Consider the following 62,051-nt stretch of genomic DNA (forward strand, 5'->3'; position numbering starts at 1 on the left):
ACCCCTCAAATGCAGGTGGATTTCACTGCCCAAGGAATCCTTACTAAGGCACATATGCAGAGCTTTTCTTTTTATTGCCTATGAAACTGTGGGTCTGTGAAAGAAAAGAAGGAAGGAAATACTGGAAATGTTGATAGCCATAAGAAAAAGTGGTGCATTTTTCTCATCACTCCAAGCCTCTTTCAGCCAGCACTCAGGCCACAATTATGTTATTTGATTCTTACCGTGTTGAGGAAACTGTCTTTTGGACATAACAATTATGGCCTAAACACCATTAACCTAATCTTTCCCCCCTCCTAAAATAATTTATAACTTTAGATATTTTTGATAGATTTCCCCGTTTGGTTTACATCTACTACATATTAATTGGTCGACTCAGAACTGTTTGGAGTTACCATTTGAATGTGTAATATGAATTCTAAATCCAAATGCTTATATTTATTTTTGTGGTATTCTGTCTTTCAAGTATTAGAAGGTCATTGTAAAGTAATGCACAAGCTTAAAACTTAAATTGATTATATTTCTCTTTTGATAGTGTCATCAAAACTTAAGATTGCCATAGAGTATTACAATTACAAGCTCCAAAGAGCAATGCAGACTTCACAACTTAAACACAGTGCGTATTTATGTCCTAGAAAAGCAGCACAATTTCTTCTCTTGTTAAGGCTTAGCTAGAGATGTCTGAAGATTAAAGTTTCTGTAGGACTATGGCACCATTTCTCAATCATATGATTTTATGATTCTAATGCTGATCAGAAAGATCTGTTATGCCTTAATTCAGATCCTTATTTAATGTACTTTTGAGAAATGGTACCATAGTCCTACAGAAACTTTAATGTTTAGACAGCTCTAGCTAAAACAAAAAATTCTGTCATGAAAGACGTACAAAAACTATCCTCACAGCTTGAAATGCACATACATCATTTTTGAAGTGATTACAGAATTAAAGTTTACTGCAGAATATTCTGTTAATATTCCTACCGCTCATCATAAGGCAGCTATGAAAGATTCATCTGGAATCTTACATTTATGCAAATAATGATTTAAAAAAAAAAAACACAACCAAAACCACTCTCACATGAGGCAGTTTGTGCAACCAGTAATACAGCTAACAAATGTGTGACTTATGAGTAATAAAAAAGTAAATGTTAGGGAAAATTGCAATCCTTGTGTATGGGACACTATCCACCTTCTTCCTCAAACATGCGAGATAGATTTTCAATTCAATAAGCAAATATATCTTCAACTTTGGATTAAATATCTCCTAATTAATTTTAATAGATACTCCTGTTTAGTCTCTTCTCAATGTGTCTTTAGCATCATTTAGCATTTACAGTAGATGCGTGCTTATATTAAGCTGTGAAAAAAGTCATAGTGACATTGATGAGATTAGGGGCCCACGTAATTAATGGAAATAAAAACATTTTAAAAAAATCAGTGAAGCCGAGTTCATAACCGCCTTTTGTATTGAAGACAAATGTTAGCATTCCCCTTTCAAAAGTCCCTCAAAGGATTTAAGACAAGAAATGAATAACTGCGCTCCACTGAAAATCAAAATGGGTTGAATAAATCGCCATTAATATTGAACTAGCTTGAAAAATGTGCTTACTTCCCACACAGGCATTTAATCTGATTGGGTACACGTACAATGAGCCTGAAGTAGTCAATATTTTTGAGACTTATGTTTTAAACCACGTGAAAGTACTGAAGTAGTTTCCTACTGAAGGAGCTTGGTGATCTGGTGTGGAATCTGAAACTCCTTTCATAGTTGTTTTTTGACTTAGGCTTACTGCTTTTGTTTTTGTATGTTACTATCGCACTGCAAAAACCTGTCACCCGTAAAGTTAGAGGATGTTCCTTATCCCCTGGATCTGTTACCTGAACTGAAGCTTCCCAGGAGGAGGCCTCTTTGCAGCCTTTAAACTGGCCTCAGAGCTGTGGCGTGCGAGAGCGCATGCAGTTTCAGCACATAGGATTATTAAATGGAAAACCACAGGTAGGAACTTGCTTGCAGGGTGGATAGGAAGCTGTGTGTGTTCTCTAACCGCTCTGTGCCTGACAGAGACAGTTATGAACAAACCCAGCTAATTCACTCGCCAGTGGTGGTTGCTATTACCGTGCAGAGGTACGTAAGCGTACTTCCATGACACTCCATTGTCTTAAGCTTCGTGGGCTGTAACGCTCACTATTCGGCTATCACTTCTGCAGTGAAAATCCTGAGTTCCTCTCATGAGGTTCCTTCGGTTTTATAATGGAGCCGTGGTTCCGCTGGCTGTGCAGGAAAGCTCTGTGATCCACAAAGCACAGGGAAGAATCAAGAGTAAGCAAAAATTTACTTTAACAGTGGATATGCAAGCATTCATGATTTACTGTGTCAACATTTAAAACCTCATTTACAAAGTGATGGGAAGGGTATTCTGTGGTTATGTAAAATACATAAAAATAGAAACAGAATGAATGAAGCACAAAGCTGGCAGCGTGGAATGAAAAAAAAAAAATTTACAAAAGATCCAGTCACTTCCTAATACAATTTCAGGTATTCTGGTGAGCTTTTATGAAATTATGCTTCAACACTTTGAGTGAAATCTAACTTCACTGTGAAAATCAGAGGTTTTGGTAACAAAATCTGTTACCTGACTATTTTCCATGTTGTCACTGATTAATAATCGCACTGAAATTTCCTCCTTCCAGTGACACTTCCCTGTAACAAGTGAGCGTCAGGCAGCCTGAATGCAGACACTGCTCCCAGGTTGTGATTCTGTTGCAGTGAAAGCAATGGCAAAAGAAGATTTTAAGTTTTTACTGGATCACGCACTCAATTAGTAAAATGTTCTACAAGGAATGTTCTTTCTACTTGGATTTCTACTGCTTTCATCTTTTGATGGCAGGTGAAACAGGCCGTATAAGAAGGCAATTCAAATGATAGAGATACAGGACATTTACAAGAACTTGCCATTCTGAAGTGTTTGACAAGATCCTGAAGGTAGTCCCCATGACACGATGTGATTTCAATGATGGTATGAAAAGCTACGATATGCTAAGAACTGAACTAAGGTGTCAGGAGAAAACCCACACTTTAATAATTTTCATACCCGTACAAGTTTCTAAAGCTCTACAGGAAAAAAACCCGTGTTCTGCAGGTTGTCTGTTGCTTTGCCTTTTTGGGTAGAGGACCCCATTTACTTCAATTTGTTTTTCCCCAAAGATGCACTTCAGGTTAAGAGAGAGAACGACTTCAGAGCACTCAATTTTGTCATCCCTTAATGTAATCTACGTTGTGTTTTATTCCCTTGTACCAATTTTCATGACAAAATGTCCTCAGACTCCTTTATCAGCAGAGAAAAAGATGTTCTTGGAAGGAAATTCTGAGCAGGGTCAGAGGGAGGTGGCTCTGCCCTTCTTGTGCCAGGTAGTTGGATGCAGAGCCACTTTATTTCCTTTCTTTCCCTTGTTGCAGTTATAGCCGCAGCTTTTTAACGATCCACTGGTCTCAGTTTCACTCAACCGTTCTTTTTCCTGTAAGTGCTGATGGACAAAGGTGTCCCTCTGTGTATCTCTAAGCACTCTGGATTACTGCATTCATTCTTAACCTGCATTAAACTCTTAACCTAATGAACGCTGCAATATTCAGTCCAAGAAATACATGCATACATACATAGATGTATATATATCTACCTGCACATAAATATAGTGTATACCACAGTATATAAACAATACTGTAAATTATCAAAAAGTACTATTAGAGATGGTCTTTAAAGAAAACACCCTTCTGAACTGTTTTAATGTAAGAAAATTAATTTCGTCTCATTCTAAATAAAAGTACTCTTGCATTAAGAATACAATTCTACTTGAATTTAACCCATTTAATACAAATCCATGCAAAAGCCTACGGTGCAACTTATTTCTGGCTGTCTGCTGTTAGGATGCAATGGCATATGCAGGAGAATGAGGGCGCAGTCTTGCTTCAAGTGCTAAGGAAGCGATACAAGAATTGTGCATGTTAACAGGTAGATGACCAAGGTGGATAGTCATTTCCCAAAAACATTTCAAGTGAGACTAGCGCGGTTTACCTTTTGTTTTCAAATTTTTATTGAGTTTTGCCTGGATTTAACTGTCAGTACATACTGATTAACAAATTATGGGATCCAAAATTTTATTTAAATATATTTTCTTTCTACAAAAATATAGTTACACAAAATACCCATACTATTTCCTATAGTTAATTCAATGCAAAATTCACTGAAAAGTTTTACAATCCTCAGAACAATATCTATTTAAGTTCCAAGTTATTTAAATGGTAACTTGTAGGCACTTCCCATTAAAAAAATACTAAACATAACTTATGCTACATTAAGGCTGAAATACACTTCTGTAAATTTTGAGATCCATTTTCATATTGTTAAGTTGTTCCTATCTCTGTGGACTGCTCTAAATACTTGCAATGAATACTGTCAACTTTTCCTTCAGTTCTACTTTCCCTCCAAGATTGACCCATGTTCTTAGTGGAGTTGAAACTGTGCCCATAATATTTTTCAAAAATATCCGTATTTTTCTTTCTGGTGAAACTTACCATACTTTTATGCTTTAGTCCCTGAGACAGCCTGTATGCTTTATCAATTGTTTATAATAATATATATTGAATGTTGCTAAGCTAAGGTGAGATTTTTATATATGACACCTTACTCAAGAAGATTTTATAGAAATAACTACCATAATAGAGTTCTTTATTACTTGTAATGTTCTTTATATAAAGATTATATAGATTTATATAAAGATTTAATACTTAATCTCAAGTCTTTCCTAATACACAGTATTAAGAATTAAATGGGTTTGGATTTGTTCTTTTGACCCAGACAGTTTTTTGTTGCTGTTTGCCTCGTTTTCAAACAATCTGTAACAAGCGATGTGTCAAAAATGTATTTTTTTTCAGTTTTCAGATGTCTTGATAAGTACCTGAAAAAAAAATCACATGTTAATATAATATATATAATATAATTCTCCACTTGACTTTTTCCACACAAAATCCAATTAGAAATTAAATAAAAAATAATGATTATCAATGCTATCTGGTAGGAAGAACTGAAACTCATTTAATAAAGCTTTAATTAAAATGCTTTATTAACGTGCTTACCTCACTAAGTATTGCCCATACAGGAGAATCTGAATTGATTGATAAACGAATAGCCTGTATTTTTCCTATTGACTGATTGATACTGCCTTCTGCAATTCCATTTTCAAAAGCCCCTAAACGAAAAAAAAACCAAGACCCATACAAACATATGTTAGAATGAAATACGCTTCCAAGTGAACTTATGCAAAAGCTCTAAATTACAAAGTAACTCCAGAGATACAGTATTCGGGGGAAAAAAAAATTTTTTGGAAAAAGTCAAATAACACCTGAAAGATAAAGTTGTAAATAATAAGAAGGATTCATTCCTTCAGTTACAACAACTAGGAGCTGGAGAAGAATACAAGAAAATAAAGAATCTATAGCTACAAATGTTAAAAAATAAATGTAAATGTGTTAGTAGTGACCATATACATACGGAACGCATAGTCATGTTAAATAATCTAAAAGAGCTTTTCTGAGAAGTATGATTATTTTTAAAAAGACATATTAGGAATCATGGACCAATTCGATACATTTCTTCACTCCTTCAGTGTCTTTTAACTGACCATGTTAAACTGGCGTAAAATCACTGCAGACAACTGAAAAACACTCATCCCATGTATGATATTAATTTCCTATCAACTTGCATGTGCAGCTGTGAGTTGACAGCATTTCGGTTTGGATCTCTCATTAGAGCGAAACAGCCACGAGGAGATGGGAGAGAGGTGCAAATCAAAGCAAAGGAGAAGCGCTGCTGAGGTGAAAGCAGTTCATTGGGAGAGAAGAGCAATTCTGGGGTAGAAGAGACAGAAGAAAGCGGCAAGCAAAAGCAGATCTCCCAATAGCCCGTTTTTGTTCATATAGTGGTGTTTTAGTTTAGGTAATAGTAGAAACCAGGTCTTGGCAAGCGTGTGGAGAACCTGCAGTCCATTGAAGAGAAGTCATGGACCAGCCTGAGGAAGGCAGAAGGGGAAGCAGGAATGGGGGCAAAAAGGGGGGAAGGTGCATCACGTGATGCTTCATTTCATGTTGGAGCACAAGTTATTGCTGTCATAATGATAAGAAATCCTTGTCTTCAGCTAAGGCTGCAAAATCCAAACCAGAATCAATTATCCTATTAAGACCTCGCAGAGACTGCAATTAGTTTCTCTTCCAATGAGATGCCTTGGCTTTTGCCACTGCTGGTAGGGTTCTTCATTATTTAAAACAAAATAGGATAGTCATTGGTCAAACATCATACGCTATAATATGCAGTAGCGCAAAGGGTTTCTTTTCCTTACTAGTTCACCTTGGAATATTGTATTTATTTACAGAGTTAATGAAATTATCAAATGCAGAAGCATTCTGTACATAAGAACAAAATTTCTGGTTTTGAAGTGACAATAAACAATTTACCTATTTTTAAATATCCGTCTTTGGTTGCTGGATAGTTAAATTTACTTCCACTGTCAACCAGGTCTTTTCTTAGCATTTCCTGTAAAAAAACCCAAAACAATAAAATCTCCAGAAATATTTTCTTGGAGCATAACATTTAATGCTGAATGTCATTTTCATAATGAAAGAGCACTGTGTATTATAGTTGGAAATGAGAGACTTACATCAGCTGGCAACACTTCCACGGTAGTGTTAAAGAGTTTATCACCGGGGTGCTCCATGTTTCCACTTCTGAAGAAGTACCTGATGATAAACGTATATTATTTCTATGTATTTTATACTTCAGAAATGTTCTAGGGTAGTAATTCTTTTCAGTTTTGAAAGAAAGTTTCAAATACCTCTTCTTTAATTAGTCATGGGCATAGGCATTGAAACTTTCCAGTGTATCACAAACCATACTAGAGGCTTTTAATTTTAAGCAGGAGAAGCATTAAAACCATCTTTCTCTGGAACCACGAATGCAAGTGTTCCCCCTTTTCAGTGCTCAAGTTCCAAATAAATTAACTTTCCAGGTTTAAATGGTTAAGGAAGAGCCGCCCTCTGATCCAGTCCTGTCATCCTAAGAGCAAGGTGAGATGGGCTTCTGGAATGCAATGGCAGAAAAAAACCTGGTTTCTACCAGACCATATGCTACATGCCAAGAAAGTCCCCCTTTTTATCAATTCATGTGCTTCTAAATAATTTCCTTTATAGCCAACAAGCAACAGCACTGTCAAAGCAAGAATCCAAGCAAAAACAGCTATGAGATTTTAAAAAAGTAAATAAATCTTTGGTTTTAAATTTTTGGCATTCAAGTTCTTAGGTTTTTAGATCCAAAAAGAGCTAAGGAAATTTAAAGCATCAAGCCCCCTCCTCTGGTATCAAGCAATCAAGACCTAAGAAGACCACCAAATACAGGATTAACTATACATTTTCACAGGTTAGCAATGGGATGGGGCTGGCACCAGCCATTAGGCAATACCATATGTAAATTGGCTTCATCTAGTACGGCTTCCCAGTAATAGGAAAATGCAAAAATAGAGGCGACCCAACGTTCCTGAAGCATAAACCAGTTAATAAACAGTGTTAATCACAGAACACCAGTGTTTATTATAACAACTCTCATTTAGCACAGCTCACTAGATGGAGAAGTAGACTTGCTTGCTTAGATTATTTTTTTTTTAAACAAATGAGAAATCTACAATATTTGCAGAAATGGAATTCTCTTAGTTTTGTCACCAGTTTTGGGAGGAAACATAACAACAGTGAAGGAGTTTTCTCTCTGAATATCATTACAGAGGTATGGTAATTGGTGTCAGAGACACTCTCCTGGAACTGTATTTCTTGCTATGTTACTTTTAAGTCAGATCTGTTCTCCAATCTGACACAGAGAGAAGAAGAAACTTTGCTGAACCAGGCAGGACTGCTTCTTTTGGTGCCAACATTGAAGTGTATTGTTCATAGAGTAAGTCCTGAAAAACACTTGTCTATCTTAAGCTACAGGTGTCTCTTCCTTTCAAGGAAACCCAAGTTGAATGATGCAAGAACAGAGAAGATGATAGTTTCATCTTTTAGAATCAGAAAAACATTCAAGGTGGGACTTGGCTGTAGATCCAAACGTGAAGTTAGAAGTATGGCTGTGACCCCAGTGTTCAAGCTCTCATTACAGGCAATGGAGATATACTCAATGCAGTCCATGAAACAGCAACTGCCTCAGGTGACCCAATAGAGAATTAGATGAATAGCTCTCTCGCTTCCACTGACGGTATCAAGTAGATCTCCGTGTGCCATGTATACATGGAAGGAGCTTACACACCAACCTTACATATACATCTCTACTGTAAATACCTACATTCAAGTCTCTGAATCTTCAACTGAACCCCACATTTATTAATTCACTCTTCATTATTTCCCCACAACAGTGATATTTTCTCTTCGCTTTCACCTACACTGTTAAGTGTCTCGTCTGGGACATGGACTTTGACTTGACATCATGCAAACAGCCTTTTCATTGACAACCATAGAAATACAACTTTCACCAACTCCATTGATGAAATTCATTCGTTAAAAACAAATTCCTTTGAGAATTATCATAAGAGAATATAAAATATTTAACTAAAGAAATCAAAGGAAAAAAATTTAAGAAGCCCTCTAATTACCAAGGAAGAAATGTATTTCAGGAGGGGAATTCAAGAAGGGGAGCAGACAAATAGCAAATTGTGGATTTTTTGTCACTAACGAGGATATGGTTTAGGCAAACAGTTGAGCACTGCTGAATTTGAACATGCTCAATCATTTTGAAACTGGATATATGCAGGTTTCCATATTCTGTACGATGTAATACTTACTTTTCAATTTTTAGTGGATTTAAAAAGGTGAAGCGAATGTAGTCCCCTGCCACTGGAGCTGAAGCCCAAAAACAGTCTTCTCCTTTATAAATTTTTTCCAAGGTATATTGCTGGTATATTGTTAGGCTTGTATCCACTTTTGCAGGTGGATTGTCATGTACTTTATGTAGCGCAGTTTTGCCAAAATCTTTATCCTGTGGGATATAAAGAAGTGTAATTTCACTCATACAATGAAAAAAAAAGCACTCCATTATCATGAATTACTACAAGAAGCTATTCCAGAAAATAATTACCTCAGTGTCAGAAAATATTTTTAATAGAAATAGGATATTCACTTCAGTGTAATCAGTGTTACAGTTTGTAGACAGAGCTGTACTGATTATTTCTCAGTTGCCTAGATTTAAAAATAAGCTTCTCCACAGTAGGCTATTTCATAGTTGTCCACTATGCCTTCTGCCAGGACATCTGATAGCGGTCTCTGCTATAGGCTGCATGAGCCTCCAGTATGATCCAACACGGCTATTCGAATGATCTCATGTCTAGTCTAAATGGTGGCATCAGGACATCCCTGAAGTCTGCTGCTTCATTGCTCTTGTCCTTACCGGATACATGGTAGATCCACTGTTTGCCCTCCAAACTCTCCCTAAAAATCTATGGCCTACCAGTATACCTTCTTCTTAGTGGTCCCTCGTATTGGGATTGTGGACTATTACGGAATCATATAACCATAGAATCATTTTGGTTGGAAGAGACCTTTAAGATCATGAAGTCCAACCGTTAACCTAGCACTGCCAAGGCCACCACTAAACCGTGTCTCAATTTGGCCAAACCAAATGGCTTTTTGGCTGTTTGTGTTTGTACAGTGCAGAGCACATGAAACCTTGTGCTGTGAAGAGGGTTCCTGCATCCCATGAAATGCTACTACGATTGGTACGAGTGTGCAGATTAGAGACTCAAAGATGTTTGTGCAGAAGCAGTGTGCCCCACCTGAAATTTAGATGCCAGATCAATACTCTCCCCCAAATCTGTAAACCAACGTTCTTGGATATGGAAATGCCATCTAATGCCAAAGATGCAATGCTTGAAACTGATTTGAGAAATAAGTCGGAACACAAGCATATAATTTAGAAACATGGCATTAATTCCTTATCCATACTTTCAAATTCTGTATCTTCCCAGCCAATGATGAATAAATTCCCACATGCTGAAAGAGAGATGGTTTAGCACGGATACGTAACTTTGCCTTTTCCTTTTCACAGTGTGCCTGGAAAGAAAGTAAAAGAGAGTGAAGTTTTATTTAAACAGAAGAGACAAACTAAGTTCCATAAGGCAATTTCACTATGTAGTTGAGGGTATCGGTCCAGGTTTTTTATCCATATTTAAAAAAGTAATCCTAAGATAAACAGTCAGTTTATTTCAAATACATTGTTTCTAGACCTAAACTCGTAATTCCACTCATGGTGCTATGTAGATTTGAAGGATCAACCACCACTAATTCAGGGATTTCTGCACTGTATACCATCAATCACACCTTAGAGTGACAAAAATGGACCTCAAATCTGGAACCAGTTGATTTTTTTTAATGATTTCTGGCAAATTTCATTTCAACTCTTGGTCTTGCCATACCATTCTAATAAAAGTATTTTGACCAAAACTGACCTTCTTGAGATAGATTCTGATTACGTTTCAATCTTTATTATTTTAGCTCTTTCTGCTATGTTTGAGAGGCTTATAATGTACTATACTATAAGTTATGTATCTTTTATCTTACAATTACATAAAGCCCTTAGATACTGTATTTCAGTTGTGATTTTCCAGTTTAGTACACTTTGTGACATAACATATACCAGGGAATTAAATAACTGTAATTGGTACTAATTTCTGAGTTTCCTGATTTTTGAATGATGACAAATTACTGCTTTAAATTTAATTTTTGCTCTATATCTATAGAAACAAACATGCTACAATAACTAATGAGACACAATGAAGCATAATATCAGAGAACAGAGCAAAGAGCTAAAACAAGGCTCCCTGGGTTCTACTCGCAGTTCTGCCACCAAATTATTGTATGAGTTTGGAAGATCATTTAACTTCTCTGTATCCCAGGTCTCACACCTTTAGATTTGAGAGGATAATGTGTTTACCTCTTCGATCAAGTTCTTTCAGTTCTATAAAAGAAAAACATTACATAAACTATATCAATGCCTTCTAAAGCTAGAAGTGATTAAGTCTTCACTCAGCTGACTTAAACACCAAAAGTCATGGGGGACTGATGGTTTCCGCAGAAGTACTAATTAAAAGTTCAAAACCACCTGGAAGGCTATAAAAAGAACTAAGTACTTTTATGTTTCTCCACAGCAGATGTTCAGCAAAACAATGTAAAAACACAATACATGCAAATTGATTTATTGGCAGCTGTTTCTTTGAAAAGCACACTATATTTTTGCTAGAAAAAGAATCATTATAAACAAATAGATTTGTGATCTTTCTACTAACAGGGTTTGCACTTCATCCCCTATAATAATGTAGTCTCCAGCATGTCTCCTTTCATGCTATGGCAGCACTACCAAAAGAGTGGTAGCAGCTGAGAATAATCAGTAGCACAGGACTGGTGCGGTCGTTTGCACAGAAATTGAGCTAAGGCTCCTCAGTGAGTCAGGGCTCCCATCTTTGCAGTCTACTAGTCCCCACTACACTTGATAGATACGTACCACTGCATATGATCACAGAACCATACAATGCTTTGGGTGTGAAGGGACCTTAAAGATTGTCTAGTTCCACCACCCCTGCTGTGGGCAAGGACACCTCCCACTAGACCAGGTTGCTCAAAGCCCCATCCGGCCTGGCCTTGAACACCTCCAGGGATGGGGCATCTACAGCTTCTCTGGGCAACCTGTTCCAGGGCCTCACCACCCTCACTGTAAAAAATGTCTTCCTTATGTCCAATCTAAATCTACCCTCTTTCAATTTAAGACTGTTGCCCCTTGTCCTGTCGCAACAGGCCCTGGTAAAAAGTGTTTCTCCGTCTTTTAAGCCTTTAAGTACTGAAAGGCTACAATATGGTCTCCCCGTCTCTTCTCCAGGCTGAACAACCCCAACTCTCTCAGCCTGTCCTCATCAGAAAGGTGCTCCAGCCCTCTGATCATTTTTGTTGCCCTCCTCTGCACCTGCTCTAACAGGTCTGTGTCTTTTTTGTACTGAGGACCTCAGAACTGGATGCTGGTTCACAGGAGGGAAACATGAAGTTTCTGAACCACGCAGACATCACAAACTGTCTTTTCCAACTCGGCGAGCAGACTTAGCTGAATCTTAGTATATTAACACTCAGCCCAGGCTGGAAACATGTGCCAAACACCCATCGCCACAGGATGGCACATAAAAGCCACAAACGGGTGCCCCGTTGACCCTCCCGTGAGGCACAGTGCATGATCGCTTAGTGACACACTTCGTTGCTTGGAAAGGGGAAAGAGCGAGGATTTCCGTCAGCTTGCCTTCTCTGGCACCTGCGGGAAAGTCCACCGCTTTAATCTGTCAAGCAGAGGAGGAGCAGCAGCTGGGATCTCTGTCCTTCTTCCAGCCTGCATGTTTTGCATTCTCAGGAATGGTCCCAGTAGGTCATGCCACTGGTCGTTGCCACCCAAGGGCAGCATGAGGCTGACTTGTCTGGATAGGTTTTTGCTACCCACAGCAATTGAAACTGCAATTGCAGAAGCGAAACTCACTAGAAACTTGCTGATGCCACGTGGCTTCAGCTTGGCCAGAGCGGACTCACACGAGCTGCCCGCCTGCCTTTCAGGAACACAGCCTCATTTTAGGTATTAATCAGGTCTCAGAAGCTAGAACAGTCATTTAAAAAAAATTAAAATGTTTCATCTATCGGATGGAAGTTGGCACATGTTAGATCTGGAATGGGTGATGTTAACGTAACTGTCTTTCTTTAATTCTGTTATCACGGGCAGGCAAGAACCTGAATTAGAGGTACTTGAAGCTCACTTGAACTGCTCTGAGCCAGCCTGACCCATGGAGTAGGACTTCAAAGCTTACTCCTATCTACAAAGGAATCGAGACTCCTCAGTAGCATTACTAAGTGTAAAACCAGGGACCTTCTGCTGTTCCCAGTACTGCTACTACACAGTAAAACTTGAAGCTTGTTTGTTCTGCTCCCCTCAGTCTCCAGCTCTGCACAACTCCTGTCTGTCTCTTCTTCCTTCTTTATCAACACAGAAGTAACACATGCAAACACCTGGAGGGGGACTGGCTACACCCATCAAATAAAACTCTCAAACCTTAAAAACCAAGAAGGAGCAGAAACTCTGGTCAGTCCTCCGTGGCACAGTCATACAAGAAGAATGTGACCAGCACCAAAGACTGGTGAGAGAAAGAATGCAAAAGGACATAAAGAAATACTTTGCATATCATTGGGCTCACCTGTAGTGCTAGAATTGACACCCATTTCTTTCATTTTCAGTGAAAAGAATCATTTTGTTCATTCAATCTACATGTTTCCCTGCATTTTGTTTTTCAGGCAGTCTTTTTTTTTTTCCCCAGGTAGTAAAAGACTTAAAGCAAAACACTGAAGTTCTGCTTCCTGAAAGAAAGGAATTGGTATGCAAAATGCAGAACAACTGTGATTGTAAAATTGCATGCTTTACTGACTTTCATATTAGAAGACCATCAGAAGGTTACGAGAAGTGATAGTCCACATAGGTTTCCATATTCAGCCTTTTCTTTGGTGCTGCCGGATTGCCTGTGTGACCAGATGTGAGCTTGTGCCGTCCACGTTCTGAGCTGATGGAGGCAGAACAGCTCTGGCGTGGAAATCTGCCTTTCTGTGAGCCAGGCCTCTCCGCGCACCCTGAATGGCTCAAACCCTGTGCCACTCTACGCAGATCTGCCGCAGGTCTTTCCCCACAAATTCCTAAGTCAGTCAGGTTTCAGAGATTTCTATTCCGCTTTGTGAAAAGAAATTATTTTGTCACTGAGACTGTTTGAATATTACTTATGTTCATAAATTCATATACATACTCACCACACCCTCTTCTGGATTGCACACTTTAACCCACAGCAGGTGGTCTATAAGCCAGTCTATGGGCTTATCTTTATAGAACATGAGAAAAAATTCCACTATGAGTGGGAGGTCTTCTGATTTAAACAATTTTCCTGAAAGCAAGACAAGAAGTTGCATATTCAGATATTTTTATTGCTGTCCAAAAATCACCAGCTTTATATTTACTCCAGCCTTAAACACGTGGATGTAATTCTGATATTTAGTGGCAATTTCACCCAGACTCCAGCTCTGGAGATATGCTTATCTTCCAGCTTGGTGGGATTTTGAAAAGATTTCTGTTCCATGCCTGGAGATATTCTCACGTAGTCAACCAGTTAACTAACACAGTTAGTTATATCCTAGTTCCAAACACAAACCTGCCGGTCACCTGTATCAGTGTGTCAGATGAAACGAAGTCTGAATAATTCCTCAAAACGCTAGACATGCAATTTCACTGACAATGCTATACTGAATATCTTTAAATTAAGACCCAGATATGAAAAATGTTGCTTTTCAAATACTATCGCTGTTCACTTAGTTTTCTTGCTATTTGTATTAGCAGATTTTGTTAGATTTCTCTGTTTGACTGAACACTTGTAAGGTGTTATCACAAGTAAACTAGAACCGAAGAAAAAACATAAAAAGAAACTTACTACTAAAAATAATAAAAATCCTCCCCTGTGATATGGGATGCATGTTCTGCTCCACAAAGGAAAGGAAGAAGATCTTTTTATAGATGGTTCAAAATCCATTCTCAAAAGGAAGACTACACACTACAGGGGCATATAGTGCCCTGAGGTGGAACAATTTGCTTCTTATGGGAACCCAACTACTAGATCCTATGCTGAGAAGACTCTGCATTAAAAAGACAGTTTTAAAGAGCACAAAAAGTAAAAGACTTCCCGGGGGAGCTTTCCTGAAGAACCAAGGAAGTTTTGATATGTAAGTCCTACCATGCTTTGAAATGTAATTCTGAGTGTGACCTACTCCGCACCAAATCCAGTTGACCCTGCTGAGGTCTTAATACTTACCAATAAATCCAAGCTGGGAGAACTCAAGAATCATCCACTCTTGGGATTGTTTAGCAGCAAAGTCTTTTATACTTTGAATATAATTGGATTTGGCTATAATATCATCTTCCAGCTGGGGGGAAAAAAAAAAGCAACAAAAAACCAGAAGACAAGTGGTGGTGATGTTGCCACATGTAAGTGATAACTGCATTGTGATTGACTCCTGTACAGTGTGTACAAAAGTTTTGCCAATCTACAGTGGATTGCTATTTAGCTTCTACGTATATCTCTGTTTCAGTACCATTCATCAAACATTTATTTGCATAAGTGACTTCAAGTCAGGAGGACTTGCATAAGTGACTTCAAGTAAGGAGGATTCCCTACCTTAAAGAGATCTCACATTAAGCAAAAAGATAAGACGTTAAGGAATAAGGCAGTAGATAGTTTGTACTGAAGTTGTATAAACATTGATAAGCAGTGGGAGCAAACTGAAAAGAGAAGCATCTAAAGCAGATGCTTGAAACCTCTGTAAAGGAGCCTGGGCAGACTTTGTCGTACCTAAAAGGTGACCGAGAAGAACCATGGATGATTACTGAGGCTCTAGTAGAAATCAAGTTGTTTCAGAGAATACTAGTCATGAAAGAAGGAACACGCCGCAAAGCACATAGAAGGACAGGAATACATAGAGCTTTCAAGGTGTTGCAAAGGCTGACGCTGAATACAGCAGTGGAGCCAGCTAAAGGATACTTGGAAAAGGAGATTGACATCCATCAAGGAAATGGGAAAGGCCTTGGCTGCATTTTTCATGGCTTTCAGAGAAGAACGGGGGATGTGAAAAGCCAGAAGCTGTTCCAGTTACTAAAGCTGAGGATAATGAGTCCAAACAAGGACTTTAGAGGTGATGACACAGAGGAAATAATGAGTTCCAGAAATAGTTAAGGAGCAAGTAATTCAAGGTTTGAATTTGGTGTGGGTGTGGAAAACACAGGCAGAGGAGGCTAAAGCCTTCAGGAGAATGTTGTTGGGGTGCAGTGTAATGATACAGTTCATTTGATCCAGCCACTACACTTCATTGGCCCTGGTGCTTGCCTGGTGGCACTGGAATCTGATTCAGAAAGCTAAATAAGCAGAAAATGAATGGCATGAGAAAAAAAAATAAAAAAATGCATGCTTTCCTGCTGGTTTTGCGTCTTCAGCTGACTCGGCGCAGAGTCAGCAGCAAGAGCATGAGAGAGCAGCCCCATGGCTTTCAGCTGAATTTGGCCATTACTACAAGCGTAGGGCGGGTGGGGGAGAAATGCATTGTCAACAGTGAACCCAGGAGGAAGCAGACTGAAGTTTGAAAGACAAGATTAAGAGATCTGTTTTGACCCTGTCAGCTTTGGCTGATGGTAAGATAACAGAAATAGATAGACGGAGACAAACTGATCAAAGACGAATGCTTATTAACAGATTCTGAGATCTGGGGATCGAGGTGACGTGACAGTTATGCAAAGAGAACAACAAAAAAAACCCAAAACATCATCTTACAAGAAATCTTGCATAAAATTAAATGAGCTAAGAGGATTATCCAGTAGCTAGATGTAAGGGGAGAAGAGCAAGGAATCAAAGAGAGTTTTAGAGAATCCTTAAAGATAAATTGAGGGGCACCAAAAAAAGGACAAAAAGCAGAGAGAGGAGTATCTCAAAAACCTAGTGAGACCACCGTATCGAGAAACACTAGAAGAAAGTGTACAAAAGTAGTAACGATGAAAAATACAAAGGCTGTGATGCAAAGCGGGTGTGAATGTGGTTATGAACTGAAAGTAGTTTTGCATAGTGAGAAGTCTGAAACAGTCTTTTCTGAAGCTGATAGTTAAAAGTGAATATTGGAGAACATAGTTTGATATCCTTTGTAGCACAGGCCATTAAAAGTTTATTTAACCCTGTACTGAGCCCTATAATTTGTGTTCAACTAAAGCACATCTTGAAGAGCATCTGCCATTGCTTAGAGATTTCAGTATCAGTTGTTTTTCAGTAAGTTACGCTATGTGTAATTATGCATGTATGTCTAAATTCTAATTTGAATTTGTTTGGCTTCAGCTTAGAGCCACTTATCTACCAAAGGAGATTATGCAGTGGCTGTACGCAGCTGCATCGGTAAGTTTAAGATATGAAGTGTCCGGGTCCATTTGCCCCATTGCCATGGGAAGGCCAGCAGAACACATGATTGCAGCTAATTTCCCTTCGCTCTTCAGTACCTTGGGATGAAAAAAGATACGTGCACAAGAGCAAGGCTATGTAAATTTCCTAAATGATAGACAATAAATGAATAAATGGGTTATTTTTCTTATGTGGGTTACGTGTCTAAGAGAAGTAAAAATGAAGAAGCAACAAAAAAGCGGTAGCATACAATGGAAGTGTAGGCATCAGACTGGAAAGTAGCTTCCTTTCTAAATTACATTAGGGTATTTTTGTATTTTGAATCACCATTTAATGAATATGTGAAGATTGTTAAGCTGGAAAATCTTATTCTCTCATTTTCCACAGAAAACAAACCTCCAATAGTTCATTCCATACAGATCCTTTGTTTTGGGTTTTTTTTTTTTTTTAAGCATAAATAAAATCTCAGCTAAAAATGCACTTTCATGAAAGTTATTCCTTTTAGGTTCTCTACCAAATAACAGGCTTTACCTAGAGTCTGTTGCGGGGCGAGGGGAAAAAAAAAATCAATACAAAGACTCCTAATGACTTCACTGAGCTATTGCTCAGGCCTTAAAACCATTAAAGAAACACACTAGAGAAATTATAATGGTGTACAGATAAGTGCTGCTGGCAATATATATTACCAGTATATACATACATGTTATATATAAATACACAAAGCTCCCCCAGCCTCCACAAGGAAAATACTCAGGAGGTAAAAAAAGCATAGCAGTAGTTCAATTAACTAAGTTTAAAGTTTATAACAGATTTTAACTGAAGATGCCAGAAGATTTATTTAATGTTTTATTTTTGGTTCATCTGAGCACTACTAGAAAACACTTCCCATAAACTGCTGTATCGGAGTTTCTCAAAGATGCTTTCAGATTTGAAATGTTTAATCACTTCAGAATGAACTAAGTCTATACGGACCCAAAGGACAAGTGCATCTCCTCACTACTAGGTTGGGATTGGAATGCCTGCTTTTATGGCTTAGTTAAAATCCCATTATCTTGCCTCTGACATTATTACAAGCGTCTCAAGGGGCTCTGAGGGACTCTAGGAAGCATAGTAAAAGTGGAAACAAGTATTTCAAAGTTCTCTTAGGTTTTTATTGATTAAGAAAACCTCACAAAAAAGCCCAAAAGAAGCAACAGCTGATTAAGGGCAGGGGTGGGGGAGACAGGCAAAGAAGAGATGCTTCATGTAGAAGAGATGAGACGACTGATATGATTTATTGACCTTTTTCAAAGTTTTTTGACCAGTAGGTAAGGTTCATCCACAGCGTAACCCTATTAGCTTCAACGGACTTCACAGAGCTACATTCTTAAATCCCAATTCACCAGTATCCTAGAATGAGTGTTTACACGTTTATTCAGCTAAGATCTTGCCTGGCTCATGATACCATGTAGACGTCAAGAGTAATTACATATGCTTATGCCATCCAGAGGGACCTGGACAGGCTGGAGAGGGGGGCCCATGCCAACCTTGTGCAGTTCAACAAGGCCAAGTGCAAGGTCCTACATCTGGGTTGGGGAAATCCCAAGCACAAATACAGGCTCGGCGGGGAACGGCTGGAGAGCAGCCCTGAGGAGAAGGACCTGGGGGTGCTGATTGATGAGAAGCTCAACATGAGCCAGCAATGTGCGACGGCAGCCCAGAAGGCCAACCATATCCTGGGCTGCATCAAAAGAAGCATGGCCAGCAGGTCAAAGGAGGTGATTTTGCCCCTCTACTCCACTCTTGTGAGACCCCACCTGGAGTACTGCATCCAGCTCTGGAGTCCCCAACATAAGAAGGACATGGACCTGCTGGAGCACATCCAGAGGAGAGCCCCGAGGATGATCCGAGGGCTGGAGCACCTCTCCTATGAGGAGAGGCTGAAAGAGTTGGGGCTGTTCAGCCTGGAGAAGAGAATGCTTCGGGGAGATCTTATAGCGGCCTTCCAGTGCCTAAAGGGGGCTGACAGGAGAGCTGGGGAAGGGCATGTAGCAATAGGACGAGGGGGAATGGCTTTAAACTGGAAGAGGGCAGGTTCAGATTAAACATAAGGAAGAAGTTTTTCACTTTGAGGGTGGTGAGGCACTGGCACAGGTTGCCCAGAGAGGTTGTTGAGGCCCCATCCCTGGCGGTGTTCAAGGCCAGGCTGGACGTGGCCTTGGGCAACCTGGTCTAGTGGGAGGTGTCCCTGCCTATGCCAGGGGGGTTGGAACTCCATGATCTTTAAGGTCCTTTCCAACCTGAACCATCCTATGATTCTATGCTTATCTTATTTCAAAATTCAGAAGTTAATATTGGTCACCCAAATATTACTATTCCTGACAAAACAGTAAATAAAACCTAACGTATATCAAGTTTTCCCTAAGTTTACTGGAGTAAATCTTTGTACCAGGGTGAAGAAAGGGATTTTTAGGTTATTTGCTTTCCATTATTATCAGGCTTCCAAACAGAGGTAGATGATAACTATCTTTATGGCATCATGCCTTCCTTCTTTTCAGCTGTACTCTATGGGGAAGTTTCATGAGCAGACCAGCATCTGTGCTAGAGAAGCAGCTGCAGGCTGGACACACAAATGAAGATAAGCATATGAGGAAAGCATAGTTTCTTTCTAAGAAAATTCTGAATACAGCCATAACTATCACCAGACCATCACAATCCAGGCTTTGCTCTGAATAGCACAGTTCGGTCCCTATAATTCACCAAGTAAAAACACATTAAACTGACTTTCTTAACTTAATCAATAAGGGTTTCATGCTTCAGTCACCTTGTTATTCAGCCTCACAAATGAAAAAGGTACAGATGGATTTAATCAAATAGTACCTGGCTGCAAGATATATATAAACACAGAAATATGTAGATGCTTGTAAAGAGCACAGGAAAAATGCGCAGAAAATGACAATAGATCGCTGTTTTTAGTGAGGCCTTTGAAACAAATTAAAATTGCCAAAGCTAATAATCAGTACAGATCTATTGCAGCTACTTAATGATAATGTGAACGTACCTGTAAATAAAATGTTCCCTTAGGTTGGGCATATAGCATTAAAAAGCTATAATCCAAATTCTGTTTAGTTCTCCACCTAAACATAAGCAGCAAATTCTGATAAGCTTTTTTGAGAGGGGTTGCAAGAGTTATTTCTATAATAAAAGCATTTCTAATGTTCTGCAGTTTTTTCTCTACAGAAAAATTGTAAGGTTGAGTATTCTAACTCATTGGTAAGTTAATAAAACTTCCTCTGTAATCAGTGTAAACATTTGTAAATAATTTGACTTTGTGATAAAAATTAACATTAACTAAGCAAAAAAAAGTTGATCTATATCAATGTTGCCTGAAACAAAATATCTAACAAGTATATTCACGTCAAATGACTTAAAGATTCTACTCATTATATTATGAGCAGTAGAGATCAATGCACTATGATTATTTAGAAATCTAAATTTAAGTGCTTTTACTGATGAACAGCACAGAAAACAGGTTGATAAACTTCACTTTCAGCTTTAAATGTAAACACAGATGTTTTTCTACAAAGTACAGTCTCTCATTTTACCAGAGGATGAAGCTGATGTTTAATAATCAATGCTAAAAGACTAGAGAGCAATTTATCAGTATTAAATTAACATAAGTGTATCTGATTGAAATCTAATCATATCTGAAACTTAAGTATGTAAACATCTTTATGCTCAGAAAGATACAAGGTTTGTCTATAAGCCCAATATACATGCATACGTACACTTGCTGATTTCCTTCACCATAAACTCTGAGCACTGCAGCTCTCTCACTGCATTGCTGGGGCAGCTTCTGATAAGTTAGTTATTGTTGATCAAGAGAAAGTAACTTCTCTCCGATAAATTAATTTTTTCAGGTTATAATCTCTGTCTCAGTGAATTTGGGGCACATGAGCGAATGAAATCACCAGTGAGGCTATATTATTAACAGTAGTCTAAAAAGTCCACGATGGCCAGAAGTTAGGTCATTAATTAAACCCACAGCAGTTGTTACTAGTTAGCTAAGGGGCCTCATGGGGTTTCGTTGCGTTTTCACAGAGCCTCTCCCTTACCTGTCACATAAAATATTTTCCTCTTCTTCCCTTTATGACCAGATCATCTAGCCTATCACCTCTTGTCATTATTCACGTGGTTTACAACCCGTGGGGTGCGTAGAGTCAAGACCCAAAGGAGAAGTCCTGGCTCTCACCCTGAAGCTGATGGGCAGCACAGCTTTTCTCAATATGCCCTTCTGTAATAATTTTTTTAAAAAGCACACTTGAGGTCCCTTAGCTCTGAAATACAAAAATGTTATCAGTTCAAACAGTGTTGACTTTTACAGAATTTTCCATTTTATACCCTTAGCAAAAGTTCTTAGGTTTCATACAGCTATCTTACCTTACTCTGTCCTCTGAATCCCCAAATGTTTTCTTCAGGTTGGAAAGATCTGGATAATAAGAAGCAGGAGGAGAAATAACTTCTAGGACTCCAGACTGGATTTCTTTGGGGAAGCTGTGAAAAGAAGCTTAGTGAGACCCCATTCCTCAAAAGGCCTTTTGAGGGCAACCATGGAAAGCAGCTCCCCAAAGTTCGGTCTGCTTCTCCGTAAGTGGAATTCACAACTCTACCGAAGAAACTCAGTCACAAAGGTTGAAAATTAGGAACCAAGAAGGGGTCTTTGACAGCCATCAGAACAGGCAGGACTGTAACTCATCAAAGTCCCAGAAAACACTGAAGAGAAGCGTGTTCTTAGAAATCCTGCCTCTCCTGAGTCTATAGATGCTTACTTGTAATTCTGAGATGGTTGCCAAAATGCAGCAGTAATTCACAACCAAATCCACTATCTAGACTGACACACGACTGCTCCCCCTTGTATGAGAGCCCCTCGCTTCCTTATGCTTGCTCTAACTCTAATTCTACATTCTAGCCAAAATGACACTGTCCTGCAGTGGGGGTTTGGTATGGGGAGTCCGGGTCTAGTCTCTGCTCCAAGGATTAAATTTTCCTTTAAAAAAAGTAATTGAAAAAATGTGTAATAACTTTGTGAGCCAAACCTGGAAGTCAAGTATCCCCCTTCTTCCACAATATATACATAAAAAAAAATAAATATAATTCTTCAGTTTTTACTAGGTATACGATCACTGATATAAGGAGTTCTCCAAACTGAGTTCCCCATTTCCTATGATTAATGAAAAAAGGCTAACATTAAAAGTTAAGCACATCACAGTACAAGCATGCTTACGGAAAAGAATCTCAATCTTACTATGTAACACTGACAAAGCATCTGCTCTGCAGCAGTATTTTCAAAGACCACGAAGAAATGCTGTATGTATTGTGCCTCGTGGTGCTCATCGGTGCTGAGATGAGGAGGACAGCCTCTTCCCCTCTTCCTGGCTGCAGTACTCCCAGCTGAGCCAAACCCTCTGGAGGCAGGAGGCGAGTGCTATTCCTTAGCTAGCCTGGGGAGCCACCTGGGGAAAACCTGCACCCTAAATACACTCCGGGAAACCCTTGAGTAGAGCAGGACATGCAGCAAAGCTTTAAAAGTGAAGAAAAAGGGCAACCTCTCTGGGGATCGTGGTTTGGGTTTTTTTTGGGGGGGGTTGTTTTTTTTTTTGTTAATATTCTAAAAAATATCTATACAGAGACCAAGAGCTCTCTTATAGTCATTTTAAAGAAGGAGAGAGGGGAACGGCTGCTTCACTTCAAATACTGGCCAAAGTGGGGTTCCGTCAGAGTAACTAATTCACAAAGGAGCTTGTGCGCCAAAGAAACCAGCAACACCGGTACTGCAGTGGCACAATGCAGATTTCATCTCTTGCTTCTCTCAGTCGGCTGCACTTCAGGGCCTTTAGCCTGACCTCTAAGGTTTTTCACGTGCACATGATGCCATAAATGTCTATGGGAAAGAATGGTAAGAGCAAGCAAAACTGCAGCGGGACTCAAGCCTTCATTTGACAACTCTTATGTTAATTTGGCACGGCAAAGAATATCCATCTCATGTTACCCATCATATACTAGTATTTAACATTATAAATAGAATCAGATTGCTGTCCAAAGTCCATTGCCTTCATGAAAAAGAGGCAAAAGAGGAAACAAAACCCCCCAGAGAACATGACAGACATCAGAATACATCGCAGGGCCATGAAGTCCGTGGGGACCTCATACATGTAGCCACAGGTGCCTTGAATTGCATCATTAATTTCATGGGGAAAAGGCTGAGGTTCAAGTAAATATTTATCAGAGACTGAAGTTGAGACCTTGCATGCTTAGTTAAAGCATATTTATGAAATAAGAAAAGGAAAATAAGCTGATATACGTCCTTCTGAATTTCAGAGCGTGTTACAATACACGCATTAAGAGCGCACCCTTGCCTTATTTCTTAGCAGTTCCATTTCAGCGTGGTAGAGTTGTAATTTATTCTTGAAATGCTCTAATTCTTTCCATAAAAGCTCAAAATGTGTTTACGAGCTGTTCAGTGCTACACCCTATGGGACTTACCTGGTTTTAACACTTTCTGCAATGCTGTTAACATACTCTGTGTTCACCTAAAGAAAAGAAAGGGGGGTGTGTGTGTCATTTCAAGTCACCCATTCTTGTATTAAGCAAAACTTTTGTAAGGAATATTTACAAGCAAAAACTTCATTTTTTATTCTGCAATTCTTTTTATTCCAAACAAAAGCAATATGTTAGAGCAGCAGAGCAGCATTTCGACTACAGGACAGTATGGAGTTTTCAAGCCAACCAAACTTCCAACGTAATTGCAAGTAGAACCAAACTATCTCCAGCTATGGTTTCTGCGTTTTGTTTTTTTCACTGCTTCTGCGGGAGGCCAAGCCATTTGCTGCATAAAATTCTGTCCTGCAGCTTTCCCTTATGCCAGAAAAGCACAATCATACAACCGTCAGTAAAAAGTGCCATTTCAGGTTAATCATCCAAAAATCACAAAAGAGGCCTGAGGCTGTTGAGGAGTCACCTGAGCAAAATTCTCTAAAGCTAGCGATACTTAAAATTTTTATTTAGAGTTTCTTCCTAATTTAACAAGCTTACTGCTCTTAGTCTGGAAATTTTGAGGGCATACTTATTCATTGCTGCTGTTTCACAAAAATAACATTTTTTGTGAAGAAAACACATCTGTTAACTATATTAAACAGTGCTAAGTTTTATGGATTTCGAAAGCAATACAATACCTGTCTTAGTAGTTCAGATTTTTTTTTAAAATACACAAATAATTTTTACCAGCTAGACATTAAATTTGTAATAAGCAACAGAGATGCAATGTGATAAGTAAAGAACTGTGATGAGAAAAAAATACCAATAACTTTGAAACTCACTTTCAGTCAATAAGTTACTCTGACTTAATTCATGATGTAAACATTTAACTTGATCTCCTGAAACTTTCTGGGAAAAAGGAAGGTGTGGATTCATGATCAGTGAACACACCTGCCCCTCCCCCCCCCCAATTAAATGTTCTTATCACCTCCCTTATCAGCACGATCAATGTGCTCTGATTAATGCAGGGCTGAAAAAAGGAAGCTGTGTGAATGTGACTTTGGAGACTGGAGAAAGGAGAGGGACCGATTCTTACAACGGCAGTTTAATCCTAAATTAGCTGAAACGGACAAAGCTACTACAACAAAGCTACTCTTTGTTAAAAGTGCCGCGAAACTGTAGTATTTGGAAGTTAACCCTTAAAAACTCAAAGAGCTCCCTGAAGCCCTGTCATAGAAGGTTTATCTGAATGGCAGCTAGGCAAAGCTCATCATTGCCAGGGCTTCTTAATTGGGAAGCAGCAACTGTAAAATAAGTTCAGCTTCTGAAAATTAATGCTGAAGAGGAATTAAAGCCAGTGGAATTGGGCCTATCTACTTATCGTTGTGAGCCAAACAGAAAAGTGGAAGTCGTGACCTAGCTTAATAGAGTGAACTATGTTTTCTTTGACAGTATTACAGTCACAAAAGCTGATCTAAGTGATGACTGAACTAAAAAAAGCAAACTTTAACTGTTAATGAATAAACATATGAAATTTAAAGTTGTTTATGGAAGGACAAAGAAATATGAAGAATAAATACGAAGTCTGAATAATTGCACCATCTTTTTACCTGCGAGTAACTATCACTACCTAATTCCCTTCTGTAGCTGTTTTCCAATGTGATCAAGACACTTTGGAATGAGAAAAAAAATCATTTACCCCTAATATTTTACCTTGAGCACTGTTTACTTTCCCAGACATGGAACCATTCAAGCCTCCAAACAGTTTTCTTTTTCACAAGAACTGCCAACACACATGCGGAAGGCAAGGCTCCAGCATGTCAAGGTAATTTGCAAGGTATATGTTATCAAAACAGCAGATAAACAATCTGAAATTTTGTTAGACTGAGTAAGTCTACTTTTTTTTTTTCAGGTTCTATGGAACTTCTTTGAGGAGGATTTACATTTCATTCTTGAAGTAGAATACTTTCAGAGATAATTAATGAGTCTATATGGTTTTATTTGCCCTTTGACCACCTGAGTTACAGGGTTTTTTCCACATAGGAACACCGAGGCACTAACAGTTCACTTATCTCCTCTAGTCCTGAAGAAATCCCTCCCAAAGGCCGAGCTAACAGTATTTTGCAGCCTCTCCTACACTGTGACACTAAGACATAAACCTCCATACTGTCTTTCTATCAGAATGCCACACCTTTTTATGCACACTTACCTCTGCTACAAAGATGATTATTACGCAGTCATTCTTTTGCTCTTCGGAAAGCTCGTACAGTAGGGAATGCAGCGTATTAATCAGATAATGTTGTTTTTCCCTTCTCACAGTTGGAATACCCATTACCAGTGAGACTGCAAAGACAGACGTCCACAAGCCATGTAATTTCAAGTCAGACAAAGGGAAACCGAAATTACATTTTCATTTTGATTTGCTGTGACCACGAGACTTGGTGACAGTTAATATTCCTGTAGCACTGTGACAGCATTTGCTTTACTACCTAGAAGGAGAGATACCTCTGGCTAAGTTTTGGTTAGAGACATCTGTGTCCTTGCTATAAGCACCAGGTCTGCACGGTGTAGACTGTCAACTTTTGAGAATTTGGAGATATTGCTGCCTCTGGCAAACTTATAGGCTACTGAGTTTCAAAAGTTGGTACTGCAAAATAAGTGCTCACGCTTGGTACGGAGTTGGAGATTGGAGTAGTAAGTTAACTCAACACCGCCTTACTGCACAAGTCGTTACAGGAGGTGAGCACTGCCTATCTCAGAAAGGAATCCAAAAATCAAACTCTCAAAAAAAGAAACCTGTCTGAGCAGGTTAAGTGATGTCAATCCTTAGACGTAATCAATAATAAGAAGAAAGGAACTTAGACGTTATAATTATTAAGAAGAAAAGAACTGAAATTGTCTCTGGCAAAGACTCCCACTAGTAGCAAACCTGTGCTATATTACATCATCAGGTTGTAAGCAGGATCTCTTTTTTTCATTGGTGAGGTCATTACTGAAGTTAGTGACCTAAATGTGGCTCAGTAAACCTGTAGAATCCTTAGTCCTTACAGAAGATTCCTGTTCACCCAAACCTCGCGAGGCTGGTAAGGAAGCAGCATATTTTGAAGGAAAGGAGTAGGTGCACTTAGTGACTTGCTCCAGGCTCCATCGTTTGCGCCAGCATCAGCTCAAAAATGCCAAAGTTCCAGCCTTTCTTCCCAGCACGTAACCTGCTGATCTGCAGGGCTTTTGTTTGGTTTTAGACACTGAAGGTCAACCTGTACCTGTTAAAGTGTGGTCTTGCTATTGTGATTTTCACGTCCAAATAAATTAAAATTAAACATGCAGCAAATGCAGCATTCTTTTATTACTTTTCTTCCTTTTTTCTTTTCTCTTTTGCTTGTTTGCAAACATATCTGGTTTTCTGAGTTTTTTTTTTTCAAAGCATTTTGCTTACTACCTGTGGTCTTTTGCATACTCATGCTGATCTATGGGCACATAGTTCTCACTCCAGTAACAACCACAGCACTACTCCAGTAGAACCACTAGCCCATGTCATGGGCACAGCCACGTTATTTTTTTTTAGTTAAATCAAAAGTGCTGCCAATGTTTCTTTATATAAATCACCCTAGAGAAAAGTCAAAATTTCAAGAAAATACAAACTCCAGCCAAAGAGTTGACTAGTTCCTTGTTTGCTTATTGCTTTTCAATGTTCTTTTTACCTCTCATACAACAATTAGGAGAAGATGTAACTTAATCATTTGTGTCATAGTTCACTGGAATCGATTACGATTTGTGCAGGTGCGAACTGATTTCTCATGTGGATGAAAAAGTTACACTGAAGATTTATTAATATCCTTCAAATGATCACATCACCTTTCCCTTTGCTTCTAACTTTAGCGAACTGTGGGAATTGTAAATTCTCCCTGGTTTCCTTAATCATACTTGTTTTGTGGGAAAAAATGTCAGCTAATGCATCTTTGCCACATGAATCCATGACTAAGAACAAAAAATAATACTGCTTTTCAATTATGACTATTTTTTGTTGATATTTGAAAAGGTTTATCAGAATACTTTGGGGAAGAACTGAAATTGGGATGGGAGTGGTAAAAGTGCTTTTGCCATCCCCATTCAAATTTATTCAGCCTGGCAACATTATAAAGTTTAGGGAGAAAACCCCCTCCGAACTTTGAGTACACTTCATTGCTAGAACTTACTATAAATTAGACAGAAAACATAAGCAAAACTTTATTTCCTACCTCCAGTTCTCTGTTGCCCAAAAATAACGTTTGGAAAAATGGTATCTTCATATTCCTGAAGGTGAGGTAGGTAGTAGTACATGTTTGTAAGATGCATGGGGAGCTTTCTGGTGAGGTTTAACGCTTTCCACTTCGTATCACCTTAAAGAAAAAACAAACCCACATATATACATAAATTAGAAAGACAGCAGTGAAACCTATTATTTCAACTGTTTTCCTCAACTGAATTCTGGCAGAATACCACACACAAGGACTACCACGCACAAGGTTATTCAATCAGAACTATTCCTCAGAAGTGATTGCATGTCATATATATTCCCTTCCTGCAGTAACAAACTGAGAATCATCCAGCACAACCCCCCTGAGGCAGGCGATGGTGCAAAGCTCCACACCTGCACGTCCTGGGAGCTCTGCCTACATTTCCCTGTGCCTAAACACTTGCAGGATTGAGGCATCTTAAAACATGATAAGCAGTTATTTTAAAAGCAGCAGGAAAAAATTGATTGTTTGGGGTTTTTTTTTGCACAGTTGGCAAGCAGCTTTCTAAATGAAAAGAAACACAGATTCTGATAAATAACTTCCTTAATTACTTCACAAACTTAAATGCTTTCCCCAAAATGTAACACAGGGTGGCTTTCAGGGCTCAAGCAGAAGTTTTCGGGTTATAAAAAGTCCTATGGCAAAAAGGACAACCAGATCCAGGCCTTTAGAAACTATTAGAGAAACAAAAGATTGTAGTAGTTAAGAAACAAGTAGGGAATATTTATTTTTTCTTTACTAGTTTAAAATAAAGATGAAAATAATTAGAATATTTATTCATGTTGAAATAACTCGTGTGACCTTATAAAAATCATCCTATTTTTAAAAAATAAGCCATATAAAACCCAGATACCATTAATTTACTAATTTATCTTCCTTGATAGAAGCATTCCTGAATGTTCCAGTGGTGGTTAAAATTCTTTTAAATAAATTTAATAAAACCTTGAACAACTTAATTCTAAAATCATTATAAAATCAATTATAAGCTTGCAAAAAAAATAATTGTGCTTAATGTAAGATACCTATAGGGGCAGAGATGATATGCACCATGCAATTTTTAAAAAGGTATTTGAATAGATTAAAATTAAGACTATGCTTACAAAGAATAGCAAATGGTCTTTCTAATATTTAAGAAAGCTGCTTGGAAACAAAACGGAAGATCCCTCCAGACTTTATTTACCAGCTGCCTAAAAGCTTCAATCTTACTTTTCTGACACAGGCAGCACATGCCTTTCATACCAGAATTTTGTTTGTCATTCTCTGTTGCTGAATTTTTCTATGCCCTACGAGGTACCTATGATATGTATGTCTTTTTGCCCTGAGAGGAAAATAAAGCTCCTATGAATTTATCTAAGGTAATTCATATGTCAGTGGGTGCCTCCTCCAGACACGTTATCAGTTGCACACAGAGGCTGGTGCTGGGGCACTTCCTGGTATCAGAACACCACCTCAATTAGCTTTAGACCAAAAATCCTGTTAACAGCTGCCAAGCTGCAGAAACCTTGAAAACTCACTGTTTCACAGTCAGGAAAGCAACGTAAGGTTTATTGACTTAGATGGAAAGTTATTTTTCATAAGAAAGGCATGTGATGTAACTCCACAAATTTACCACCCTTTGAAGTTACTTAAAACAAGTCTTACAAACGATCAGCATCAGCTTTATTCACTCAGCTCAGATCAAGGAAGACAGGGGCTTAATGAATGGGCAATATTTGCTTGAAGTTTTTCAACTTCCAAAAGATATTCCCACTGAAAATTAGGACTTGACAGAGATTCCCCACTCTACGGAAAACATTTAAAAAAAAAAACCAAAACAACAAAACAACCAAACATATATATATTGCCAAACATTTGTGTATGAAAGAGAGACCCACAACTCCCACTCTGCTTTCCTATAAAATACACTGGAATTTTGCTACGTAGAAACTCTTTTTTTTTTTTTTAAACCACGTTTACAACTTTTCAAGGACTTTCTGTTTTTATTTGGAAGTAGTGCCTATCAAGGGTTGGGCAACTGACTTTACTTTTATTGCATACAATAAACTTTTTCATTTTTGTTGTACAATAAAACTTGGCTGGAATGGCAAGCAGAAGAGTAAGTACAGATAAAAGAAAAATTACTCAGTGATTTTAAGAATATTCTGCTCAGAACCCTGGGAATAGACAGCTTTAATACTTTCTGATATTCTGCTGGCTCCAATGAGAATGAAGAGCAGAGGGAAGGGGAACTTGCTCTCTCCTCGACTGCTATTATGTGCATTAGGCAGGAACTCTTTGCCCATAGTATGTGGGGACACTGGTAGGTGACAACATGGTCTCTATTTTCAGGCTTGTAAGGCCACAACCCTGCCAACACTCAAGTGTTTGTTTATGCACATCTGAACAGTCCCACGCGATTAATATTGAATAAACAAGGCAAAAAGAGGCAGGGAAGAAGAGGATAAGAAACAAAGCTGACAACACAAAGCAGGAATGCACCTTGTGCCTTCTCCCCCTGGAGCAGTCCTGGTTAATTCCCTATTTTAATCTGATACCAGCCCGCTGTACTGAATGCAAATAAGGATTTTTAAAAAAGTAGTTTCAGTGGTTTTCCAGGCTCTTTTTGAAGGCGGGGTGTGTTGTGGAATGCCTCCAGCACAGAGATGCCCCTTCCAGTTTTCCTTCTCTCCCGGGGGAAGCAGCTCTTCCAATCTGTAGAGGGAGGAAGGCAGATCCTGCACCATTACGTCGTTTCTTTCAGGGGACAGAATCAAACTGTCTAATCTATTGGATACAACGCCAGTGTGCGGATAGATGGGGCTGTATGACAGTCTGTAAGGCAAGAATCTAATACATTTTAAAATAAAGAAATAAGAAGTTTAATTAAGTATAGTGTCCTCAAACGAGGACATTAAACAATGGAAAGAAGCCAGATCACTAGTGAACTTAATTGCATGTTGGTGTCCTTTTCTTTTAATAGAATCATAGAATGGTTTAGGTTGGAAAGGACCTTGAAGATTATCTAGTTCCAAACCCCCTGCCATAGGTTTGACCAGGCTACTCAAAGCCCCATCCAGCCTGGCCTTTGAACACCTCCAGGGATGGGGCCTCAACAACCTCTCTGGGCAACCTGTTCCAGTGCCTCACCACCCTCAAAGTGAAAAATTTCTTCCTAATGCTTAATCTAAACCTGCCCTCTTCCCCCTCGTCCTATCACTACATGCCCTTGTAAAAAGTCCTTCCCCTTCTCTCCTGTAGGCCCTCTTTTTTGATCATGGGCTCATCTACAAGAAACCAGGCATGCTGGCAACAGGTGGGGGAAGCCTAACCCGAAGGGGAAGAAAGATCCTGGGACAAGAGCTAGCAGGGCTCATCTATAGGGCTTTAAACTAGGTTTGAAGGGGGATGGGGATGAAACCAGGATCACAAAAGTGGTGCCTGGGAGAAGTGTACGAGTGCTTCTGGGTAAAAGTGTTAGCAAGGTCTTGCAGCCTGTCCCAGTGATGGTGGGGGATGGTGAATTGTGTGACAGCAAAGACATGAGGGGTAGTGATAATTTGGTAGCTACAGTAGTGTCTGAGTACGATCAGGTGCGAATTAGGGCTTGTCCCCCCAAGGAAGTGGCAGGACAATTAGCCCAGCTGAAGTGCATCTATACTAATGCACGCAGCATGGGAAATAAACAGGAGGAGCTGGAGGCCATTGTACAGCAAGGAAACTATGATACAGTTGCCATCACAGAAACGAGGTGGGAGGACATACACAAGCGGAGTGCTGTAATTGATGGCTACCAACTCTTCAAAAAGGATAGGCAAGGAAGGAGAGGTGGTGGGGTGGCCCTCTATGTTAGGGGCAGTTTTGAATGTCTGGAACTTAACAGTGTGGATGACAGTGTTGAGTGTGTATGGATAAGAATTAAGGGGAAGGCCAATAAGGCAGACATCGTGATGGGAGTTTGTTATAGACCTCCCAATCAGGATGTAGAAGCCGATGAAGTATTCTATAAGCAGCTGGCAGAGGTCTCACGATCATCTGCCCTTATTCTTGTGGGGGACTTCAACTTCTCAGATGTCTGCTGGAAATACTACGCAGCAGAGAGGGAACAGTCCCGGAGGTTCCTGGAGTGTGTGGAAGACAACTTCCTAACACAGCTGGTGAAGGAACCAACTAGGGGAAGTGACCTACTGGACCTACTGTTTGTTAACAGAGAAGGTCTTGTGGGGGATGTAAAGGTTGGAGGTTGCCTTGGGCACAGTGATCACGAAATAATAGAATTTTCAATTCTTGATCAAGTAAGGCGGGGAGCCAGCAGAACTGCCACCTTAGATTTCTGAAGGGCAGACTTTAGCCTGTTTAGGAGCATGGTTGAGAGTGTCCCTTGGGAGGTAGTTTTGAAGAGCAAAGGTGCCCAGGAAGGCTGGGCATACTTCAAGCAGATGCTCTTAAAAGCACAGGAGAAGGCCATCCCCTTGTCTCGAAAAACGAGCAGATGGGGAAGAAGACCAGCCTGGCTAAATAGAGAACTTTGGCTGGACCTCAGGAAAAAAAGGAGAGATGCCTGAGGACTGGAGGAAGGCTGACATCACTCCAATCTTCAAAAAAGGCAAGAAGGAGGACCCAGGGAACTACTGACCAGTTAGTCTCACCTCTGTCCCTGGGAAGGTAAATGGAGCAACTCATTCTGGATGTCATCTCCAAACACGTTGAGGAACAGGAAGTTATTGGAAGTGGTCAACATGGATTTACCAAGGGTAAATCGTGCTTGACCAATCTGATAGCCTTCTATGATGTTATAACAGGTTGGCTGGATGAGGGGAGAGTCGTGGATGTCATCTACCTTGACTTTAGCAAGGCTTTTGACAGTCTCCCATGACATCCTCATTAGGAAGCTGAGGAAGTATGGGCTAGATGAGGTGACAGTGAGGTGAATTGAGAGTTGGCTGCGGGACAGAACTCAGAGGGTTGTGATCCGTGGCACAGAGTCTAGTTGGAGGCCTGTAACCAGTGGTGTCCCCCAGGGGTCAACACTTGGTCCAATTTTGTTTAATATATTCATTAATGACCTGGATGAGGGGACAGAGTGTATCCTCAGCAAGTTTGCTGATGATACCAAACTGGGTGGGGTGGCTGACACCCCAGAGGGCCATGCTGCCATCCAGCGTGACCTGGACAGGCTGGAGAGCTGGGCAGAGAAGAACCTAATGAGGTTCAACAAAAGCAAGTGCAAGGTCCTGCACCTGGGGAGGAAGAATGCTAGGCACCAGTATAGGTTAGGGGCGGACCTGCTGGGAAGTAGCTCTGAGGAGAAGGATCTGGGGGTCGTGGTAGACAGTAAATTATCCATGGCCCAGCAATGTGCCCTTGTTGCCAAAAAGGCCAATGGAATCCTGGGCTGCATAGGGAAGAGTGTGGCCAGTAGGGGCTCTACTCTGCACTGGTGAAGCCACAACTGGAATACTGTGTCCAGTTTTGGGCTCCCCAGTTCAAGAGGGACAGGGAACTGCTGGAGCAAGTCCAGCGAAGGGCAACTAAGATGATTAAGGGCTTGGAGCATCTCCCTTATGAGGAAAGGCTGAGAGAGCTGGGATTCTTTAGCCTGGAGAAGAGAAGGCTGAGGGGAGACCTTATTATGGCGTACAAGTATCTAAAGGGTGGGTTGAAGGAGGATAGAGCCAGGCTCTTTTCAATGGTTCCCAGTGACAGGACGAGGGGTAATGGGCACAAGTTAGAACACAGGAAGTTCCGTTCAAATACACGGAAAAACTTCTTTACGGTGAGGGTGACAGAGCACTGGCACAGGCTGCCCAGGGTGTGGAGTCCCCTTCTCTGGAGATTTTCAAGACCCGCCTGGATGCAGTCCTGAGTAATGTGCTCTAGGCAATCCTGCTTTAGCAGGGGAGTTGGACTAGATGATCTCTAGAGGTCCCTTCCAACTCTGAAAATTCTGTGATTCTGTGATTTAGGTACTGGAAGGCCACAATAAGATCTCCCCAGAGCCTTCTCTTCTCCAGACTGAACAACCCCAACTCTCTCAGTCTGTCCTTATAGGAGAGGTGCTCCAGCCCTCGGATCATCCTCGTGGCTCTCCTCTGGACATGCTCCAACAGGTCCATGTCCTTCTTATGTTGGGGGCCCCAGAGTTGGATGCAGTACTCCAGGTGGGGTCTCTTTTAATGGGCATCTCTTACAAGCATTCACATTTCCTTCAGATTATTAACAAACCACTTGCAAGATAAAAATAAATTCCAGGGGGGACATTCTTAGGCTGTATCTAGCCACTAAGACCTCCAGGGGCTTCTCAGCTCCTGGGTTCAGGCAAGTACCCAGCTGTATATGGTCTGCCTGCTGAGATAAGGCTGCACACCCACCATGTGCACCCCGGTGCCCAGGGTCCGCAGGCAGGATGGCAGAGCCCAATGGCCAACAGTGTCCCCAGAAAGTCACTCCACCTGGACAGGAGGGGTACCCGGACTATGGAACATCTGAGGAGGTGTGCCTGCCTTCCAGGTTAGGCACAGCCCTGGTATTTATCAGGGTGTAGTGGCATAGTAAAAGCTCATAAAATTAGCTTATTCAGTGCTCTGTAGTTGGCAGCAAGAGAGGGATAAGCTCTGTAAGAAACTCGATTAGCAATATGTACAGCTTTGCCACTATGACACCACAACAGCGTATCATGTCCCCTTTTTTTTTATTTCTCTCCTTGTTTAGTTCCTAATTGATCCTGTTTAAAGGGTAGCTACAGATTACTTCCCCACCCTTTTTTTTTAAAGTAGAAGCTTCTACCTAATTCTAATACAATGAAATCAATGATTTTTCTCCCCACGCCTGTGATTAAGAAACACCAGCACACAAAACTAGGAAGCGTTAACACAGTACGTTTTGATACACACGAACCTGTAGGATTTGTTGTCAAGTTCCTTCTTTCTGCGACTACTCGTTTAATTTCATCCAGGGCACTGCTCAGTTCATGTGCTCTTTTTTTATTTTCCTTTTCAGCATACAGTAGTCTTTGCCGAAGTTCCAGAAACTGGCTTTGGTACACGTCTAAGTCATTTCCTGCAATGAGAACATAATGTGTTATATGATGCAATAAAGAGAAAGTTTAAGAATAGGAGTTGGTCCAGAAGGCCACACAACCAGAAGCATATAAACAATAATAAAAGAGGCTGCTCAAAGTTTATTCATGGAATGACGAAGTCTGGAGGAGTATTGAGCAGAGTTTTGGGGGTAAAGGCTTGCAATTGAAGACAAGAACAAGAATCTGACATCCACAATAGGGACAAAAGTCAGTGAAAGACTATGAGTTGCAGTGGAAGGTGCTATCCAGTGAAGCCAATGACACTTGTCACACTGCAGAATGTCATTATGTAATGGCTTGTCTTTTGTACAAAACACTATTAAGATTAAAATACAGATATTAAGGTATTCAGTCTTCATCTATGAGTTAAAAAGTGCCTGGAGTATATTAAGAACTATTAAGTAAAGATGGTTATTTGAACTCCTGGATATATTTAATTAGATAACAACTAAAACCATGCTCTGGATGGAAGGATATGTTCACAATATATAGCCCACCTTTGATGAAATACTCTACAATCATATCCACATCAGGAACACTGTACTTTCAGTCACGGTTATTGGACACCTCTGCTGTTCTCAGATAGTGTCAATGTTATATTTACAGAACATCCACTTTCCTAAGAAGCAATACTGTCTGAACTTCTCAGTTATCACAGATGATATACAAAACTCGTACCTGTCACTGCCTCATTGCCACGTGAATAAAGACTGTCAGACTTATTAAAATTAATATAAGGCAACACTTGAATAACATCACTCACTTTGCAATAGGAAGTAAAGAAAGTAGAGGGCAGAAGGGGACTTCTACTTCATTTTAAAAAATTTTTTATAATGCTGCTTTTTTATTGTGGTTTTGTTGTGTGGTTTTTTGGTTTGTTTTATGGGTTTGTTTTTTTTTTTTTTAGTTAAATCCTGTTATTTAAACACTTCTCCCATTCTATTTGTGGACTGTGCTGAGTCCCATCCTTGGCAGGACTCATTTTCCAGGACCCACCATTGTTTCTCAGCAAAGGCGAATTCCTGGGGATTCTAGCCTGTAAAAAAGACTAAGAGCAAAATGCGCAGGTAATGCAAATTTGTGAGGCTTTGCATTTCAAACCGGAATTAATTTGCATTTTGGATAAATATGTTGTTTTGTTTGCACTTAACACAAGTACTTAATGTAATCAATAAATGCATGATTGGAACACCCTGAAGTTTAAAAAATCTAGGAAGAAAGTAGTTAGAAAAAAGAAGTAAACATGCAATCTGTATTATTATTATTATTATTATGGCTATTATTATCATTTGTCTCATTAAAAAATTAAAGTATGTTTAGTAAAATGCCCACAAAATGAATGCTTCCTAAAATTTTCTGACAGTCTTAAAAATGTTTTGACTTGCAAGAAAGGCATTCATATCTAGGAGTATTCCGCACTATGCAGCTACGAGTGTAAATTTAGCATTGCTGAAGAGAATGGAAAACTGCATTATTTCAGCTGTGTGCAACAAGAAATTTCTACTTTACTGAAGTAGGCTTCCCTAAAAAAATAATCGGAGAATAAATAAATAAATAAACTTAGGTCAAATGAAGAAACAGAAGGAGACTCCATCTTCTAACAACTGCAGGGGAAAGGTTAAAATAGATTTCCAATACAAATCTGTCATGATGCATCACGCTAGAACCCCAGATGAGGTAAATTATTGGAGCACCTAAGGAAGGTCCCTTTGATCAACTATTATGTAGGAACACACTTTCTTGTTTTATGCTTTTCTCTCGCAGCTGTGTTTCCCATGCCATGATCCAACCTTTAGCTTTTTGCTTCAGAAGGTAAACAAATAAAATGGGAACAGGTGGTTTAAGCTGATTTAGGTGACTGACAGACATGAATCATACTGTTTTCAGGGAAAAAAAGTGATTTGAAATAGAGCATCAATACATGTAAACATGGTGGAGATTTATCTTGCAATTCCAAGACAAATTCAGAGGTATAAACTAAAGATACAGTAAAGAATGTGCATTTTTCTTTAAATTCCTATTGCCTTTATTAGGAGTTAGATAGCCCCAAGAAAAAGTGGAGGTTTAACCTGCAGTAAAGTTCTATGTGCTCCTGGGAAGATGCAAACAACAAAGAGCAAGCCCACAATCTCCAGATAAACACACATTATCACCAGATGCAACTTACTGCTTCTGAAGAGGGAATCAATCATTTTGTAACGGAGGTGTTTTGTAACATTTCTAGCACTGTGATAGCATCAGATTTTGCTAAATCAAACTAAAATTTTCCTCGGTACATCTATATTGGGGAATCAGTAAAGAAATTACAGATGAATAATAACATTGTAGTCCCCCTCTTTACAATTCTTTATCCAGTGTCGGTATGACTCAAAACACCGGTGTCAAAACCAGGCTGACATTTTGGCAAGCACTGGGTAATCGTAGTTTTAGTTGCTTACTTAGAGGTGAGCCCACCAAAATATCACAGATGCCGCTGGCAAATAAAGGTCAACACTCAGCTATCGCTGAGCGCATCCAAAGAAGCCGGCATTCATAATCGGCCTTATCTATTTCTTCAGGCCAGAAGAGAGAAATCACATTTTTAAGTCTTTCAGAGCTGAAGCCGCTGTTCGGTTAGTAGAACAAGACTCTTTACTAACTGCTTATCTCATGCGATTTTGACAGCTGGGGAACCAAAGGCTTGACAAAAGGGACGTCATATTCACTCACCTTGAGTGAAGAGTTTGTTATTATAAACGTATATAAGTTCGAAATAGAACATGAAATGTTCTAAGTGTTATTAGAGCATATGTAACTGAGCGATATTAACTATTAGTTTGGCAAAAAACGTATATTCAGAAAGCAGTACTGAACTTTTTGTATTTTGCTGTGCAATAAAGGTACTGTGATGAGCAGCATTTATTACTGATATAATTTTATTACTGATATAATTGTAGCAAGCTAAGAAGAAAAAATTAGAAGCACTACGAAGCTAAATAAATATTTAAATAGTTATCAAGTTTGAATGGATTTTAGCTTGTGTGTGTGGAAAAGTGCTGCTCTCCAAGGATCTGCACAGAACAGACCCAGCTGCTTGCTCTGGGTCGCTTGGAAAGAAGCAGACAGGGCGTTCTCACATTCTCACAACTCCAGCTCCCTCGGGCAAGGAGGGCCCGAAGGAACGAGCTTCGGCTGGATCGTGAAACGCTCTCTGACCCCAGCGATAGCCTGACTGGGCAACACCTCCTCTACCAGGGGTTCTATCAGCAACGGGGCATGTCAGGATAAAACAGGAAAATAGTGAGAGAAGGACCTGTGGCAAAACTATAAAAAGTAAATGGTCGTGTGTCCCCCCTTTTGGTGAGCTGACTCTGCTAGGCTAAGGAAACCCTACTAGGAAATGGGGTTACGCTGGTTACAAGCCAGGGGAGGAAAAAAACAAAGAACCAACAGCAAACCAGACTCAGTGATAGCAGCACTCAAAGCTTTTGTGACGGATTTTCAGCTCTGCTACAGCTTTTCCTCTGATTGTTTACCACGTGTCGCCATATATACTTACAGCTACTGTAATTCTAAGATGTCAATACTTAAAATAGTTTTAAAGGCAATCTTGTGTTCTTTCCCAATAGATACATATATATAACTTTCTGCACCGGAAACTGAAACTGTTTAGAAACAATACTAATCTCTAAAGCAAATACTCATTCTGAAAGTCAACCGATTATTTCTCTTAGCTCCGCACACACATAGTTCCTATTATCACAAATGCTTCCAGTTTTATTAACAATTGATTTCTGACAATCTCTAAGAGCTGTGGGACAATTCATCGCTATCTCCTCCTAGCATTCAAAGAAAAAAAAGAAAAGAAAGGGAAAGCTAGGAGTGGCAGAAAGGCGGGAAGAAAACACCCTGCAGGCTAGAAGAGACTCTTGTTCCTATTTGATTACAAGCTACGCTGCTTATTGTACCTAACGACACTTTCTTGCAGAAACTTAATTCTGGTTGATGCCCCCTTTAAAAGAAAATGCTATAAGCACACTAACTGCAAAAGATCGTGTCATACTCCACGCTTGGACCCACTGCTCTCTGTTCAAGTTAATGAAGCATATTAAACCATTGAGGCATGCGCTGCACTAATAACTGCGGCGGTTTGTTATCTTCCTGTAACTGATCTAAAATAGTGAGACCTTTCTAAATCTCATTACATGCTTTGCAAGCTTGAGTTTTGTTCTCTCAGAGCGAGGAGGAAAAAAATCCCCCAAACAATGGCTCCGTCTCAGTTCAGAACAGCCAGTTCTTACGCAAACACTTCAATCCAACAATCAACAATGTGCTGAAATCTAAGGGTATTTAAGCACCTTTCCAGGTAAGGACGCCTTCCTGAATTTGTGCACGATCTTGAAATAGTTTGTTTATAGCAGTACAGCACAGAATTATTTGTGTCCCCCAACAGTTTGGAGCCAGCCAAGAAAAACTACCGTGAAGTCAGAAGCTGCTTCACCTGCACTGGGTACATTCACCCATGATGTTTAATGTTCGTCAGAACCGGGGTGGCTTTGACTGTTGGGCTTTAAGCATGGGCCACAGCGTGTCTTACTACATAACTTCAATATTCAGGAACCTCTGAAGCCAGTCAGTGCTGAGGTTGGTTTATTTTACACAGTTGAAAAGGGAAGGTGAAGCGAGCAGGTTAAGAAGCTTCTAATCGTTTCCAGTCATCTATCCTGTCCGTGCCCTGATGGCAACTGGACAGCGGGGGCTATGGCCACGGCAGATGGCGGAGGCTGCAAGTCGGAAGAGAAAGATGAATTTCAGACGGGCACAATTCTCAGCTAGCTGGCTGAAACCTTTGCCCGGCTGTGAGGCAGTGGTATCAAATGTGCAGGCTCCGTAAGGCAAAGTGCAGGGCTTAACAGGCAGTGAGGACTCTCTCCCGCCGTGTTTTTTTAGCTCTCTCTGTAGGTGTCTAAGCAAGCAGAGAAACCCGGCGGCAGGACGTTTGGCCAGGGCAGAACTCCTCTTTGACAGTATCCACATCAGGAGCTCCCAGATGGTGAAGGCCAGAGGAGGGACACCGCGCTAACCCAGCGGCAAAGAAAAGTAGTGTGCCAGCAATTTTGGGGGGGACGTTAGGGTCCCTCTGTGCCCATACAGAGGATATACTTGGGAGAGAACCAGATCGCTTTCCAGTATTAAAACAAACACAAAGTTAAAGGCAGATCAGAGTTGTTAACTGAATTTTGAAAACACATTGAACTGTATAATGAACATTGACTCGCTGCTGGGTTTGGCATAGAAGACTTTTTACGGAACCGTTTACATACTGTCTCTAACTGAGAACAGATAAGCAAACTTAAAATAGAATTTAAGTTCTAATATTTTCTTAAATGTTGGCAAACAGTCCTCATTTTAGATCTGAGCCTTTTCCTATATTCAAATGTAGTGAAAAGGGATCTTAAAACATCCAGTCAGAACATCACTATATATTTTATTTTATATATATATTTTTATATATAATTAGTATTACGATAAGTGGAAAAATGTATAAATTAAATGGGTATTGCACGGTGTTTGCCCGTAATTGGTATACTTTGGTTTTAACAAAGTAATGCTAGTAACACGATAGAGGTTCTTAATAGCAGTGGAAAATTCTGATTTGAATATGGTCTTTATCAGGTAAATAAAAAGTACCCATTCACTTCAAGCAATGGTTATTGCTTCATTCTGGTTAGTATTTTAAATATTTTTACTGTTCTGCCTGATGTAGCAACAATCACTCATTTATACACACATTTAATTAAATGCCTAGCCACTAACTAAAGTATTTCTGGATAAAACCATGTTCCTCAAGACTCTGTGCAACATTCAGAACACGTGAAGGTCATATGTTTACACTTGTTTAAGTACAGGTTGTGATGAGACACTGCACAGCAAACAAAGAGAGCTCTGAAATGTTCCCTATCCCTTTCTCTACGAAAACCAACAGTAACTGGTCTCATTTTGTACCTGAATCTTTATAGGATTTATGACTCAGTTCCTCTACTTTTGAGGACAAGGCAGCCACTATTCCGCCCAAAGTAACTGTAAGAAGCAGACTCTTAGTTCAGTAAATTACACATTTAGAAGCCAGTAAAACTATACAGCTTTTCTAACACTTGGATGTGAATTTTGATATAAAATTTGGGATCAGTAAATACTAAGTCTTAAGTCCCATTTGAGGTGGTTGTATTTTTAATTTTTTTAAACACCTAAATGCAGAACTATGCAAATAAACTGAGTAAGCAATCAGTGGACGGGAGGAACTCTTCCCTCACCACACTGTGCATTTTGGCCACATCCTGACTGTGTGTTGGGGCAAAATCTGAGTGCGCAATAACCTCTGTATGCTCTTGGTTCCACTGGGAGGAAGCATATGCATGGAGGCAAGGAGGGAAGACGTAGCCTACGAGTCAACTGAGACAACTGGGGAAAATGGTGGTTAAACACAGCCTAACAGGCATAGAGAAGGCAGGAAAATTGTCTTATGCATGTTCATAAATCTGGATGAGCTTTATAGGTGGAAATGAGAATGGTGTGATTCAAGACTCCTTATCAAATCTGTCAGTTTGCCACTATTTAATTGAAGTTTTGAGACAGAGCATGCCAGTTGGGTCTGGACAGGAAAGCTGCAAAGAACTCCATCATGAGTGACAGAATCTCCTGGGGACCTGTGCTTGGGTGCACAGCAAGGGCAGGGGTTGGCCAGACGAAGCAAAGCACCACACCGTGGCCAGAAGATTGTTGGAAATCAAAGAAATGTGTGATCAGCTGTTTGGGCTAGCATGTACATTACTATATTTCAACTTAAAAAAAAAAAAACTTTAATCAGAAATACCTTTTTAACCCTTTGTACCCTTTTTCCTGCTGAAAAGTTTTGTGAAATAATGAAAAATTTAATACGTTAAACAATTTGATAAACCTTAAGTATACCTCTGTTAATGCAATTAAGTACAGTTTCTCTCTTCTTCACCCCACCTCAAAGGAATAACTAAAGGAACCCAGGTTTCACAATGTTTGACTCCACACGTATATATTAACATACTCGGGTCCTCGTGACATCATATTTCTCCTAACTTCCCGACAAAGCTTAGTTTTAATTCATTCCGATAAAGTGCCCCAGAAATTTAAGTGAAGAGGGCAGCAACACATTACAAATCAATTCAAAGAGATCTAATCTTGTAACCCTTACGAGCAACATGAAGACGTGCTGCCATGTGAGATGATCTGATTTACTTCATTGCTGTGACTTCCAAAAAATTCATTGTTATTCAGCCAAGACACCAAAGTTTCTTTTTATTCAGGGATAGTCTTTCCTCTGAAGAAACTTGATGTAGGTTTGTAATGAGTTTGTAATGCGCTCTTGCCTTCCCTTTTACTGTCTTTCAAGATTTGTTATTTCCTTATGTTTACTTTCATATTTTTGTATACCTGTGATATATCTTCTTGATTAATATTTACACTGAAAATGGTAGCTAAAACTGTGTGAGAAGATTGCTACACATATTGTAAGTTGTATACTACTGTCCATAACTACAAATCTATACAAAGAGTATTTATATGAGAACAAACACTTCTGGTCAGGGGAATTAACAAGCGGATTGTAACTCAGTTGTGCAACAGCAGGAACATCTGCATCATCCTGACGAGAGCCCTTCCTAGCCCCAGATGCAAACTGTTTGCTTCAGACAGGTTTTGCTTGGGGCCAGGGAAGGGACCAAAAAGCTCACAGCAAAACCATGCAGGACGTGGAACAGGTATTGCTACAGCAGTCCATCTCATTACTTGCCAAGAGCTGCCTGCGTTCGCAAGTGCTGTAGAGGATGTTAGAGGAATCGTCGTGCAAGTTTAGACAGAATGAGGCTTTGCTGAATATCTACTGATTACCAGTTGTCCCCGTAATTACTTTTTTTTTTGCCACAAAAATATCAACCTATTTAAAATGAAACCTCTGCTTATATTTATAAAGCAATGGAAAAAGCAACTATGAAAACATCTTTGTAAGGATAGTTAAAATGTATATAAAGTTATCCACAATAGCCGAAATCTAGCAACTTTGGTAGATTCTGAACTTTCATTTTTAAGTGCGTAAGTGATGCAGGAGCATCTTCCCTGCCATGCCAATTCAAGTTCCCCGTACACCCATTAAGTCTCACAACTGCAAGTCAACAATCAGACTGCACTGAGAAGTTAGGAGGAATACCAAACACCCAATTATTTACTGCTGTCATTGACAGCAAACACGTCTCAACTCAAATCTCTCAAGCTAGCTTAGCCCCTTACTATAAGGCATTTAAAGGTCGCTGGCTTAAGCTATTGATTTTTATTTGCACAGAAATCGGGACAGAGCCAATACCTGATTTACACTCCAAGGTCTGAAAGGCTCCGAGACTGCAGTCAGACTGAACAGGATTTTCCAGGGCTATCAGATATTTTTCGTATTATGGAAGTACTTAAGACCACTAGTCCTGAGCTAGGATGCCCTGTCCTAGTTGTACAATGAACAAAAACCTCACTACAATCCAAGAAACAAGAACTGGATAGAAATTGGAGGGAATACTGCAGACTACTGCTGCTTGGTGCGATAAGCCATAGTCAAAGATCAAGAGCAGCCTAAACGTTTTAACAGGCAAAGCAGAGAAGGAAACTGAAGTAAGAGGAGATTTAACAAACGTGTGGAAGAAAATAAGCCAGAGAAGAACATTTGACATTTGAAAGAGATGGAAGCTGACAAGCTGAGACAGTACTTGACCTCTCAGTAACAGGTGGGGTAAGTGAAAAGAGCATTAGAAAAGAAAATGAACATCGCAGTTTGAGATGTGTGAAAAGTGGGACCTCCTGTAGTGCTCTAGGCATGTCGGTGGAGAGGCAAGTTCAGCAACACAGAAGGGAAGAAGAGAGGTTGAACAACATCTAAGCAGAGGTATCTGTCTATTTGCAAAGAAAAAGATTAATTTCAAGCCACCTTCTTAAGCAGACACTCTGTGACAGGACTAGAGCTGTCGCTGGTTTGCTCCCAATGCTTATCTCTTGGTGAAAAAAGGTAACAACACTGGGCTGTTCCTGGGGTTTTGGGATGGGTAGAAGGCCCATCTGCCTTTTAACACTGCTCAGGAGCAAAGACTATCTTTCCAGCGAAATAAACTTAAAGTCATTCATCACATGCTGTTACCTCCTCCTTTGGTTACTAGCATCAACTCTTTTGTATACACACCTGTGATATTTACCAAGCTTAGGAGAGAATGTATCCCGGAACACTACATATTTACATTTGTAATGGTTAAAAGCTTGTTAAGAAAACAGGTGCTAATAATAATAATTAGGAAAATGATGCCATCTGAGAGGAATTAGTTACTCTGCTTACTGTGGAGGAGGAGACAACTGTGGAAAGAGAAAAGTTAAAATAACACATACGCATATACGCCACAACACATATTACTCTCCCCCTCCAAAACAAACAGACAAACAAAAAAAAACCCTCAAAGCAAAACACCCCAGCATGGAATGCCAGCAGAGAAAGGCCAAAAAGAAAGCGGGATAAAAATGGAATTTCAGCAACAAGGAGTCACAAGATAACATGGTGATAGGGGCGGTAACTGCAGATGGGACAAACGCTTTCATTCTATCATCTCTTGGATCTTAGTTTCTTAAGACACACCCTGCTTTTACTTCTGCTCCTCCTTCCCCACTGCTAGCAGGATTGCCACTGAGAAACGTGTCAAGTGCTGTAAGATAAACAACCACATAGCTGACAAGAAATGATAAAGGCAGGAGGATCAGCACTGCCTCCACTCCATTCCATATTCCCTTGCGGGGTCACGATTTCTACTACCCTTCTATCCGTTAGAGAAACAATTAAGATAAGTAAATTAACAGCTAGGCACAGTTCTGTGTTCATCTCAGAAATTCCAGATTGGCTTATTCTAATTCTTCTGCATCTATAAAAGCAGACCTTCCGTAAAGGTGTATATACGAAGCGCTTCAAGATCCACTCTCTCACTGTCACCCCAATCATACTGCCCCATAACAAGCCATGTCTGCAGGCCTCACACCTACTATTTGGAGAGATCTTCTTTTTCATAAAATAGCATCAGTTTTATCTTTCCTATGTAGGCTCAGAGAATCTTAGACGTGGCTTTCCGTAAATCTATCCAACATGTGCCACCTATGTAACCTTTTAAAAAGATATTATGTCATTTTAAAGTTTATAAATAAAAATATAAAAATTCAGGGTTTTTTTTTTCCCTCTGGATTGAACATTGTGTTCTGGTGCTAGAAACATACAGGTAGAAAAGCGACTGGACGTGAGGCACAAGTACAACTGCAGCATGGATAATGGTGCTCCCTGAGTAATATGAACACTTACAAAGCGACAGCCACGGCAATCACCTTTAGACTTGCTCTTTCCATCCTAGCGCAGGATGGTTGTTAGTAACTTTTTTTTTTTTTTTCCTTAAATTTGGGTTTGTTTCTTTTTTAACCGTACAGGTTTGACCCAAAGACCCAGTCTCACCAGGTGTAAGGCAAGCTGGTAACTGGGTGGGTGTTAAACCCACGACCTCCGGAGGACAGGACAGGCGAGACCCGCACCCTCAGCCCTACCCGGGGCCGGTTTCTCTTTCCCCAGCTGCCGCCGAGCCGAGGGCTAGCGGGGCGGGCTGTGGGGCGACCGGGACTAACGTCCCGACTCGGCAAGCTGAGACGGCTCTCCGTTACCGATCTTCCATCCGCGGGGGGACCGGAGACTCCAGGGAGGGGAAACGGGACGGGACGACAAACCGACCGTCGGAAGGGAGCCCATCCCCGCGGTGTCCCCCCGCCTCCCCGACGGCGGGAGTAGAGGCAACAAGTGCCGCCGGGACGCTCGCCCTTCTCGCCCCCGGTGCCGGCTCTCACCTCGGTTCGCCGCGTACCACAGGAGGGGGAAGGCGACTCCCAGGCACAGAACCGTCAGGAGGGGGCCGAATCGCAACCGCATCTCCCGACGGGGGCTTTACCCACCTCGGCCCCCCTCCCCCTCCGCCGCCCCAGCGCGGAGCTTCCTCGCCCCGCTCGCCGGCTCCCGGGCAACTGCCGGCCGGGCGTGTCGGTGCCGCGGTAACCTGCCCGCCCACGGGCACCGGGAACGGCGGGGGAGGGCACGACCCCCGGCCGGGGCGACGGGGGAGGGCATGGCCTCCCCCGCCGTCCCCCCGCCACAGAGCTAATGATGCCTTTATTTGCGTATTGCTTATAAATTCGTATCAGGAAGCCAACCCGTCGTGTCGGATTAATACACGCATTCAGCCCGGGCAGATAAAAGAAACAAAGCTTGTCATCTTGAAAGAAAAAAAAAAACCAAACCAAAAAAAAACCCCACCTCAAAGTAATAAAATTCTAACATACACCAGCAAAAGTATTTTACTTCTGCCACAGTGCGCCTTCCCACTATGGTGGGCACCCCTCTTTTCCTTGTTAGGTCCTCAGCAAACGAAAAATTAGCCGCTGTTTAGAATACGTCTTCTATAACACAGTTTATAAAGACAAGGGAAATCTTATTTATAGAGCCTCTGTTACCAGGACATAGTTTTAACAGAACCACCTATGGTTTATGGGGGGGGGGGGGGGGGGGAAGCCCTCATTTTCATACCTGAGCAGGTGGCTTTCACTTTGACATGTTCGCTATCTGCTTGCAAATCTAATCCCCCCCCCCCCAATTTCACAGCTGCAATAAAGAAAAGTGTTGCAAAGCCCTAAAAGACAGCTGCTGAAATCATACTGGACTTGGTCAGCTGCTCAAAGCAGTAAACTGACTGCTATCTAACCCATTACCTATGTCCTTAACTTACTACTAGCATTTATAACTTATTACCTTATTTACCCAAAGGATATAGTATTTCTAAAATTATGCTTGTCTTTTTAACACAGCATCTCTTCCCTCCTTTTCTCTATTTGTTTACTTAAGAACTGCATCTCATCTTATACCAAAACCCTAAATCATTTGGAGTAGTGTTGCGTAAAGCAAACCAAACACTGGTGTCTCGACACAAACATGCTGGAGTCCTAATGGGAGTGCTGCCTTTATGCGCCACTCTTTATGCTGCCAACAGTACAACCATGTCCTTTTTTGAAAGTTACTCTTAGACTCCTCAAATTGCACATGGCCGCTCTTGCGAGGTTAGTATAACCTTCCCGTGTTTGAATGATGACATGGATGAGTTTACTTCTCTGTTTGCTAATTATTTTGAATTATAAATGTTATTATTCATTAATAATGCAGGAGACTGCTAGCAGCCTGCATCAGCATACAAATGGAGAACTAAAAATCTGAGTATGGCACCACGAATCACTGCGAAACCTCCTGACCTGTACTCATTCGCTCTAAACCGCCCTCTTCCTTCTGTTTCTGACCGCATCTTTGGTATTTTTACTGCGGAATCTTTAAGCTATGCTTTCAATATGTATTTGTAATTGTTCATGTTAACCACTGTGATTACAACTCCATCCTCTTGTGCTGGTGCCCCCTCATCACCATTTCCCTCTCCAAGTTAACAAGCTAAAAGCTCAAGGCGCTACTTTTAATGGAGGATCAATGTAGTTTTTGGCACATTTGCGGTAAAACAGATTTAGAACTAAGAGGAACAAAAAAACATTAAATATGTCACACGTAATGACTAAAATGCCTTTTAACTGACTGGCCAGTGTTCTATTTGTTACAAAGCCAAAGCGAACATGTAAATGATGTGGTCAAGCAGGAGGGCTACTGAAGATAAGAATAACAGAAAGCTAACACACCCTTAATTTTAGCTTATTTTCAGAGCCATGAAGAAAAAAAAAAATAACTCATCACATATTTCCAGAAACTAATCACAAACCTACACACTGTACAGGGAACATCTGCGGAGACTGCCACTGAATGCATTCGGTGTTATTTACTAAAGCAGACGCAGTTTCTCGGCCATGCTGAGTTGTGGTGATCATTGACTTAATGCTGACTTCTTAGACTAGCGCATTAACTTACAATGAGGTAGTGCATTAACTGTTCCTCAAAAAAAAAAAAAAAAAAGAAATCAAAACACCTAACCCCTGAAAATGTCATAAAGTTCCACTGATTTGGGACCTATGTGCAAATAGGCCCTCTTTCTTGCTTCATGCTTGCCTAATATCTTCCTCCCAGTGCTCTCTTCGTATGTTTTTTCATATTCTCAAGAACTGTGTACAACTGGAATAAGATGCACAGGGTTTTTTTGGGGGGGTTAAATGTTGCAGACCAGTTCTACCTCCCAGCAGCAGACTTTCTGCATTTTTGACAAACCAATCATCTTTAAAAATACTGTATAGAACCAGTGGCTGAGTAATCTCTAAGACTTACAAGTCATTCAGCGGACAAGTTCCACTGAGGCAGCTTTCCTGCAAGAAAGAGTTTTTAGGCGTGCCCTCATGCTTGGTAACTGGATGTCTTTTCTGGCTAAGATGATTGTCTCACCTTTTCGATATTGTTCTCATACATCTGTGTGTATGCAAGAGTAGAGATAAGAAAGATTAAAATAAATATTTGACAAAATACAGGATGACGGGTGAAACAAGTAATGGATTATTTTGCACGAGGGTTGCAGCTGTCCTTCATCCACAAGGGTACACGAACAAACAGCTACCAGTAACAATGGGTAATAGTCGCTACCATGGAAAGTTTTCTGACTGCGTAGAGATCCAACTGATACTGCTGGTTAAAGTCACCTTTTATTTGCCCTGCTGTCACCTAAGAAATGTAATTTTGAAAGGCAAACAGTAGGTCATTATCTTTCCTTCAACCGACCTGTGAAGGTACTGCTGAAAGGCAACCCTTGAACACAAAAAGAGGAAGCTAGAACTTTTTTTCCTTAAGCTACTGCTTTGTATTTTTGACCTAATATAATTAATGAATTGACTGACCATGATGATACAGAAGCATCTCGCATGATTCAAGGGCTAACATGTGTGTAAAATCAAACGTGGTCACAGCCAGATCGCTCAGCTCTGTAAAGAACCCAATGAAGTGTTAAGTCAAGTGCTTACACTTGCTTGTTACACACTGAAAAAGATGATCAAGTTTGGAACCTAAAGAGAAATTAACACACCTGAAATTACCAAGTTCAGTATAATCACCTTTATCTCCTGCTTTATTTACAGCAAACGAGCTCTATGTCTTTTTAATAACAAGTTATAAAAAGCTGTGAAAAAAAGTCAAACCCCCATGCTTTAATATTTTTAAATAAATAAAGGTGATTGGTTACAGATTTTCATAGAATCATAGAATGGTTTAGAGTTGGAAAGGACCTTGAAGATCATAATTTTACTTTAAAATAGATTTAAGTATAGAAAACATTGGTAGAGCCAAAAAAAAAAGTATAAGCTAGGTTAAAACTTGCATCTTTTAAACTCTTACATTTCAGAAATGCTTTAAAACAAGACCCTAAACGTTTTCAAGCTTAGCTCAAAAAGTCTAATAACACAGAGAAGTATTTTGTAATGTATTGTCAACACTGGATACTCTCCACATCAGTCCTAGAGACTGGAAGCAAAAAGAGCCGACTGAGAAAACAATGATGGAGTATTGTACGTATTTATTGTTACGGTAAAGTTTAGGAATTTCATAAACCAAAATAGGAAGTGGAACAAATTCCAAAACCTGTAGTAGAAGAAGGAGTCACTTTGGTTTTTAACAATCCATTCAAAAAGGATTTTCTATTTAAGTATAAATAACAGAAAAAAAAAAAAGAATGATATTGATATGATTAATATGATGGCTCAATGTTCAGATGGAGATTGGTGACAAGTGGTGTCTCTCAGGGGTCCATATTGGGACCAGTACCATTTAATATCTTCATCAATAACATCGACAGTGGGATCAAGTGCACCCTCAGCAAGTTTGCAGGTGACACCAAGCTGAGTGGTTCGGTTGACATGCCTGAGAGACAGGATTGCCATCCAGAGGGACCCAGACAGGTTTGAGAAGTGGGTCCGTGTGAACCTCATGAGGTTCAACAAGGCCAAGTGCAGGGTTCTGCATGTGGGTCTGGGCAGCCCCCAGTTTCAATACAGGCTGGGGGATGAAGGGATTGAGAGCAGCCCTGCCGAGAAGGACTTGGGAGCACTGGTGGATGAAAAGCTGCACATGAGCTGACAACATGTGCTTGCAGCCCAGAAACCCAACCGTATCCTGGGCTGCATCAAAAGAAGATTCTGCCCCTCTCCTCTGCTCTGGTGAGACCCCACCTGGAGTACTGCGTCCAGCTCTGGAGCCCTCAGCACAGGAAAGACATGGACCTCTTGGAGTGGGCCCACAGGAGGGCCACAATAATGATCAGAGAGCTGAAACACCTCTTCTTTGAGGACAGACCAAGAGAGCTGGGGTTGCTCAGCCTGGAGAAGAGAAGGCTCTGGAGGGACCTTATTGTGGCCTTTTGGTACTTAAAGAGGTCTTATAAGAAAGATGGGGACAAACATTTTAGCAGGGCCTGTTGTGATAGGACAAGGGCTAAAGGCTTTAAACTAAAAGAGGGAAGATTTAGACCAGATATAAGGAAGGAATTGTTTACTATGAGGGTGGTGAAACACTAGAACAGGTTGTCCAGAGAGGTGGTAGATGCCCCACCCCTGGAAACATTCAAGGTCAGGTTGGACGGGACTCTGAGCAACCTGATCCTACTGGAAGATGCCCCTGCTCATTGCAGGGGGGGTTGGACTAGATGACCTTGAAGGTCCCTTCTGACCCAAATTGTTCTGTGATTCTACCATTCTATGATATGAAGCTATTCAGTCAATTAAAAGACGCAATGGAAAGTGAAACTCTTGAAGCAGTAGGAAGGTTTTATTTTGGTATACACCAAGAAAAGTCTCATCAGCTACAAATTTCCCTTAGTGTTGTTTGCACAGACCCACACTTTAAGGATGCACCTGCTGGACTTTCTAAGTAATTCCGGTAGCTCATGAACTATCTCAGAGCAATCCAATCCCCACGTGGGTGTGAAGACTGGCTGCAAAGACCTGACCACCCTCCCATTTCTTCATGTTGTTACAACTCCTCCGCCTTCCCAACATCAAACTGTAGCACCCTGCTGCTGCTGAAGCCAGCATTCTCCTGACAACAAGCTTTCAGCTCAGCCGTGTTTAAATACCACAGCAGCAGTGCTCTGACAAATCGTCAGATGGGAGGTGTAGCAAAATCTTTTTTTCCTGATCTGGATTGTTTGTTCAGGGTTGTTTCCCACACGAACTAGGTGGGAGCTGTAGTCTACCCAGGTCCTGCAATGCAGACAAATTTCTTTCTTCCAAATTCTTTTATCAGTTCTTATGCACTGGATCTTTGGTATTTTTTCAAGATTTTTTTTTTCCTGGTTTTTGGCTGTCTTAGACTGACTTACATGTAGGTGATGTGATAGAACCATTATGTCACCAAATAAGAGTAGTTTTCAATAAAGTGAAGTATTTTTAGTTTCTTTTCATTCAATAGCACTCCAATACTTTTAAAAGTCAGATTACTCACTTAAGAAGTTACATGGAAAAAAATGACCACATGCCACCTCTTAACATGCATCATCTCTCCTCATAAAGCGTAGGAATCTGATCTGCAAACAACTGAAGGTCACATATCAGTGATTCCCCCACATGAAACTCTACACCCCTACGAGTATAAAAACCTAAAGGGAGGATGCCAAATGTGCTGGTCCACCCTCGGAAATCCTCTGTGGGACACAGGCCACCAGACCTGCTGTGTGGCTTTGGATTCTGTGTAAAAGGTACTTCAATTTCCTCATATTAAAAAAAAAAATGTACCAGAATGCAGTCCAGCAAGTCTGTCAGCTCCCTTTCAACCCTCCAAATTTTGCATACAATTTAGAGGAATAGGAATTCCTTCTGCTGTCCTCAAAGGAACTGTTCAACCCGCGTTTACCGAAGCAATCATTAATTACAATACAATAGAAGCACTGACCGGAACGAAATAAAACGTTTAGGCTGAACTTCCCTTCAGCAACAGCAAAGCAGGACCCATAGCAAAGCACCCCACCTTAAACATCCAGCCCCCCAAAATTCATAACACCTTTCAGATTAGCGCGGCCTTCAGCCATAGTGGAGGCAAGCAACAAGTCTTCAAGCACAGTCTCGTCAACACTTAAACAAGCACAAGCCATCCCAACTGTATTTTGCAAAGCATCAGGAAGGCAGCGAAGGTGTTAACTAGTGAGACAGTACACTGGGATTTGGCCCAGGTACGAGCTGGGCTGCCCGTGCCAACTCCCCGGTTAGCACCAGGGTCAGCCCTGAAGCAAAAGCACGGTGTCCCGGCTGGCAGGCCACGGCTGACGGACTAACGTGTCGGGCAAGGGCTTCTGCACCACTCCCTAGGGCGGCACGCCTGCCACCTCGGCCTGCGCCCCACACACGCACCCCGGACCAGCCGCCAAGGCCTCTGGGGTCTCGGGGCATGAGCTGCTTTACCCGAGCCAGGCCGCCCGCTCGCCCACAGCGCCGGCCGACCCAGGACAGCGCTCGCCTGCCCTGCCCGGGGCTCCCTCCGCCGGCTGAGGGAGCGCAGCCGGGCGCCCCGCGCCGTTACGCGCCCCCGGCTTCCCGAGGAGCGCGCGGCACGGCCGTTACCGGCCACCGGGCCGGGGAAGGCACCTCCCAACCGCCACTTCCGCCCTACCGTCACTTCCAGGTCGGGGAAGGCGGCTTCCGGCGGGGGGCGGCCGGGCGCCGTTAGCTCGCCGCTGCCGGGGCAGGTGCCCGCTCCCCTCAGGGTGGGGGAGGCGGGGGGGCGCGCGCTGACCGTTAACGGCTGGCGACGGGCGGCGCGGGGCTGAGGGGGAGCCGGCTTGGGGCGGGTGGTGCTGCCCCCCGGAGGGAGGGGTGGGGAGGGGAGGCTGGAGGGGGGCTGCCCCCGCCGCGCCCCTCCTGCTAACGCCGGGCTTTCCTCACGCAGAAGATGTTGGTGTACTTGTGGGGGTTCCTGTACAGCAACTACGTTCGGTTTTGGCTGAAGTGGATCTTGAGGCTGCTGACTCGGAAGTGCGAATTGCAGCGCGTCTTCGATGGCGCGAAGGCAGGGGCACAGCGGACGCTGAGCATAGGTAATCATAGCATGGTTCAGTTGGAAGGGACCTTGAAGGTCATCGAGTTCCAAGCCCCCTGCCACGGGCAGGGACACCTCCCACCAGACCAGGTTGCTCAAAGCCCCATCCAGCCTGGCCTTGAACACCTCCAGGGATGGGGCACCCACAGCTCCTCTAGGCAACCTGTTCCAGTGCCTCACCGCCCTCAGGGTAAAGAATTTCTTCCTAATATCTAATATAAATCAACCCTCTTTCAGTTTAAAACTGTTACCCCTCATCCCATTACTAACCTCCCTGATAAGAGTCCCTCCCCATCTTTCCTGTAGCCCTCCTTTAGGTACTGGAAGGCCACAATAAGTTCTGCCCGAGAACTTAGATCCTTAGAAACACCATGAAAAGCAATCATTGGAAACCAGAACCACTCCCGAGTGCAGTGTGCATCCCCTGGACCACATTTTCATTGCTCCCTTCTTCCTGAAAATTTTAAATCAGAATGCCAGATCTAGTTCCTTGCCTGCTTGGCTAAGGTAGTTCCATTTAGCTGCAAAAAGTGAATCAGAAATTTGATATTTTCCCCCAAAATCTTCCCATCACTTTCTGTATTTTCTTACCTTCCTGTTAGTTAAAAAGCCACACAGAACAGACATTAATGCATTTTTTGGGGGAGGGAGGAAGAGTGATTAAATGCACAATTCTGCTTGATGCAGAATTTTGATCTAAAATAGTAATTTAAGAAACTATAGTTTTTACTGTTTTAACAATAGCTTGTGGAAGTGACTTTGCTTCCTTATGCTTCAGTAATAAACACAAAACCATCTCTAAGAATAGGAAAATATCAAGAGACATATTTTTGTCTTGACACCTTTTCAAATTTGGCTTTGTTTTTGTACATATAATTAATCGGTGTTTTAACAAAGCCGAATCTATTTTCAGCATTGCACTTGGGGATTATAAAAAAAGTCTATGTCAGTTAAGACTTTCAGTTACCTGATACCTGTTGATTTTAAGATTGAGTAATTTTTGATTAATTACATGTATAAAAGGGATTCAAAACTTTGTAATACTTACATGCCACAGGAAGACCTGCTGTCAGTTATTTAAAGCAATTCAGTTCCATTTAACTGTGACATTTACTTTTTTTTTTGTATTGCAGAACATTCACTGGAATCATCAAAGAATAAGGTAAAAGATACTAGAGATTAAACTGTAATAAGACCTTTCAGAGACAGATCCCAGAAAAGAACATGTGCATTTACTTTTTGAGGGAAAGTAGAGGAATAAAAGGCAGAGAGGAGAGAACAGTGTTTTGGGTTCTGTATGCTAGGGTTAGTCAGGGTTTCTCAAAAATAACCCCACATCCCTTCAAGTGTTTCCATCTTTCTGAAAGATTACCTGCTCTTTAGCAGCAAGTCAGACAAGCTGTTACACAGAGCTTCTGTTCTTGCAGAGGATCAGTTCTCCCTGTCACGACAATCTCTTTTGCTGTTTTTGTAGAAACCAGAAGTGTAATATAGATAAATGATATGGATAAAGCAATTAAATGCAGTGTATGCAACAATGTCTTGAGTTGTTGAAAAAATGTTATCTAAGTTTGCGGGTAGACGTTTAACTGACAAGCTCGTTCTGATTGTGCTGTAGCAGTTAGACATAAGCTAACACTTTAAACCCTCAAAATTGCGCATCTTGAACAAAACTTTTCATCTTTAGACAGCGAGGGAACTTCATTCTCCCTTTTCTAGCTGATCACTGCAATGTGATGCTGAGAGAGAATTAGTAACTGCCACAAGCATCTTTGTTGCAGTAGAGCACAGTATGAGTGGGTCTTTTAGCATCTTTTAATTAGAAGATACTATCAAATGTATTAATGTTCAGTTTTAAGAGTTAACCTTTTGCTTTACTGAAATGAAGCTGATTTGGCATTAGCATAAATTGTATTAAAGAATGCAGTGTGACCATAAGAAGTCGAGAAGACAAAGTTAAATTGTTATGAAGTGATTTTACGTGGGCAGCGTATAATTATCATTACTGTATTTGCCCCTTTCTCTAGAAGGCTGCAGAATAGCAGCATCTTACATGAAGTTCTTTTGTGTCACCCCAGCATTGAAACCTCAACTTCGTTAATTCGCTGTCTCCTAATTCTGAAGCATTATTTCCTTATTGATGTTTTATCCCTTTTGCTACTCAATAGCTGCGTTTGTTTCAAATGGATTAGGAAAAACACGTTTCAATTCCACATTTGAAAGCAAACAAGAACCTAGACTAAGCAACTCTTGAGCTTTTTATGTATTCTTTATGGGACTCCAGTGTAAAGATTGTCATTTACAGTCTAACAAAGTTACAAGTTGTGCTTTTATATAATTATTGCAGATCTTTTACATCCAATTTGAGCCCATTTGCAATGAATTGGCTGTTCTCCTTTTATAGTAAAGAATACATACATGGCAGGTATACAGAAGCAGAGAAATAAGAATAAAGTAGATGATAGATTTGTGCATTCCTCATGAGGTCTTTTACTGTGTTAACGCCTAGGTTTTAAGAAATGCTGTACATGCTGAGGAAGCTGAAGTGGAGAAGTGTGTCAGAGATGTAATGAAAGAAAAGAAAATTGAACAGAAGGATACAGGGTATGTGTGGAACCTGAACATAAGTTCTTCATGGCAGATAATACTGACGACTTGGCACATTCTTGCAGTTGCTTAATCTGATACAATATTAGGCCATTCAGCACAAACAATTAGAATGAAATTAGAAAATAAGGTATGGTTATGTCCTCTTCAGTTCTAGAAAATAAATTGCAAAGTTTTAATTGACATGGATTTGGGGTAACTGCATCTTTATCTTGCAGGTCCCTTCTGTTACTCCTTCTTTGTAAGTAATATGATTATCGCATAGGTTGATTACATGAACTATGTAATTGCTTAGATATATTTGCGAGAGTATAGTGATGCCTTTGCATTTATCTGCATAAGTAACTAAAAAAAATTGTGAATAGTCAAAACTTCAAAGTTTAATGAAATGCTTCTTTGTCAGAAATACTTATAGCTTCAAAGTTTCACTTGAAGACTTACAAAAAGTTTGGGGGTAAGTGAAGGTACAGGGGTCAGGATGATATACTGAGTTTTCCTGTGTCATCACAGATTTTAGCCAAGTTATTTTTTTATTTCCATAATTTAAGTGAGTAGGGCCTGACTCCACAGTACTGGATTTGGCTAGAGTTTATTTTTTTAAGTAGAAATAAGATTCATATAACAGTATACTTAACCAATATGCTGTAGTTTGAAAGGTAAACATAAAGGATGTCATAATTCTAGTGTTTATGTTACATTAACATTAGAAAGGTCTTATCTGGTAGTTCAAGCAAGAATTTATGGCTAACTACACCTCTTTATAGCTTCTGTTTGTGGTGTTTTGTTATTATTTCAGGTTTAAGACAAATCTGCATATATCCTTACTGCAGATATCAGGTTATAAAAAACTTTATTTGAACGTGGAAAATCTGAGGAAGGTCCCGTATGATTCGGATAACGAAGAACATGAGGAACAGTTAATTGAGGTGAAAATAATCTTTTAAATACAAAACCTGTTTGTTTGGGTTTTTTTCCCCCTCCAAGTCCAACAGCTTGAATGAACTGAGTTTATTGATAATATTCTTACCAGCTGGCCTACGTAAAGCTCTTTTCTACTTGTGAACTGCTAAGCCATTGTAGAAGTGACACATTAAAATACAACATCAAAGCAAAACAAATTAGTAAACTAGAGTTACTTGCACTGGGATTCTTTCTTGTGAAATCAGACATAACAACACCACCTAAGTAGCAAAATATTTTTTTAACGGGCCACTGAAGCATCCTAACTAAAAAGATATTTAACCTTATGCACATGTTTAACTTTATAAACCAATAATTACTAAATAAGAAAAGACACTAGTGTTTTCTTACTACTGCATCCCAGTCAATGTCAAAGAGGATAATTTAAAGCTGGAAGATAAAAACTATCAGTAATGGATTTTAGGTAGCAATAAATAATAGCAAGCAAATATTATAATACTGCTTGAGGTTTTTTTTAAATAGCTTCTACTGTGCAAATATATAGCATGTCATTTTCTTAGCATTTCATAATTATCTCAACTTGCTATGCAAATCTCAACATCGACATGTTAAGTGAGCATTCACTGAGAATTTGTGTTTCGGTTTACAGCTGTCCTATCAGAAAATGATGCATAAATTAATTTCTGAAGTGAAACAAGTCTTTGTTTGCTTAGTACTGATACAGTGGCTTTGTCCGTTAAGGGAAATCATCGCATTTAATGTTAAATGTAATCATTTTCATAATTGCTGAAGTAAGCCATTGTAGTATGACTCCAGATTGCCCCTAACGGAAAAGAACAGCATGCAGATTGTATCTTGTTCCTTGGTCAATGGTTTCTAATGTGCAGCGGCAAGCGTTCTGAATGATGTGACTTGGAATACTTTAGCAGCTGTGCATAACATGGAAGCATATTTGTGCAGCTTTGGAATTTGCTGATGCCTCATGAGAATCTGAAGGCCAGAATCACCAAGCAGTGGTGTGACATTGGTTTCCAAGGGGATGACCCCAAAACAGACTTCAGAGGAATGGGCCTGCTGGGCTTAGTGAATCTGGTGTAAGTGAAAAGAAGTATTTAATTTCTTTTGTAACCAATTTTCAATACGTATGTATTTTCTCTAGTTAGTGCTATTTCTAATGAAGAGTGAATAGAAGCAAATAGAAATGGTGGCTTCTGTACAGTGAAAAACGGTATTTTCTAAATAAGTCAATATTTCTAGTGGCTCCACATCTGTAAATGTGTGGTTGGGTAGAGGCCAACAAGTGAGGGGAGGAACAGAAAGTTGCCCAAGACAACTTTTTTTTTTGTTGTCATATTATAGATTTGATAGTTTATAATTTAGAAAGTAGCTTGTCAAAAGATTTTAAAATTCCTGAATTAATTACTGTAATTAAAAATAAATAGGCTTGCATGACTTTGCTAATTTGTGGACTCGGGGGATGTTTGATGTTTAGATCACAATAATTTCAATAATTTTTTTTTTTACCTTATTAGTTCATATCGAATATAATTTAATTTGCTACCTTTCCTTGGTCTTCATTTTGTGCCATTTTTCAGTACAGAGTAGTATGCAGCTTTATGTTCAAGCTACACATTTTGATATCGAGTACATGAATTTTTTTTATATGAACTTAAAAAAAATAATGGAAGATCCTGTTTTACACTGACAGGTATTTTAGTAAGCATTATACCGACGAAGCTCGTCAGATCCTTTCTCATTCAAATCACCCAAAGCTGGGGTAAGTCACTCTATGACTTTTTATGGCTTGTTCTGTCTAAGAGCTTATGTGAAGACTGTCAAGTGTGTGTCCTGAAAATAAAGAAGAAAATATTTGTGGTTTTTTTTTCCATTAAAGGATGAAAAAAGGGCCAAAGTAAAATGGCATGAGAAACCAAACACAGAAATCTATTTCAGGCTGAGAACTACCTGCAGCTGGTTTTTTTTCACTGAGTAGACTTGTTGGGACAAAAATGTTGCAAAATATTGCCTTTGGTTAACACAGTGAACACCTTTAAAATCTTCGTTAGCTTTATTTTTAATAGGCTTAGATTAGATTTAGAAATGAATACTTATTTTTTGCCTTCTTACTGATCCTGTGTTGGGATCCCTTTTTTTGCTAGGTTTCTGTTCCGTAATAAGTATATACAAATATATGTTTGTTGTTGTTCAGCTTTGCATATTAAAAGATTTAGCTCATTTTACAGGGAAATATACTCTAGAACCAGTCAGATACAGAGGAGAGCTGGTAAATCTGCATGTATCATCTGATCCATCTAGTCCCCAAGTTAACTCGATCACCTACCAAGAATGGGAGGCTTTCATGGCTTCAATTGTAAATAATATTACCTTGTGCAACTAGGTCATGAATAGGATATCAGAGACATTTAGATCACTTAAATACCCTCATCATTGACACAAAATAATTATTTTTCCCCCCCTTCCCCCAGAAACACTTGTTTTAACAGTCCTTTAAGAATTTCTGTTGTGGTGCTTTCTATACCATGCAACAAAAAAACAGATTTTTTTCCAGCTTGAAGAACAGATTGAGGTGGCCATTCGATTTATACTGCAACAACGTTTTTCATGTTTGATTTTTAATATTCCAGTAGATTTAACAATGTCAAATGAGCAAACTGAGGTCAATGTTCATTAGCCTTACCATCTTATTATTGCCTAAAGGAGACGTTTGCCATACTAGTGTATAGAAAGCTAGTATTTTTAAATAACTTTTACGTGGTTGGATGCACCAGGGAATGGAAAGAGTGGTCTGTAGGCCGGACTCAGCTTGTCAAAATGTATCATAGCAAAAGTTGACCCTTACAGTTAGCCTAATGCAGACTGTTTCAGGGAAGCTTTTAGGTCCTTTGATCCACAAGGTAAAATGTGACCTATGATTGGTCTTGCAGATATTCTTATGCAATAGTTGGAATCAATCTGACAGAAATGGCATACAGCTTACTTAAGAATGGTGCTTTAAAGTCTCATCTGTACAACATGGTCTCTGGATCGCCACAGATGGAGCACTTCCACCAGTTTTACTGTAAGTATCTGCAGCTTCTTTTGTACAGAGTACCAGGGGAAGGCCTACAACGTAGAGTGTGTTTCCACTCTCTTCTCATTAGCCAGAGCAAGCCCTTTGTCTTCTGGATCACGTATTGGAAATGCACCTGATGCTTAAATGCTGTGCTACAGAAACGTACGTTTAAGGGATAAATTTGCGTGGCTTTCTATATATTAGAGACTGCAGTCTGAAAACTCAGTATTTGAAGATTATTTCTTTTTTTTATTTCATTATTCCAGTGTCCAAAATCTTGCTGTTGACCAGGATGGGACACTCCCTATTTTAAGGGATTGAGTAGAGTCTAAAGGATGATTCTAAGTCTAGCTAGATCAAGGCAGATTATCGTGAAGGTCTTTTTTGTAGATCAGTATTTTATTTTCTTCACAGGTTATCTGGTTTATGAGTTTGACAAGTTCTGGTTTGAAGAAGAACCAGAAAGCATTATGCACTTCAACCAATACAGAGAGAAATTCCATGAAAAAATTAAGGGACTTCTACTGCATTGTGATGTCATACTAACCTTACAAAATACAAAGAAACCTTAACTCCTCTGCAGTCTATGAGGTTCTGCATCAAAAATGGAATTATGCATTTGGAAGGAAGTTTTGCGCGTTTCACCAAAAACAGTTTAATAATAGAACTTTTTTTTTGTACATTTAACAAAAAAATAATCAAAATTCAGTTAAGAAAGCTTGGACAATCAACCTCTGTTTACAGGTCTTTATATGCTATTCTCCAAAGGACAGCTTTTTTTAAAAAAAAAAAAACCAAACAACAACCCCCCCCCCCCAAAATAACCAACAAACCAACATAAAGAACAACCCACAAATCTCAAGAGCCTCTGGATCGCGTGCTTTCACAATTTCTTTTATACTTCTTGGTGCAGGAACATGAAGCAGGTATTTATGCCGCATCATGATTTCCATGAATAGGTTTGACTGTTAACTGTCTTTTGAAAAACTTCTTTTAGTTTAAATTATTCTGGTTTTAGACTTTTTGCGTTCTTATTCTGTACATGTAGTCGATTGTTCACTCAATGTTAAATTTCTCTGTAATGAAGAGGTCCGCGAAGGGAATGTATTAGTTGCTTATGATTCTGGAGAAGAGGCTTAATCCACTGACATACTTATTAGAAATTACTTCTGACTAAGTAAGGGTTTTTTTGTGTGGATTTGTAACAGCAAATTCCTATGTTTGGAAAAAGCTTAGTTTGCAAACAAACAAAAACAACCACAAATCATCAGTGTGAGGATCAGATCCTCAGACTAAAGCTACTCGTTCTAAAAATATTCCTACCGTAAAAACGTTCAATTCTTTCTAATCTGACTTCAGCTGCTCAGGCTGCTTGACTTTGTATCTATTGTCAGCCCTTTCTTTTAGCAGCTAATGGGGTATTCTCAGTGAAAGTACAAGAGAGTTAGTTTAGCCCTTTGATAAAGTTTATTCATTAAAAACGTCTATTGCAGCTGCAGTCCCTATTTTGTGAAAATAAATTCACTCCTGAGGTACAACTCTCTAACAAAGATGTATTTTCCATGGAAGGGATGCAACTGCAACATGTTTCTTAATCTTGGAATCCTCAGACAATCTAGTCAATAGGACTACATATCTATATTGTAACTAATTATTGCTTAAAGCAACTTTAAACAGATTTGGTATGACCATCACTTCATTTTCTAAAACCTACTATTAAATAAGTGCCTTCTGCTTTATTCAATCAGTGTTTTATTTTGATTCTGTAACCAGATCATAGCCTTAGAAGCTTCAGTTATTTGGGATTCTTTCAGTATATACCTAAATAGCACACAGTGGCACAAAATTTGTATGCTAATAGATGCTTTCATGCCTTTTTTTTTTTTTAAAAATCATCTCAGGTAAATTAGTTAACATCTAGACCTGACGTCCCAGATTCTCGAACACCTCAGGATACTGTCTAGGTTTCCCTGTTGGTACAGGGGAGGGCGGGGGAAACTGTCGCTCTCTCTTAACTTTTACTACAAGAGTACGGGAGCAACTTCCTGAACAGTAGAAATATTGAACATGAGAAGGAAAAAACCCAGAAACCCTTTTCTGTAATACGTGACATTACACTATGTAAGTATTAAATGTATTATTATAATATGTAGTACAACATCCCCTTGGAGATAAACAAAACCCAAGTGGACATGGTCCTAAGCAGCCTGCTTTAGGTGACCCTGCCTTGGGTGGAGGGGGGGGTTGGACTAGTTGATCCCCAGAGGTGCCTTTCCACCTCGGTAATTCTGTGAGTCTGTGTTTTGTAACTAGTGACGTCTTGCACTGCATCCACCCAATTGTTATTGATCCCTTTGATGTTGATGATCTCTTCTTCGTGGGAAAGTTCCTGATGAGGGTAGACAGTATATATGTAGGAGGTAACGC

At 40.2% G+C, this 62,051-nt stretch overlaps 2 protein-coding genes across 2 annotated transcripts; one reads left to right on the forward strand and one right to left on the reverse strand.

Annotated features, from left to right (window-relative positions):
- Positions 1 to 4,793: 4,793 nt before the first annotated feature.
- On the reverse strand, positions 4,794 to 45,997 carry MGAT4D (MGAT4 family member D). Its single transcript, XM_082482249.1, has 15 exons — positions 45,829 to 45,997; positions 34,734 to 34,895; positions 27,822 to 27,962; positions 25,793 to 25,926; positions 23,593 to 23,639; positions 21,490 to 21,603; positions 20,111 to 20,186; positions 14,950 to 15,061; positions 13,901 to 14,031; positions 10,028 to 10,135; positions 8,872 to 9,065; positions 6,709 to 6,787; positions 6,506 to 6,584; positions 5,132 to 5,244; positions 4,794 to 4,953 (listed from the first exon to the last, which is right to left on the reverse strand). Exons 1-15 carry the CDS (start codon positions 45,908 to 45,910, stop codon positions 4,927 to 4,929), a joined length of 1,599 nt encoding a protein of 532 aa, XP_082338375.1. The 5' UTR covers positions 45,911 to 45,997; the 3' UTR covers positions 4,794 to 4,926.
- Positions 45,998 to 52,876: 6,879 nt separating this feature from the next.
- On the forward strand, positions 52,877 to 60,524 carry ELMOD2 (ELMO domain containing 2; the record flags this gene model as incomplete). Its single annotated transcript, XM_082482257.1, has 8 exons — positions 52,877 to 53,021; positions 54,157 to 54,185; positions 55,533 to 55,627; positions 56,427 to 56,556; positions 57,512 to 57,645; positions 58,260 to 58,328; positions 59,497 to 59,630; positions 60,039 to 60,524. The coding sequence occupies 8 exons, from the start codon at positions 52,877 to 52,879 to the stop codon at positions 60,194 to 60,196; spliced, it is 894 nt and encodes a 297-aa protein (XP_082338383.1). The 3' UTR covers positions 60,197 to 60,524.
- Positions 60,525 to 62,051: the final 1,527 nt, after the last annotated feature.

The sequence above is a fragment of the Vanellus vanellus genome, assembly GCF_965231255.1.
Source record: "Vanellus vanellus genome assembly, chromosome: 4".
In the NCBI taxonomy this organism is placed as follows: Eukaryota; Metazoa; Chordata; class Aves; order Charadriiformes; family Charadriidae; genus Vanellus; species Vanellus vanellus.

Coding starts and splice junctions, on each gene's coding strand:
- MGAT4D (XM_082482249.1), bottom strand. CDS start 45,910: ATGCGGTTGCGATTCGGCCCCCTCCTGACGGTTCTGTGCCTGGGAGTC. Junction 14,032..14,949: donor CTCCCAGCTTGGATTTATTG/GTAAGTATTAAG, acceptor TCTTGCTTTCAG/GAAAATTGTTTAAATCAGAA. Junction 6,585..6,708: donor TGGAAGTGTTGCCAGCTGAT/GTAAGTCTCTCA, acceptor GTTTTTTTACAG/GAAATGCTAAGAAAAGACCT.